Here is a 51,520-nt window from a genome sequence, read left to right on the forward strand (position 1 = left end):
ACACCAACTTATTATGGGTAAAAGGCACGATATTTTCATATATAAGAATATTTGGTTTATGCAGTTATATGTGCCAATACCACCACGAATGGAACAAAAATGGGTCCTAGCTGAGACTTGAGTATATATGTTGGTTATGATTTACCTTCAATTATACGATATTTAGAACCATTAACAGAGGATGTATTTACTGCAATATTTGCAGATTGTCATTTTAATGAATATGTCTTCCCTTCATTAGGGGGAGAAATGATTACTCAAAATGAAGTAAAAGAAATTGATTGGAATGCATCACGATTACATACATATAATCCTCGCACCAATGAATGTGAACTTGAAGTTCAAAGGATCATTAAATTGCAAAATATTGCAAATGAAATAAACTACGACAAAAACGTGGAAGACCAATTAGCGCCAAAGATTCAACTCCTAGAAAAAGGTAGCAGAAAAATAAATAGAAAGATCTCCTATGTAAAAGGGGAGAGGAAATTATAAAACCCTCAAAACAAGTTAATGAAAAATCAATGGAGAATGATATTTCTGAAAATATTGAAAATTCAATTTGCTATGTAGATGATGGTCAGAGATTGAATCGGCATGAGCCACGATCTATTGAAGAATGTCGACAAAGAAATGATTGGCCAAAATGGAAAGAAACTATCGGTGAGCTAAATTCCCTATCAAAAGCGTGAAGTGTTTGGGCGATAGTAGCCAACACGGAAAGGATAAAACCGATCGATTATAAATGGGTGTTACGTAAGGATGAAAATAATCAAATTATGAGATATAAAAGCAAAATTTGGTTTGCTCAAGGTTTTTCTCAAATACCTGGTATTGATTATGAAGAAACATATTCTCCTGTAATGGATGGAATTACTTTCCGATTTTTAATTGCCATGGCAACAAGTAATAAATTAGATATGAAGTTAATGGATGTTGTCACAACATATCTATATGGATTACTTGAAAATGACATATATATGAACATCCCTAAAGGATATAAAATAACAGACATTACAAATCAACAACATTTATACTCTATAAAATTGCAGAGATCTCTCTATGGATTAAAAACAATGCAGACGGATGTGGTATAGCAAAGTCTTAGTGAATATCTTATAAAAAGAAGGGTACCAAAATGATAGTATATGTCCATGTGTGTTTTATTAAAAGTTTTACTAACGGTTTTTGTTGTGATAGCGGTATATGTGGATGATTTAAATCTTGTAGGCATTCATACGAAATTGCAATTCTGATCATCATGCTCGAGAAAAAGAATTTGAAATGAAAGATGCGGGAAAAAAACCAAATTACATTTAGGTATCTGAATCGAGCACTTATCCTCGAGGAATATTTGTGCATCAATCAACCTATATAGAAAAGGTCTTTGAAGAGATTCGATATGGAGAAAAGCTTACCAGCTGAGTACACCGATGGTGCGTCAGGACTCTTGATGTTGGAAAGATCCGTTTAGATCCGCTTTGAAGAAGGAGAAATCATTTTTGGTCCAGAAACTCTATATCTTTTGTCAATTGGTGCATTAATGTACCTTTCGCAAATATCTAAGACCGGATATAGCTTTTACGATAAATCTTCTAGCGAAGATCATGACTCTGCAGACACGAAGACATTGGAAAGGAGTAAAAGATGTACTACGTTATTTCGAGGGGAACTTCTGATTTGGGCTTATTCTATCCATAAAGAATATTGATCAATCTCAGGGCTCTGACGATCTTTGGGTATCTGTCGAGTCCTCACAAAGAGCGATCTCGGTTGGATACATATTTTCTTACAATGAGTACTTGCTATCTCATGGCATTCCACAAAACAAACTCTTACAGCTACTTCGTCAAATCATGCTGAAATTCAAGCTCCCCATGAAGCAAGTTGTGAATGCCAATGGTTACGATCTATGATTGGGCATATACAAATGGATCTATGATTGGGTTAGCAGCAGTCATTTTTGCACTGAAGATCTGGAGGCATTTTCTATATGGGAAGCCTTGTGAAGTGTACACAGACCATAAGATTTTAAAGTACATCTTCACCAGAAGGAACTAAACATGAGGCAAAGGTGGTGGTTAGAGCTGATCAAGGACTATGACCTCAGTGTTCACTATCATCTAGGCAAAGCCAATGTGGTGGCTGATGCACTAAGCGGGAGGTATAATTATGGAACCGCCATGATTTGGTGAGCGAAACCACTTACGGAGGAGATGAGGAGGTTGAGTGGAGGTTGTTCCGCTAGAGTTTTGAGGTTGAGTCGGCGACATGCACATCAGAGCCGAATTTGTTATAGAGGATCAAAAGAGACTCGAGATCACGGGATCCTAAGTTGTAAGAAATGCATGCTAAACTTGACTAGAGAGTCGTCTCGGGTTCGAGTGCATGAGGGATGGTATCGATCGAGTTGGTGATCGAGTTTGCGTTCCTAATGATCTTGCTTTGAAGAAAGATATGCGGAGGCCCGTTATTCGAAGCTACGCGCTCCACCCCTGGAGGTACAAAGATGTCTGGAGGACTTAAGGAACATTTACGGTGGAACAACATGAGCGTGAGATAGCTACTTTTGTCTCCCACTGTCTTACTTGCAAGCAGGTTAAAGCGAGCATCGAGAGGCCGTGAGTTATCTCCAACCGTTCACGATATGCGGAGTGAAAGTGGGAGCACATCACGATGGATTTTGTGAGTGGTTTACCCCGTGCTCGGCGGAAACATGAGTCTGTGTGGGTGATTGTGGATCGCCTAACTAAGTCAGCACACTTTCTGGCCTTGAAACCTGGTTTGGGTTTGGAGAAGCTAGTAGAATTATACCTTGGAGAGATTGTGCAATTGCATGGCATTCCTGTGTCAATTACATCTGATCGTGATTCAAGATTTATCTCAAGATTCTGGAGGAGTCTACAGTCAGCTTTGGGTACCATATTGACTTTCAGTATAGCTTTTCATCCACAGACAGATGGTCAGTCTGAGACGACCATTCAGATTCTGGAGGACATGCTTCGGGCATGTGCCCTCGATTTCTCTGATTCGATGGGACCGCTATCTGTCTTTGGCGGAGTTTGCTTACAACAACAGTTTCCAGGCGAGAATTCAGATGTCACCGTACGAGGCTTTTTATAGGAGGAAGTGTCGATCTCTTGTGTGTTGGAGTGATGTGGGAGAACGGAAGCTGTTGGGTCCAAAGATGTTGCAGATTGCGGAAGAGAAGGTGAAACTAATCAGGGAGCGATTGAAAGGCGCTCCAAAAGCCGAGAAGAGTTATGCGAGACAAGCGTCGCTCGAGCTAGAGTTCCAGGTTGGCAATTCAGTCTTCTTGAGGATATCTCCGATAAAAGGCGTTGTGAGATTTGGAAAGTGTGGGAAGCTCAACCCGCGGTACATCGGACCTTTTGAGATTGTGGAGCGAGTTGGGTGCATTGCTTCTCGCTTAGCCTTACCACCGGATCTAGCTTAGGTCTACTGATGTCTTTCTATATCTCTGATCTTTGAGGAAGTTTACGTCGGATCCATCTCATGTCATTCGGCGTAGGCAGGTGGAGCTTGAGAAGAATGCATCTTATGAAGAAAGCAGCGGTAGATTGCGGCTTATAAAGAGCAGCTGAGAAGCGAGTGATTCCATTGATCAAGGTCATATGGAGCAACCACTTCAGTGATGATGCTAGGCGGGGGCGAGAAGCGACTTGAGGGATCGCTATCCGAGTGTTCCCCTGACTCTTGATGCGAGTTTAGAGGACTAAACTCCATTTAAAGGGGAGATTATAATGTTTGGCAATTTTTGTTCCAGCTTTGACCAGAAAACTTTGACTAGTTGGTTGAATCTTTGAGTGCCCAACATGCTTACCCCACATACTTGGCTTTATTACCGGATTTCATGGATCTGATTAAAGTTAATCATGTTTGGGTTGGCATGATTGGAGATGAATTATTGGTGAGGCAAGCTTTTCTCTTCAAAGCTTCATTCTTCTCTTCATTCTTCTTCTTCAAGGCAGACATTTGTTGAGAGTTCTGACGACCGAAAGCAACCTTCTTCGGCAACTCTTCGGCTAGTGTAGAGGTAGGTGCCTTGCCTTGTGAGTTATATTTGGTTCTTGAATCTTGGTTGTCTATCTAAAGTTTTCCTAGCCTCTTAATCAGGGAGATAATCCTTCTTGAATTTTGTGTTTGTTCTTATGTTATACCTAGTGTTAAGCTTGATCTTTGTCTTGATTAAGCTTTGTTTAATTTTAGCATGTTAAGTCTGAGATTTAATTTGAGTTGGTCTTTCATGGCATGGAGTGTAATTGTCATTTTGAGTTATTATATGTGTATGTTGTAACTTAGAGAATGATGGAACCTGCAACCTTATTATTTTTGTTTTGATTTTTATTTTTATCCCTTGATTCTGTAAGCATGCTATTTAGCAACTTGAGAGCATGTTTGATTCTTTGTTAATTTAGTTCACCTTGTATTCCTATATATCCTTGCTACTTTATTTATTTTTTTTGGCCAATGTTTTGGTTGGGTTTTTTTTAAAGTTGTTATCTTATAGGTTTATTTGTGTAAGTTTATTTGAGTGGGTATATATATATCAATGTAAGCATGCATTTCATTTTGAATCTTGAAAAGTAAATTGTGCAGGTGTTATTCTTTTAAAGCGTTCATGGGGAATTTTTGTGAGAACATTTAAATATGCTTCTTTTAATGTGCATGGTTGTTCTTTTGTCATGCTAGCTTTGAAATCTTTTAGTTGTTGAATTAGCTCGGGCTATAGTTGTAAGTTAGGTCCGGCCCAAAATTTGTAACCTAAGTTAGATTATTCTGTTTGGGTAGATCCGTAGCGGTATAATCACCAAAATAGTCCCCGTACTTTTCTCTCTCTTCCCTTTTGGTCCCTCTACTCAGAAATGCTCCCGACTAGTCCCTCTACTTTTAAAGATGTGTCCATTTAATTAAAAATGCTCCCAACCAGTCCCTCTATTTTTAAAAATGTGCCCACTTTTGGGGACTAAGTGAGCACATTTCTAAAAATAGAGGGACTGGTCAGGAGCATTTCTGAGTAGAGGGACCAAAAGGGAAGAGAGAGAAAAGTAGAGGGACCAACTAGGGTATTATACCATCCGTAGCTAGCTGTAGTTCGCGGGACTTGGTGAATCCAACTCTGTAGCTCGGAGCCAGGTAGGCTCTCGCACTGTGTAATTCCGTATTTCTGACAATAATTATTATTATTTAATTATTGCATTGTTTAATAATTTTATTTATTTATTTTATTAATGCATTATTTACTCGGTATCTCCTTTGTCTATATTTCGAATTTCTGCGGGTTTTTAGTATATCTCCAATTCTGGCTCACCCAGGTAGGAGGAGCAAGTCCTAGCCATGTGCACATGTTTTTCTGTAGTAGCGCTACTGGGACATGCGTGTCAGGTTCCATTACTGAGTCGAAGATCCGAGCTCAGTTTGTTGATATTACTGTTTTGTTCGACTTACGATCGATGATCCGACTTCGTCTGTGTTGATTTACATTATCGGTCGAGGGAGATGTACATGTCTGTTTTCTGCATGTTTTCTGTATTTTTTGATTATTTATGTATCCTGTCTGAATTATTAATTATTCTATTATTTTCTGCGATCCTACTGGGCCCTTGTGGCTCATGTACTCTGTGAATTTTCCTTTCACAGGAGAAGATCAAGCTTAGGTTCAGTGGGTTATTCTGGGGCTTCTTTTGTAGTTGTAACTTGTCAGTACCTGTTCTTTGAGGTTGTGAACCTTGTGTGCTATTTTATTCTATACGAGTGAGACTTGTATCATGTTTGTGTATTTTGACATGTGAACTACTTGTGTACTCTGTAGGGGATCTGTCATAGTCCATATCCCGTATTATCCATGTTTTACGTGACTCTATACATGGTGAAAATTATTGTTTCTATTCTGTTTGTTAGGGTTAACTCTGACTAGGTCGAATCTGAGACCTTGCACCCAGTGGGGCCCAGTTTTATTGGATGCGGTCGATCTGTCAGTGGACCCGTCTTGTTGTGCTGGGGCGTGACAATATATATGACATGGAATCTTCGGCTTCTGCAATTGACGTTTGCATGGGACGACACTGCTTCATGTCATCGTTTTTTATATTGGCTGCAACTTGTCTTGTTGGAGTTGCATTTAGCGTGGCACTGTTTCTCAAAACCAGAAAGTTTTACAGTCAGGTTATATGTGCTGGAGTACAGTCTTCTTAATTTCATCCCATGAACTCAAAACAATTTTCTTTAATTTTCTCTTTATATATTCTTTCAATATGGTGTGCAAGCACGTTCATGTATTTCATTGTCGAAACGTGTACTATATATATATATCTTGTAGGATGATCAAGGTTGTTAGACCCGGACCGGCCCGACCGGTTCAACTGGAAAAACCGGGAACCGGCTATGTGACCGGTCCGGGCATGACTTTTGAACCGGGTGTAAAAAAACCCGGTATTAATTTAATGACGCAGCCGGTTCGACCAGTGAACCGGCCGGTTTACTGACAATCCATTAGCCCGAGCCGCCCGGATAACAAGTTTTAAAAATAAATAAAAAAAAAGGTCACGGTGGGTGGAAGAGGTGCCCCGCTGCTAGAGGAGATGGAAGAGAGCAGCGGCGAGTTGCGAGGAGATGGAAGAGACGGAAGAGAGTTAGATCGCGAGGGAGAGAGGGAGATGGAAGAGACAAAAGAAAGAGCGGAAGAGAGTTAGATCAGGATCGAGAGGAGAGAGAGAGAGATTGAGTCGAAGGGGCGGCAAGTAAATGAGAAAGAGAGAGCAGGGGAGAGAGATTGTATTTTTAAATTTTGTTTTTGAATTTTGTGAGTTCCGGGATTGAAGTCTTGGGACTTGGGTTAGGGTTTTTTTTTTAATATTTTATATTTTTTTAAAAAATCTATATATTAAACTAAAATTTTGAATATTAAACTCATTATGTTTTAAATATTTTAAAAATAACAGAAAAGATATAAATTAAAATAATTATGTTTTTTAATTATTAAAATATAAGTTAAATTATGTTTTTATCATTATTAATTATTATAATATTTTTTTAATATTTTATTATTGACCCCGGTTTAACCCCGGTTCAATCCGGTTGAACCCATCGACTCTTGACCCCTAGACTCAACAGGGTCAATGCCCGGACCGGGTCTGACTTGAGGATGATGATATTTGTTTATGGCCTTTATCATGTTTGGCTTCCATTGTTGGTCGCCTTTCACATCTCAAAGCTATTGCTTTGACAATTTGACTTTATAATGTAACATCACAAAGACTGTTTGAACCTTTTTACATCATCATTCTCATCATCAAACAGTGTTGTGAAGTAGGTAATGCCTAGGATTGATTAGCGTGTGGATTATGGTAATGGTAAGGTTGTACAGGATAATTGAGTTGAAGTTGACAGCTTGAAATTTATATGATGTGAATTAAGCAGTTGATTTTTAGGATTGATTAATGTGTGGACTATGGTAAGGTTGTACAGGTTAAGTTGAGGACTTGAAGTTGAGAGCTTGAAAAATGGACCACGAGTTAATTAGCCCACTGATTGTTAAAAATCAGTGTATACTGTTTTGATGGTATTTCAGTGAAAAGTATTGTTTATTGTATTTGGATGAGTCCATATGACAGATAGTGTATCCATTTCCTTCAGAATTATATGGCAAAAGAGTTTTTTAAATCACCTATGGTACATCAACTATAATTGATCACCTTCGCATCTATTTATCCTTTAATAATATTTGTTGCTTATGTAAAAAGCAACAAGAAAAAAAAGGAAGAAGAAGAAAAAAATGAAGGGAAGCATGTTTTGTTATTGGCGTGTCTTAAAAAAATAAAAAACAATGATTCATGTAAATTCTAAATTAAAGATAACTATTAAAGCCCTATGGGCTACGATTATGTCCGGTGTTTTGATATTTTTAAAGGAATTTTTTTTATCTCATCCAAACACAAAATAAATAAATAAATAAATAAACTAGCTTTTAATCTATTCTCAAAATTAATTATTTCTAAATAATATCGAGTTTTTCAGTTATAAGTTACGATTATTGCTAAAAGTTAACATTTTTGTTTTAAATAACAATGTAAGAGAATATCATATCATATTTACATGTAAATAAATCATCTTATTTATTCATGGTTATCTACAACATTTTTAAAATAATTCAGGTATTAATAGGAAAAAAAAAACACTCTATAAGTAAATAAAATTAATGTTAAGGTTGAGAATGTAATTAAGGAAAGTGAGGGACTTTTGAGTGATTTTATTGTCAGGGGGTTATAAGTAAAAAATATGTATATAATGGGCCGTGTGGATTGAGTCCGGCCCATAAAAACCACTTCATCAGAGACACAAAACGTTCGTTTGAAGAAGGATTCATCGAGTTCTATCGAGTTTAGGGTTCCAGAGATCGCATCAAGAACCCTAGAGTTTCGAGAGCGGAGCTTGAGCAAGAAGAGCGAAGATGAAGACGACCAAGGGAGGCAAGGTCATGAATCCCACTGACGCTTACCGCAAGGAGCTTCGCAAGAAGGAGCTCAAACGGGTTAGTTTCGCTCTGCTCCCTTTCTCCTCTGTTTTTGGGCTTCTTTTGTTTCTATTGATTCTTAGGTTTTTGAACTTTGATGGTCGAATCCAGCTCTTTGAATACTTAAGTAATTCAGAACTCGAAGGGATTGCTTACATGTTGGTTTTGTTCTTGATGCGTCTTGGATGAAATCATAGCTTTTCATAAATGAAAAAAAATCCGTTCTTGAGTTATCAATGTAGGAAAACCTATAATTGTTTGTGCTCATGTTTTCTTGGAACTTTGATCACCTCATGACCGAAAACCTAAGTTTTGTTTCTTTTTTGTCAGAGAATGTAGTTAATCGGCATTAAATTTGTTGATAAGCACTTTTTTAAAAAGTAATTTTGAAATATTGAGAGTTTGCAAGAAGTGAAAAGTTCAAATCAAGAAACATGCTCTCTTATGAGAACTGCTGCACATTGCTTCATGTGTGACTTTAAACAGTAGTGATATATCCATAAGTCCTCTTGATGTGTGATTGGTATACTCCTACTGCTTCATCACCTTATTTGTTTAGCTTAAAACCATGCTGACTTTTATACTCTACATCAGGAATGGGGAGTTGAGTTGGTTTTCTGTTGCATCTTGCATGCCTGTTTCTTAGATTTAGAGAACAATTAGTATGTGAAGCTTTTTATTTTTTTGTGGTTGGGTTAAAATTCTATGTTGCTATTTGTGGTTCACTATTTTATCAGTTGTTTTGTGCTTCTTTGTGTTCTTGTTAGTTTTTAATGTATTGAATTTGATCTATTGACCAAATTTGATCAATCTCCTGGATTATTTAAGGTGTAAACTGTACTCTTGGGCTTCTTCCTTATCCTATTTTTTTCTTTAGTTTTAAACTTTATACTTATTGTTGGTGACTAATAATTCGGTGTTATTTGTATACAAACCTTAGAAAGTTAATACTAATTGGCAAAACTGGATGGGTTCCCTCTAGTTTAACCATCTATCTTGAGTTCTTTTCATGTTCTTGAATTTAGGAAATTTCATGGTTCTTATTGGAATAAATTGTGTTGTTTTGTTCTTTTAGCCATAGACATTACCTAGCATGTTATTGCTGGTTAAATAAAGATAATAACATTTCTTATTTCTAAATAAATGTTGTGACAGAACAAAAAAGAAAGAAAGAAGGTGCGGGAAGTGGGAATTCTAAAGAAAGATCCAGAGACAATTAGAGAGCAGATCCAGAAGTTGGAAATGATGAGTAAGTGATTTATTACTTAAAAACTATCATACTTGAGTATCTGATGATTTTTAGGATTATCTTAAGTTATTATCAACAATTATTGGTGGCTTCTTGGGACTTGGCTACTTTGTTATTTTCATGTTTCTGGCTGTTTCTCATTTTTGTTTGCTTATAGTGTGCCTGTGGTTTGTAATTTCTCAAATTGCCTCCCAGCGGCTATTAATATACCACCATTAATTTTTTTTTTAAATGTTCATACGTCTTTTTCAATGGGCTGAATGATGTGATATTCAATTTTCTCCTCTCAATAATTTGTGATTGTCATGGTGTATGTTAATAATTTTGCAGCCATTGGCCCCATATGCAAATTGTTACTTCTGCTTCTACCTTCCCTTCTGCCATTTTACGCAAACAATGATGAATTGACACATACCTTGCCGATAGAAAGGGCTCCATTCGGGACAATTTTGGAAGTCAATAGTCCTTGGATTGATATCTTTCTGAATTTATTGATCAGACATTCTTCTTCCAGGTTGACTTTGATTGAGAGAACTTTGGCTTGAACTGTTCAATTCATAAGATTTAAGATCCGGGACCTGCATGATGCCTGCAGTTTTACATGCTATTTAGTTATTATAACTTGGCAGCCTAGTCAATTTGCATTAAGCTACTTCACTATGAGGTTTTCATTTTAAATTTTTATCTATATACAACTTTCATATTCTTCTGGTTAATACACCAAGTAAATTGACCTCTATTTAAAAACTATTTCTGGATGGATATTTATGTTGCATATTTGTAGCATTGCATAAATGTAGAATATCTTGCCATGTAACCTTTTTGTTAAGGTTTTTAAGTTTGCTATTATTTTTATTAAAATGAACTCGTTTTAGTTCATGGAAATTTTAAATATATTCTTTCTTTTGCAGAGGCCGATGGTGCTTTGGACAAGGCAAGGAAGCATAAGAAAAGACAACTTGAGGACACCCTAAACCTTGTCTTGAAGAAAAAGAAGGTTTATTTTCCTCAATTCTGAGTTTTGCTTTATTTTAAGGTTTTTTTTTTCACTTTGTCAATTAGTAGTACCATGTTTTTTCCCCTTCTCGAAAGTGATACCTTGTCAATTTAGTATGAGAGATTTCATCTTACTGATGAAGTATTAAAAAAAAAAAACGATATTCAGAAGTATTTAGCTTTTAATGAGGCACTGTACTGTCATGTACAGGATTGATATTTCTTACTGAACAGGACTTGGGATTAATTTCCTGAACATCACTAAATCCTTAGTCATAGCCAATTTTCATTCCAAGGACAAGATACAATGGGTAATTATTATGACTATAGAAACAAAGTTTATTTTTTTTATTCCAAACTGTTTTTTCCTCTGTTCTGGTGATTGTGTCTTTCAAATTTGGGAAAACTAAAGAAATAGATTTGGTCACTTCATGCACTGAATCTTTAGATTTTGAAATGCACATATTTCTGTTTTCTTGTCTAGGTGGAAATTCCCATGTTATATTAATAACCATAGTCAGTTAATATGTGTATGAGACAAGGTTATTGCTTCCAAATATTCACCAGTATGCAACTATGCATATGTAGGTTGATGACTATCTTATGTTCATAGGAAGTGGGTGAAAAAATGAAGACGGCACATCTGTAGAATGAGAAGTGTGTTGGAAATAGATTTATCTGCTTATCTGTAAGTTGTAAAGAGATGGGTTGCATGCCAACACTATTTGTTGGCTTAAAAAAGTTAATGACCTTGATAGAAGTGGAATATGTCTTAAGATTTGGTTATCAATGCTGGAAAGGAAAGTTATTTTGAAGTCAAGGGGATTTTGAGGACCTTGTCTTGTGTTGTATCTTATTTTTATTGAACTTGATACAGAATATAGGAAGTTTTTAATTAATTACCTCATAGTCACAATAAAAATCAAACAAAGTTTACATGATGTGGAATGTCAGGAAATTTTTAATTAGTTACCTCATAGTTCACTCTCCAGTTCTTTGTTACATTTGAGTTGCTTTATGTATTTTGAAACTCATAATTCATCATTAAGCATTTTCCTTGGCATTCTTTTTTTTATTCAACAGGAGTATGAAGATAAGATGCGTGATAAAGGTGAGGCACCAGTTATGTTCAGGTGAGGTTCACGTTATAAATTGAACCCATTCTTTTGTAAGTGAGCTTTTATTTATTTATTTATTTATTTATTTTTCAGTTTTCTAATTCTTTTTGTTTTATTAATTTTGGTCACCAGCCACTTAGGCCCTCCTCGAAGACGGACTGCAGAGGAAGAGGAAAGAGCTAAACAATTAAATCCTGAGGTATACTTGTTTTAGCATCACGGTTCATCTCTTTTTCGCAAGTCACTTACGAGTTTATTGTTTGTAGGATTCTGTTTATTATCATCCAACAATGAACCCGACAGGAGCTCCCCCTCCTGGAAAGCCACCCATGTATAAATCGTCCATAGGTTACTATTTTCATGTCTTTTCTTTTTGTATTTGCTCTCCTGATACCTTTTACAGCTGCTAAATATTGTTTTCATGACTTTTTGTTTCCATGCCACAGGACCCAGAATTCCATTGTCTGCTCCCACCAGTGCTGCAGCGTCATCTTCAACTTCAGAGTCAGAAGCAGGAACTTCAGCAGTTCCGCCACCCCCACCTCCACCACCACCACCACCTTTGCCAGATTCTAGTGTTACAGGTAATGATTCTGTTGGACCATCATCTCTCCCTTTGCCACCCCCTCCACCTGCTCCTCCTAAGCCGGTAGCAGATACGAATGCATCGTTGCCCCCACCACCATTCCCACCTCCACCTCCTGGGCCACCACCCAAGGACCCAGCTCTAGGTCATACATCAAGGCCACCACCCCCACCCCCACCCCCCACCCCCATCACTTCAACGGCCGTTGCAGCCCCCTCCTCCGCCAGGCACAGGTGTGTGGCAAACAGAAGATGCAAGAAATCCTGCTTCTGAGAGCCTAAATATCAAGGACTCCGGCATGGTAAGCTTTGACTTTTTTCTTTAATGGTGTTCATTTAATTCAATTATTTCATCTAGGCATTTAGATTTTGTGGGTATCTGAACAGCAATGTAACTGTAAGGAACCTATCACTTTGGTTCGCACTGTGAGGTACTTTTTTACTTTACATATGCTAGCTGTAGGGAAGATGGTTTTGAATGTGGCATATATTCGCTAATTCATACTTAACTCCCCACTTTAGCTGACCTAGTGGGTTAGCTGGGGCTCGGTGCTCTTTCTTTCTGCATGAAGACCATGGCTGGGAATGTGTCAAGGCTGTGAACAACAATACACTTGCGTTTTCTTGAAGATCTTAAACATTAAAATGACATGCAGATCGAATGTTTGGCTAATGATGCTTTCTTTTTGTTTTCAGGTGACTGCTGTGCGTCCTCCACCACCACCACCTCCTGGTCTGCCACCAAAACCTATAAATCCGCAGGCTGATCCCATGTCCTCTGAGGCAAAGGTGATAAACGATATGTCTAAGATGACTCAAATGCTTCCCCCACCTCCCCCATTGCCAAATAGAGTTCCTTTGATCCCCTCGCAAGCTGAAATGATGATGCCTCCAGGCATTGCTCACTTCCCCCCTCCTCCTCCTCCTCCTCCTCCAGATATGAGGCCACCACTCCCAATTCCAGGGGCACTTACTCAACCTTCTCCTCCTCCACCTGGTGTGGCCCCATCATCACTTATGCCAATGCCCCCTTTCGCTGCACCACCTGGACCAGGTGCATTGATGCGACCACTATTTCCCCCTATTCTTCCTCTTCAAGAAGATGACCTGGCTGCTTTTAGACCTCCTGTGCCCCCAAAACCATCTTATGTCAAGTCGGCAGCTTCCACAGTTGTGAAAAGACCACTAGCACAGCATACACCAGAACTAACTGCTATGGTATGTCTTGATCGTTCTTCTGACTATGACATCTATGCTAAGTGTAATTTACTTTAAGCACCAAATCAGACTGTTCTTTTGTGACTGGTTTTGTTACCTTTCAATCTTGAATTCATGCACTAGAGTAGGATCATCCACTTCTTTTGTAATTTGACTGCTTTTGATATACTGAGAATAACGATCCAATCTTTTTCTTTCCTGTGTAACTCAATAGGTCCCTGCTTCTGTGCGCGTAAGGAGGGAAACAGCTCTTCCGAAGACGAAGCCTAAGCAACAGACTTCTTCAAGTATACCTGCCCCGAAGCCTTCAGCTTCAGTGGTGGCTGGGAAGGCAGAGATGGCATCTGCATCATCAGCACCGAAGTCTCAGAGCATTGATGATTCATATATGGCTTTCTTGGAGGACATGAAAACACTAGGTGCTCTTGATGGTTGAACTGCTCAAGAGTTGTCATCATCAAATGGAGGCCTCCATTGGCCTTGTTGCTGGGAGCAAAATGTACATGCACTTGTTATATTTGCTGAGAGCCGCTAGCATTCATTTGGTGCCTGTTTGATTCTTAAATCACAAATTTACTCTTGACCAGTTTACTGACAAAAACAAACAATTGGTTTTTAAGTTATACTCTTAAATCCAAGCAAGCTCTCTGAATTTTACCTCTATTGTGCTGACCCAAAAAAAAAAAAAAACCCCTGCAATATTGAATTGGTTTTACTCCCTTTTTTTTTCTCTCTTTCAGGAGGCTAAATGGATAGAGAATAATATGTCTGATAGCTCTGCTCAGATTCTGCTGTTTTGTGGTAATTCTTCAACTTAACAATATTGAATGAAATCAGCACTCTTTCAAGTATATTTAGTATTAATTCTGATCATTTATTTATTCACCACCTAAAGTATCCAGTAGCAATAAACCTCTTTTGACTAAAATCATGGATTTTAATTCCATGCATCTGGAAGCAGTGATGAAGTCAAAAGCATTGAATTTATTTCAATGGGAATGTCATTGTATGAAAGCATGCAGGAAAAGACAGCATGATAAAAGTTTTGAATAACAGGCGAAAGACAAGCTTTTTATTCATTTTGATATTCAATGTTGAGTTGCCTTTTGATTTGGGGCGTTCTTCCCTAATCACTTAACCAATTAATTAATTAATTAATGATCTTTTGTCTATTAGTCAAATTAAGGGAGTAAATGCTACAAATAAGTCGTGCCAACCATTTAATATGTGATTAGTCTCTGTTTGGTTTGTTTGGTGATCTATTCATTTATGTTATCATATTTTGTCACATAATAGGTTAAATATTATTTTATCGGTATGTATATTTATTAAAATTTTGTGATGTGAAATGTAATTATATAAATAAAATAAATAGTTTGATGAACAATTGTAATAAATAATAATAAATAGGAGTGGCATTTTAGAAACATGAGCACATGCAATCCAAGACATGACGCTCATGCAGTTACACCTTGCATCAACATGACAGACAAGTACTTTATCCAAAAAAAAAAGAGAAAAAACCATGACAGGCATCATCAATCCTCTTCAAATTTCAAAGTCAACGCCTTGTCTGTGGCCCATCAATCATATGTCCCCAATTTATTGATAGGATTTCTTCCTAAAAATATTTTGATAGGATACCATATGAATGTAGGATGGTTATTTTTTATTTTGAATCTTAAATTTTAATTTGTATTATTATTATTTCAACTTGAGAGGATTCAATGGTTATTTTTTATTTTGAGTATTAAATTTAATTTATATTATTTTAATCACTCAATTTTAATTTATTTTAATTAAAAAAGATATAAAAAATATTTCAAAAAAATTTGAAGTCAGATTTACCATATTAAACGGCAGTTCACCCTTTCATCTATATATATAAATATGACATATCATTAAAGAGGGCACATGACCACTCTTAGTGATACGACACATGTTTCATCAAATCAACTGGTCAATAACAATAGTAACGTGGCTCTTTTTAATGATGTAGCATATTTACATATATAAATGGCCCAGAAATTGATGTTAAAATGACATCAAGCATAGGTGTTATCAAACTTTTTCTAGAATCCCCTCAATACTCTTCCCGTAAACATAAATTAAAGCTGAATAACTAAAATAATATAAATTGAAATATAATATTTTAAATAAAAAATAATTATCGTATAATACTCATCCAAAAAAATTTACTCAATTTATTGTCTTATGGTCTTATGTGACTAGGTTAAATATTATAATTATTATTTTAAATTTTTTTTAAACATATATATATATATATATGTTCTTGTGGAGGTTTTCTTTTTTATTTATTGCACAAAGTGGAGATTCGTGAGAATCATTTCTTGAAATGCGGTTTGTGCGATCATGGTTAACCATGACATTACTGTTATATTTAGTTATTTAATTAATCTAAGAAAAATATTTAAAGCAAATATATACTTAACCTTAATTCTATCCCCAAAAAAAACTATTCCTCAATGCTTGCCTTTGATAGACATTTGGCCAAGTTTAATTGGTGCAATATTTTTACAATCAACGGTCTGATTTTTATCTCCCTTTGTAATTAACGGCTGATCTCTCATTCCCTGTTTTTCCAAATCCTAGCCACTAACACTAATAATTGATCTCTCACGATAGTGGAGCCGCCGGTCCGATGAGGATAGAGAGAAGCGCTCTCTTTCCGCGTCCCAGCTTAGCCTTGCACCCGTGACCGACCGGAAGGTGCGGGTCGATGGATCCCATGCTCCCTCGATCAAGACTCACATCAAAAGGTAGCGAGGCTCGGGCCGTGCTCATAAGAACATGTTTGGCCAATGGAGATGAGCAAAGAAAGTGCTCGTTGGAAAGTTTAGGTAGGTCATCCAAACGCCCAAAAAAGTGGGTTTTTTTCCTGATTTGTGTGTGTGTGTGTTTGTGTATTTTTTTTTTTAATTTCTTGGTAATTCTTTCCATTTTTATTACAAAGAAATGAAGAAAAAAAGGGTTACTAGGACGAATTGCAATAGAAATTTTTATTTTTTTCATTTTGGTTAGTGTTTTATATTTCTTTTTGTGAATCGTTGTCACCTATCAAGTGTTTGGTTTGATTTTTCATGGCGTGTTTCACGAGATCCCCGGTTTGAATCTTTATGTGGAACTCTTGACACAAATGGGTATGCCTAGCTTTCTTATCATTGTGTTTGATATCCTGCTTTTTATGTTCTTTTCCTTTTGTATATATAAAGATGAGATTTTGAGTAAACATAACAGCTTTTTGATCTTGCAAGGTTTTTTTCTATTTTTAATCGATGCATTGTTTTCTTTTGTTATTTTTTTATTCATATGTATTGTTATATATTGTTTTTTTCATGTTTGTTTGGTTTCTTAGAAGAAGAAATTTGACTTTTTGATTGTACAAAAAGCGCTTATTTGAATCGATAACATGATGAAAGACCAAAAATGAAAAAGCCTCGTGACTTTTAATTTCGCTTTTGTTGTTTTGATATAATTATACGACCCGATTAATGAGCTTTAGAGAAGGGTTGGGAGACATGTTCAAGTGTTTCTCATTAGGTGAGAGTTATGTCTAATAAGATATAAGTATATTGTCACATGAAATATTGTTGTGTTTTTTGGTGTTGATTAATTTTAGGTGATTTTTCAGGGATGGAAGGACAAAATGGATCTGAGTATGTAGTCACTTATGAAGATAAAGATGGAGATTGGATGTTGGTCGGAGATGTTCCATGGGGGTGAGTTTTATTTATCTCTGATATAAGACTATTAACATTATTGTTATTATATCTCTAATGATGAATGCTAATTGATTAATTATGTATGGTTTATGTAGGATGTTCATCTCCTCCTGCAAGGTATTTCAATGAGAATTGATTACAGAAAACACTCTTTGATTATGAGTTATTTTTGCCTTATATTAATTCTGACCCAGCATAACAAATACTTCCTTTTTGCATCAATCGATAGATCTGCTTTTTAAACTTCATGTGCGCTATGATTAGCAATCTCTAATAAATTACACCTAATTTTGTTGTACTTTTCTTGGTATTCAATACCAATTTTTTGTACTATCAATTACCAAATGATTTGTTATGTACTTTGCTTATATGGATTAATTATATCTACGAGAATCGAGAAAAATTTGAGCTTTTCATCATACAATATCTAAATTTGGTGGCCATAATATCACCGTTGCATAGCATTGTGTACATTATTGATCATATTTTTTTAACATGATGGTTGTTTGATATTTGATCGAAAAAAATAACATGTGACTTTTCTTATCCCCTGTAATGCACTGAAGCAAGAAATATCTAAGCATTTATTGACTATGAGGAAATCTGCATTACAAACTGTACTTTGGTGTTTTAAATTGGATTCATGTTGGTTTACTGACACACATATATACTAATTTGTGATTTTTATTATTTACAAATTTCTTGCTCTGAATATGTATTATATAATGTTTTTCTTTGCATTCTTGATGTTTTGATTATTGATGGGCATTGTTTTGCAGCCAAAGCATTGGAATTATTTCTGTAAGACCTCTGTGACAGGACATATGATATAACTCTTCAGAGGGGAATGAAAACAATGAGTTCTTTACATCTGTAAGGAGTCTTATCTTATGTTTCAAAGGCTTTTCTTTTTTAAGGGGTTGATCTTTTGCAGATGACCAAGATGCTTAGAAGATTTGGCTTTTGTTTTCATTTGCATCATTTGGTTATTTATCTTATCATGACACCGTTTCACATTTGAAACCCTGAATTTGCTCACAAAGTTCATTGAACCTGAAGAGTACTTAGTCATGAATATCATCTTAGATGATACTGATATTTTTACTAGGAGGATAATGTTATGTATCACTGTATCACATTAAATGACTGGATTATATTACAATGATTGCATGGCATGCTGGAAGGTTTTATTTTTATGTCCACTTCTTTTTGCTTATATTAATGTAATAATTTCTTTTTGTTTCTCATAAAGCAGTGTGTCCATAGTTTTAGTGTCTTTGATTTCTTGAGAGACACAGGAACAGGTTTTGATCAATTATGTAACCAAATATCTCAAAGTCACTGACAATCAATATTACAAGATAAGCATAAGCATAGGCATAGTCATAGATATAGGTGTGGCAGATTTACTAGCATTATTATTGAGCCATTGTTATTGACATTTGAAAATGAGGTACATGGTTGGCTTCAAATTAGGTTTTGGTGTCAGTTGATATGACTTTTGACAGTGGATACAGTAAAACCTGAAATAATCATGTCATTCCTTATATAAAGCTACCATTGCATTATAACATATATATATCTACACATATATACTTAACCTTAAGCTTAGGCTCTCTTTCATTCAAAAAAATAAAGGTAAATTTTTATATTTATAATTTGTTCTTGATGTCCATTTTATTAATATTTATTTGTCCATTTTCATTAGCAACTTCAATATGGGTAGATGCAAAGATTTTTCGATTGTTCGAGCTTCTTTTGAAGTTTCTTCTCTTTTATAGATAATTTGGTTTTTCTTAATTTTTTTATGAAAAGTGGTAGTTCGATGAAGTTGTCTTATCACAAACTAATTTCAACTCGTGTTTTTAATATAAATTATTTTTAAAACTAGAAGCACTTTTTCCTTGGAGCTTAGCATACTATTATTATATATTCAACAAATACAATATTATAAACATTTAAACTATTTTGGGCTTCATATTTTAATCATTTTCAACTGTAAAATCATATATAAATATATATGCACTTTTTAGAAAATCAATTAAAAAGACATGAAGACATGAATGGTTGAGAAATCCAAGAGCATAAAATTTATTTCTACAATTAGGCATACATAACAAACCGGTAATTTGATCTCAATTCTCTATATACACACATGAAATTATAAAAAGATGATACATAACTTATACTTTCTTCCAGATTGGTTTGTTAAATGTTGATGGATATTATAACTCGCTACTTTCATTCATCGACAAAGTTATAGAAGAAGGGTTCATCAACCTAGCTGCACGGCAGATCATCATTTCTTCTTCAAATGCAAAGGAATTAATTAAAAAACTCGAAGTAATAATTATAAAATTTTGAATACTATTTATAATATGTTCCTTTTCAATCATTATTATTGATTATTTTAAATTATAATTACAGGAATATTCCCCGCATTCATCTCCCAAAATCCCATCTTTAGGCACTCTGATTGAGCTCAACCTTCCTACTGCCATAGATGACAACGTTGAACACTCCACTGTCTCTGATACACATCCATAATACAACCATGCATGGGATGAAGTTATTTCACTTTTTTTCCCCTTTTCTGTTCATTTTTTTAGTTGAAGATGAGAACTTGAACAACAACATTGCTCTTAAATTAATATTTATGTAATGATGAGTTATAACAAATTCTCTTAAATGATGAAATGTCTGTATATATATATATATATATATTAGATAGGTATCTTATTTCAATTTTTACAACAAAGAAGAAAAAAAACTAAATAAAAGCCTTAATACTTAAAATTATTTTTCCTTTCAAAACATTGAAATGAAATCATTTCCATTATTCAATAAATAATATAACATATTCCAGAAATATATTTCTCAACCTTTCACATCTTGCGAATATACTTCTCATATTGAAAACGATTTACAAAAAAAATGACATGAACAATTTTTTTTTCAAAATTCATACTATCTTTGTAATCTTCCTTTTAGATATGATTAACCCGCAGCGTTAGCGCGGGTACATAAATCTAGTATGTATAAATTTTAACATTCTTACCAGTATATTATATTTTCCCGAACTTTAATTCATTGTATAACAAGTAATTGTATAATACTCTTGTATAAGACATGTGGAACATGTCCGGGTTTTTTAAGAAAATCATACACTGTCACATATAATTCAATCTTTAATCTCCACTTGTATGCAAAAACTTTAATATTAATAAGCTAAGATATCATTGGCTGATAATATCCCTTTATAAACTAGTATTATTTACTTTTTGTATATATAAATTTTTATATATAGAATATAGAGTGTTTTAGCGTAAGCTATTGCTGCAATGACCAATACGTATACCTTTCTAATCATTAAAAAATAAATAAAAATAAAAATCATATTATCTCTCACACTTTTATTTATCTATTTTGAAAGATAAAAAAAAATCTAAAAAATTAAATTGACAAAGAATATTGGTTTCTCACTAATTTTTAATAAAATCAGTTTATATCAATAAAACCCAATTTTCAGAAGGTATGATAGTAATTACCTATTTTTATAGGCATATCTATATAAATATATTACCTCTATATATATATATATTATATTATATTAATTTTCCAAATCCTCTATTTCCCAGTCATCATCTTCTTCATTTCTCACCCAAAAAAACATAAAAATAATAATAATAATAATAATAATAATAAAAAAAAACCAGTCACAAGATATTCATCAACCAGAACCCAACAACAGCAAACTACAACTTAATAAATGTTTCAACTTTGAGAATTCTCCCATCTTCCTTCCCCACAATCCACTTTCCCCCCATAACCATCACCTTTTCTTCTCCTCATTCACATCTCCATTACTTTCTCATGGCTTTAATTTCTTGGTCAAACTTGCTGAACCTCTTTATGTTTTCCTCTTCTTTCCTCTCTCCTTAAAACCATTTTCTTAGCTCAATTCCTCACTGAGATTCCACATGGAGACTACTTTCATGGTTTCTTTTCTACTTCTCTTGTTCCTCCCCATCACCTCCTTTGCTTTCCCTTTGTGCACTAATTCAAGTGAGTTCTCTTGTTTCTCTTTCTTGTTGTTTAAGTGTTGTATGATTCGTTGATTTCATGTTTTTGGAGCTCAAAGTTGTGAGGTTTTTTGTTTTTTTTTTTTTTTTTTTTTGTGTTTCAAGTTTCAAGTTTCAAATTTGCTGTTTTTATTTGATGTGCAGTAGCACCAGTGACATTGAAGGCTCCTCTTGCTTTCTGCTCTTACAACGGAAGTAGCTGCTGTGATGCCACTGATGATGCTAACCTCCAGAAGAAGTTCCAATCCATGAATATCTCTGATTCTGCTTGTGGATCTCTTGTCAAGTCCATTCTTTGCACTGTAAGACTGTTGTTTTTGTCTTTCTGAAACCTTTTATTGTGGTACAAGTTTTCCATTTGTGGAAAGATCTCTTTTTTTAGCCTGTTGTTTTCCCTGCCATTCAATCAAATTTGTTTCTGGTTATTGTCTCACTTTGATTAGAACTTTTACTTTCCATTATAAACAACCATATCTTTAACATATTTGGCTCCCACTTTGTTTATTTGCACTTCTATTTATGTCCTTTTTTTTTGTCTTGCTTTCATCAATTTTTACTGTATTCTTTGAATCATGCCATCCCTTTTCATCACTATGTTAATAAGTTTTTAAAGATTAACAATTAGAGATACTGAAATTGAATCAAGTTGATATAATTCAAGCTTCATCAAATTGAGTGAGTAGCAAGTTTGTTTGTTTGTTGTTTAACAGGTTTTACTATCAGTTTGTTTTTGTAAACTGTAAATTGAAATATATACGAGTGAACAAGTCATAGTTCCTTGTCCTGGTTTTTTTGTAGAAATGCAATCCATTCTCTGCAGAGCTATTCGGTGTTGAATCAAATATTCGAACTGTTCCCCTTTTATGTAATTCAACTGCTTCTGTGAGTTCTACTCAATCAAAGGATGCCGCAAGTAATTTCTGTGCACAAGTTTGGGACACTTGCAAAGGCATATCTATAAGAAACTCTCCATTTGCACCTTCTTTGCAAGGAAGCACTGGAGTCCCAGTTTCATCGTCAAAGCTGATCGATCTCTGGCAATCAAACAGTGATTTCTGCCAATCATTTGGAGGATCATCTGATGATACATCAGTGTGTTTTGATGGTAACTCAGTTTCATTCAACACTACACCAAATTCACCTCCTAAAGGTGTTTGTCTTGAGAGAATCCATAACGGTTCGTACATTAGTATGTCAGCTCATCCTGACGGATCGAATCGCATCTTCTTGTCAAACCAAGCTGGTATGATTTGGTTGGCTACTGTTCCAGAAGAAGGATCAGGAAAAACTCTGGAATTCGATGAATTAAATCCTTTTGTTGATTTAACTGATGAAATCCATTTCGATACTCAATTCGGTTTAATGGGAATGGCATTTCATCCAAACTTCACAACCAATGGCCGGTTTTTCGTTTCATTCAATTGTGACAGAACTCAATCCACAAGCTGTTCTGGAAGATGTGCTTGTAATTCTGATGTAGGATGTGATCCATCAAATCTTGCCCCTGATAACGGTGCTCAACCATGCCAGTATCAAACTGTCATCGCAGAGTTTAGTGCTAACAGTTCTTCGAGTACACCGTCTACGGTAGACATCGATTAACTTTTCCATTTGTTTGAGCATTACATGTATGATGGGCTATTTCTTCTTTTGTTTCTAGGCGACGACTGCCAGCCCGTTGGAAGTAAGAAGGATACTAACCATGGGGCTTCCATTTACATCTCACCATGGTGGGCAAATCCTTTTTGGACCAAAAGATGGATATTTGTACTTTATGATGGGTGATGGAGGGGGTAAAGGCGATCCACTTAACTTTTCTCAAAATAAAAAATCTCTTCTTGGGAAAATTTTGCGGCTTGACATCAATAATATACCAAGTTAGTGTTCTTGCACTGCTGTTTTTATTTTGTTTTATTTACTGACCATTTGATATGCGATCATTAACAACAAAACTCAACTTGTATTTGTTGTCCGTATGCCTTACAGCTTCACAAGAGATCGCTGATCTTCGCTTATGGGGCAATTACTCAATTCCAGAGGATAATCCGTTTTCTGATGATAGTGAAGCACAAGCTGAGATTTGGGCTTATGGTTTGCGAAATCCATGGCGATGCAGTTTTGATTCCGGGAGACCATTTTATTTTTACTGTGCAGACACCGGCGAGGTTAGTTGATTATATATTTGCAAACCTCTTTTTATGTATAGAATTTGCTGCATTTCTTTCAGTCAGTGCCTCATAAATTAGAGAAGCAGACAAATCTCAAACTCTTTGAATTTGCATGAACTTTTCACAGGATACTTATGAAGAAATCGATTTGATATCGAAAGGCGGGAACTATGGCTGGCCGGTGTATGAGGGCCCCAATCGTTTCCAGCCGATACAAACCTCTCAAGTAAATACTACAATTGCTAACTCCACAAATATCACAAATCCCATCTTCCCTGTGATGGGATATACACACGCCATGGTGAATAAAGACATTGGATCAGCATCAGTAATCGGCGGATATGCTTATCGGTCAATGGAAGATCCATGCATGTATGGAAGGTAAAATTAGCTGTCACTCTACTAATTTTATGTATATTACCACGCAATGTATATAACTATGGATTTCTGACAATACGGATTTCAGGTACTTGTATGCAGATCTGTATGCAGGAGCAATGTGGGCAGGTACAGAGAGCCCGGAAAGCAGCGGAAACTACACGAGCACTTTGCTTCCTTTTAGTTGTGCTAAAGATTCTCTGATCCCATGTGATTCTGTCGCCGGAAGTTCTCTGCCATCTCTTGGTTACATATTCTCATTCGGCGAAGATAACAGAAAAGATGTTTTCATTTTGACCAGCAAAGGTGTTTACAGAGTTGTTCGCCCGAGCCGATGCAACTATGCTTGTGCAAAGGAGAAAAATTACAAATGATGTGGTTCCAGCTCCCGGTCCTTCGTCTGATGCTCAATTTGATAGGTCAGGGCGCATGTCGATGTTCTTGTCTGCAATTTTCTTGTTTGCAGTTGGTTTCGGTTTCACTGTGTAAGATATCAAGGAATTTGATTCACTTTTTATAAAAATGTTTTGTTGTCCTTGCTTTGATCTGTAGTTGTGTAGCTGTTTATCAATGAATAAAATCATGCATAAATAAAAAAAAAATATGACAAATTTAAGGCCCATATTAAATTAACTCTAGAAAAGTTAGAATATGGTACACTCAATGAGCACAACAGGGGGGGAGAAAACCCTAGAAAGAGTCACCAAGTAGCAAATGGTACTTGGGACATCAAACAACAAGAAGATGACTAAGTATACACATTCTAGTCCTAATGCTTCCCCCTCCGAAGAGCCGTTGGTTATATGTTGGTGTACTTTCTTCTTTTTCTTCTTCTTCTTCTCTGTCACATTAGAATGGAAAGCCTAAAACCTACCTAAATTTAATCAGAAGTTGTCCTCATCATGGCACTAGTTCCTTCGTCAAAACCAGTTCCAGGAGCAAGCTCATTTAGATCTAGAAAATGGCATCGCACATTGTTGTCGTCTTGTTCGGAGCTTTCTTTTTTCTCAACTATTTGCTGCTGCTGTTGTTTTTCTTCCATGCCATCCTGGATCAAATCAGGATGCTTCGGTTTCTCACCAACTTTGCACTGAGATTCTTGACTCAATGACGGCATTTCCAGGTCACCCTTTGTATCTGAATGCCTGTTGGTGGCTTTAGGTTTCGCACGCTTTGCAGAATCTCCATCACTCTCGGACAATTCATATTGTCGGTAGTTTCCACGGAGTCTTGCGGACCTCTTGCTGCGTCGAAGGCCTGACTGTAGCTCACCAACTGATCTTGTTTTTGTCTCCCGCCTGCTATGATTCAGGAGTTTCTTGACACGGCGGGGCTTGTCCATGTCCTCACTGATACTCAGGGACTCATCCTCTTCTTCCTCATCATCTGGACTTTCATCCTCCCAACGGTATTCTTCATCTCCATCAGAGGCGGAGCTGCTTACCATCTTTTTACGTTTTCGGCTTTCGAGATATTCCTCATCATACACTGCTTCTCCAACTATATCATCATCACTGTCGAAGTCTGCATCATCCGAGACAGCTTGAACAAATTCCTTCTCGGAATATCTTTCTGGTCTTTTCCTCCGCCGGTTGCTGACATTGGATGATAATAAAAGAACATGAATAATAATATAACAGCAGAAGCATAACATTTAAGTGAGAACATACTACCTTCTGTCAAGAGGCTCAGAATTGTGTTCTGCATCAATTGCTTCATTATGTGACTCCAAAGATCCGGAGACATCAGAGACACGTTGAGAAATGTAAGATGGGCCACTGCTTTTACCATTAGCCAGTGGCGCACTGCTGGGTTTAACCACAACTTCTCTTTGGACAGCATGCTCAGGGGAGGCTTGCCTTTTCCTGTCATGTTGATATTGTAAGCCATGAGTGCCATTTTTCCTCTTGATAAAAGACCCAAATAAGACAGGAAGATATGATACATACTTTGTTATCTTTATCGCCTCACTGATTGAACGGTCATAATCATCTGCAAAAATTGTTTCGCCATGATGTGATTAATTCAGAATTTTGCTTACTTTAAATAACAAAAAACCAACACATTCCAACATAACAGATCAGTATCATATGCAATATTTTAAAAAGACCAAACTACACCAACTGGTTCATAAATTTTGAGAAAATATGTGCACAGATCACGTAAGCACAAATATAAAAGCATTCAGGTTTGTGTTGTAAAAAATAAAACAGCAAATGCTTGAAAGAGGATGTCTTCAGAAATTGATGGTGATGCCTCACTTGTTTCCCTCAGAGTCACACAAACACGTGTGTGCGCACGCGTGCGGCACACACACATTCAATTTTTCATTGTATGAACATTCCTCACTTTTGACAGTCTTAACACTTTATAATCAACTTAACAATACCTAATTATAATTGGCAAGCTCAAGTCAGAGTGTCGAAAGAAGACAAGTTCTAATTATACCAGTATTTGGACAAGGACAAATCAGTATATAGGTAATTTGTGGCTAATGAAGTATATGCTAAGAATAATTTTCCTTCAAGACAGACAAAACAGCCTAAGCAAAGTAAAACCAACATTTAGCAGAAAGCAAAAGGAAATATATTGTTCTACCATTCTTTAATTAAATTAGGTTTTTGGTATCAGGTTCTTTGTGAGAATGTTACTCAAGGAGATCAGCCTCAAATCATTCAACCATTTTGCAGTGTGATATTAGAGACAACAGCCAACAATCTCTTGAAAAATATTTCCATTATTGAGGTACTTACCAAAGGTATATGTGACAGGTTTTCTATCACGCAAAGCACGACCAGAAGAAATGCCATCTGTGTTCAAAAAGCCATCAAGAAGCAGGGCTTGCCTGTGTTGTTTTTTCAACAACTTCTCTTTCTTCTGTTTTAATAGTCAACAGCAGATCAACTAGTTAACTTCAATGGCAACCACTGACATATAAAGCACTTCGGACAGACTATAACAAAATGGTTCATACCTAGACATATAAAAGCCACATGAAAACAAATAAATGAATATGTGAAGAACCGGATACCTTGTGTATTTTCTCAATCTCTGGCAAAAAGTCAAACTTTAGCTTCTTCCCAAGGGCAGCTTCCATCCTATTTTTACTTGAAAAAAGTTTTTCCTGTTGATTTGACAAGTTCACATAAATGTGCATCAGCAAGAAAACCAAACATATAGCATGCAAATAAGAAATTGAATTATTTTAAACTATGAGAAAAGCCAAGATCAACATGTGTAAGCCTGTGCATTGCCAGGATTACTAGTCTAGGTTTAATGACGGCATTGCCATATTGAACCTGAAGTCTATGTCATTAGTCTAGTACAACACCAAATCAATAACAACACATGCACAATATGCGCTTCCCATTTTTTGTCTTGCCATGTCTAGTACAATACATTTGATCCATAGCTTAAAACGAATTCAATAATTGCTTATCCATGAGTTTTTTTAGTTAACATAATTGCCACAAAAGAAAACACACAATCCTATCTTCTGGAAAAAAAAAAGCAAGTTCATATAATTCAACTACAATTACAACCAAAAACCTATATGCATCATCTCCAATTGCAAACTGCTTATCAACAGCAACATACATCAAAGGAATTTAGCCTCTTAAAAGTATCCACCAATGCAGAGACTTACTGAAACTTCTTGAAATTCATCTAAATTTGTTGCTATTGTTTCCCACTGGTAAGATAAGGGTGGGACAGACCGAGCACCTTTCGCCTTCATTTTTGTTACTTCAACCTGCCGAATATCACGATACAACCGATGCCCGAGTATAGGATCATCTTCGTACCTACGCACCAGATGCAAATAGATGAAAATCACTTTTTCTAGTGTCACTTCTATGAATATGTATGATAAAATAAATCCTACCATTTGTTTTTTATCAGTAAAAAAGATAATGAGAGAATGATGGCAAAAAATGCTATCAGCTTAAAATATTTATAATTGCTTCTCATTACCAGAATGAGATACCATGTGAATCACCCCCAATCCTTTCCCTACGAAATAATGAAATCTGGATGCCTTGTTTTAATGAATCTTCCATATAACTCCGTATATCATCTTGCTGCAATGTATGTCAAAAAGATTGTTTTTTTATTTTAGCATTTTCTGCAGCAACAGAGTGCTCAGATAAACATGACTTGGGGAGTATTAAACATATATAAGCACAATGAAAAAGGAGTAAAACATAAGTCTTGTCACATACAAACATATGCTTGAAGCCAGGAGTAGCAATTCATATATAGTTTACTGATAACATACCTGATATTTTTGGCATAAGTAGCCTTCAGATTGTTTGAATACAACAAATTATTGCAAAAGCTTATTACACGCCTCCACATGGAATTTAACAGCTAATTTTAGGAGGATGAAAATCAAGAATAATCAATTCAGCTTGATCCTCTAAAAGAAACTCAGCATATAGGAAATATTTCAATAGGTCAAAGACCATTTTCAAGTGCAAAAACATTATCACAAAAGAGACTATTACAATTACTGACATCAGTTAGGTCAAAAACAGTAGGTGAGCACCGCATGGTGGAAATGAATAGAAGTGAAGGAAAAGAGCTGAAATAAAATCAGCTCCTCTCAATCTAGAGTGATACTCTAATTACAGACCATGAAAAGATGACTAGAAAATTTACATAATTTATTGTCAGTATGTTTTGTCTGCCATGACTCAACAATCTACAATAGTTGTGCCACAACTTCCACTCCTATCCAACTTTTATAATCAAGTAAGATTCAAAGCTCTGCCAGAACTCTTCTTAAATCAAAGTATCCGTTCAGTTTGTCATGCAAAATCTAAGGGTTCCATTTGCTAAAGCAAAGGCATCTATGATGTATTTGGATCGTTAAGTAATATATTACTGGCCCATCTGCTGGCTGACTCCAATAAGACAAGATTTAAGGAGAGTTGTGCAATATTTGAGTCAAAATCATAAATAAATTTAGCATATATAAGCAAAACCAAATTTAGGCTCAAAATAAAAAGACAAGAAGAAATAGAAGAAATAAAGTTAGAAAAAAAAAATCCGACAGAAAAATAGAAATGAGACAAAAAAGATTCACCACGCCATATAAGAAGTGTGCCAAGAAGCGAAATCCAAGGAAAATCTATGGATACTCTAGATTCTCATATTCAAGACAAGTTCTCTAAACCTGACAAAACCTTCAAATGTCCTACGTTTGTTAAATGCGATCCAAAAATAAAACCTACAACACTAGATGGGGCCACAATATAGATTTAACAAACATCAGGTGGGGGCCACCACATTCTCAATGTTCGTATATTCTACCATTAGGGTACATGAGTAATACATGAGATACTATTGTATCGACATGGAATATGGTGAAGATGCCATTTTCTTCAAGACAAGAAAGGCTATCCCTTATCACAAATATATATTAGAAAATCTAGATTTTTATTGTTTATCTTTTGCTTTTAATCTAAGCCATCCTTTTGAAACTTCATAAATTTTCATCTATCTCTTTATCTTTTAAAATCTTGTATATCATTTCTTTGAATTTGTAGGCATTTTATAATTTGCATGATTTTATAAATCTTATCTTGTTTTAACTTACTTTTTATCAAATTTAAAATATATTTTTAATTTTGACTGTTTCATAATTATAATAATGATAATAATAATAATAATAATAATAATAAATACGATATAATATACTCCGCAAATTTGGATAGATAGATGTAGGGTCATGGAGATTTGGTCATCCATTAAAGGTCAAAGATGGATGAAATGATTAAGGTCAAAGAGGATGAGACTCATCGCATAAGAAAGCCACTCTGATGAGAGGTGAGCCAACTAGTATCTCTCCTTATCCTTTTCAAACTTGAACCTAGTTATTTATCTCTTTCTATCGATAAAAACAAATATAATAAATATAAATCCACAATTATATCCTTTAAATTCTATTGCTCTCTTGCATTCTCATTGTTCCTTACATTGATCAAACATATGTTTTGATGTATGTAAGAACCTCCAAACGCGCACACACTATGTAATTAGGAACTACATTTATGGTGATAGTAGTCTCATATTCTTTTCCACTAGAAACAGTATGTATATACACACGCACATCCAAAAATAAAAATAAATAAATAAATTAGACTCTAATAAAATTTGTAATCATGGCCTAAGAACCAAATAGGAACTCCATATCGATTATTTCATTTTCTATATTTTTCAGCAGGACAAAAAAAAATGTACATATCAAGTTTAAAGGAGGTGTGCAGATGGAAAGGTACATATAAATAAACCATTCTACATCAACATTTGGATTTTCAATGCAAGCCTTAGAAAATGATTTGCAGGGAAGAGATACCTCAACACGAATGTCACACAATGCTTTAAGAATATGCACACGGATCTTAGGATCAAGAGCCTTGTATGCTTCAACCTCCTCCCTGAAATGTTAAAAAACAAATTTTAATATTTTTGCTTTATATAGATTCTTGAGTTTCAGAAACTAACCCATGTGAAGCAACAATTGGTATCTCCCCTTCTGCAACCTACAGAATCAAGTTCTCTAATAAAATTTTATTTACTACAGAAAAAATTAACTTGATAATGATGATTTTTGTATAACAAATAAGTGCTTGAGTTACATACCCAATGCCACCAAGCTTTCAGCTTCTTAGAAAGTACTGTAATCCATGTAGCATGCCCTAATGCCATGCGAATAACAGGAGGGATTGCCTATAAACACATTAAATCAAGACTCAAGGAGAAATAATAAAATGTTGAGGCATGATGCAACAAAACCCCAATTTTGCAATGAATTGTTTCATTTGTTTGGACCATTTTTTTCAATCAAACAACAGTCCCTGAGATGCAAATCATAAAGGTTGAATGTATCATAATATTTAACAAGGAAATTCACTTATGCACAAGGAACACAACACAATGATGCAGGTCCTTGTCCACACAAAAAACATGCTTTGAATTTAAGATGCAGTGGCCATGGTTATCTTGCCAAAGCTTTCTGGTGTGCAATCAGATATGGTATCTCCAAAACGAGCAAATAAACCTATATTATGATGTTATGTTATATTCATCAATGAAAAACAAGAAATTCAAGAAAATTGCAAGTATGATCTTTAAACAAGAAAAAAGCATGACTGAAATGATAAGCCTCTTCCTTCTAATGTTGTTCACATAATTCGAACACAGCATTGATTACTCAAGCAACCTACACTCCAATCCAATGCAATTTGATGAGAAAATAAAGAAAACAATCTACTGTACTGATGTCCAATAGCTTGCCGAAAACAATTAAAAATGAAGCAAAAAATGATTAAAAACTAATGTTGTAAAATTTACACAGAGGAAGGAAACCCAGTGAGCTAAATCACAACCAAAAGATCATCGTCATAAGGACACGCATTTCAACTGAAGCAGAACAGCATTGGTTTCTAGTACAATCATCACCCCTATGCTAGCACAAATCAGAGGAGTTTCCAAGGAAACCAAAAGAAAGAGAGTTATCAGTTAACCACAATAAAACCATGCAAGAGAAGGCGAGCAAATTGAGTTACAAAATTAGCACACAGGTAGAAGAACCAGTAAGTTAAATCACAAACAAAAATTCATATTCATAAGGACACCCTTTCCAATTAAAGCACTACAGCATTGGTTTCTAGTATAACCAATATACCACAATGCTAGCACAAAACTCAACAATTTTCAAGAAATGCAAAAAAAAGAACCTTAACCATCTAGCCTAATTGAAAGCACACAAGAGAAGGCAAGCAGATTAAACTACAAAATTTGCACACAGGAAGGAAAACAAGTGAGCTAAATCACAAACAAAAATTCCTCTTCACAAGCAAACCCATTTCACTAGAGAATTACAGCATTGGTTTCCATTACAATCACCACCCCAGTGATAGCAAAAAACTGGAACAATTTTCAAGGAAAGCAAAGGAAAGAACCTTAACCAGTAAAACTCAGTGAAAGCATCACAAGAGAAACAAGCAAATTAAACCGAAAAAAGTAACAATCTTTGCACGGAAAACTAGAAACCGACCTTCAAAAGCGGTATATGAATGTACTCAAGAGTACTATTCGGTGTGATTAGCGCCGTCTCAAGCTCCTCCGCGGAAATCTCCAACTCGATATGCAAAAGCGGCCTAAAAACCTAAAGCCAATCACACAACAACCTAAAAATCAGTTTTAAAATCAAGGGAAACCCAAAACAAACACAGGAAAAACACAACTTTCTCCTCGAAGAACACTCACATGGAGAAAATTTAGGATGGCAGCAAGCTCCCACATGGAGCGTAGTTCCCAACGAGACAACAAAGAGGGGGAAGAGGGCTGAGGCGGGGCGAGCGGGGTGACGATCCGCGAATTCTGCCTTCGCTCTTCCCGCTCCTTCTTGGCGGCAGGGGAGGGGCGGGGGTCGGGCGGGGGAAGGAGGCGGTGGGATGGGCGAGAAGTACATGCGCGAGGGAAGCGGGTTCTTCTAGGTGAAGGATCCGGCTTCCACCTCTCGTCGGAGGACGGGGACGAAGTTCCCGCAGGAGGGGGAGGCGGCGGGGTGGGCGTCCCTGTCAGGGGACATCGAGGGATCGGATTGTGGAGCGGGGGGCGCCGGGGAGGGAGAAGGATCGAGGAGAGAGAGATCGGGGGGGAGTGGAGTCGGAGAGGAGGCGGAGGCCATGAGAGAAGGAGGAGGAGGAGAAGGAGAAGGGGAAGGGTATAATGGGAATTTCAAGAACATCTTTTCTTTGACAACTGGGGAGTCAGTTCGACTCTACGAAGACTAGAGAGAGAGAGTGATAGCGACTTCGGGCTCGGTCGGTCTCTTTGTTAGTTGGTTGGGTGGGAACATTAGGTCCGATCGAAACTAAGGTCACACTGAGAATCTGACATTAGGTGACACGGATGTTCATTGATAAATAATAATCCTTATGCTAATATATATATATATATATAGTAATTACTGTTTATTATAGTATAATAAATAGTAATATTGTTTTTCAATGTCAGCCGTTGGATCACAATCCAACGGTTGCTAATTAGACATTTATAAATTTCTTATCTATGAATGTTCATAGAGGATGTAAATTCATATATATATATATATATAATCCGGATCATCTAAACACTTACATAAATTCAAAATCTAAGTATGTTCTTCTGGACCATTGGATGAAGATCCAACACTTATGATCATTTTTTTTTATTAAAATAAGATGCATAATATTTTGATGTGAACCATTTAAATTAACTACATACAGTATTATAATTAATCACAACCATTAATATTTATTTCTACTAGAGCTATAGGTTAACTTATATAAACAAACAAGAGCACCCCACCCACCCATTTTTTAGTAGTACAAGGTGTTTTTTATGCTACTATTATATATCTCAATTTCTTTCTATCTCTCTCATCTTATTTCTTACGCTAACTTTTTAAATATTATGAACGTCCCTAGAATACATTTTTCTCATATATATTTATTACTATTATTATTATTATTATTTAGAATTTGAATTATATGTACGGAACCACCGTTACAATAGTCTAGCAGTTAAGGTATTTGACCCGATATGAGTTAAGGATTCAACTTTCTTTAATGTATGGTTAAAGTCTAGATGTGTATAGTAAATTATCAGTATTATAAAAAAAATGGATAATTACTGGAATTTTGTGATTTTTTTTAAAAAAAATATGTAAATAAAGTCCTGACTAATGAATCAGAGGAAAAACATAGGTTATATTGGATTGGATGCATTATTTATATTTATCAATAAATGATTTGTGTGCGATGACACGATTATGATACCTGCTAACATGATTAAAATACCTGCTAACAGTCTCACTGGATCTAAGGAAATTGTGTGCAATGACACGATTACGTTGGTTATGTCCTATAGTGTGTAGAAACATCAACAATTGTTCTTCAATAGTGATGTGCAAAGTATCTCGCATAAGACCTTTTCTTCTCATTATCGAGCAAAGATTGAAGAAGGTTGACTTGTTCATACAAACCATGTTGTACCCTGTCCTGATTTAGACCTCGGGCCTATTTAAATTTTTTTATGCTTGCATTAGGGATAAAATGGTCATTTTCATTAATAGCGATATTTAGCATGATCGCACAGTAGTTGTAGTGTGAAACCACCCAAAAACCAAAGGAAACAGCGTCTTTTGGACTCATTCCTCTTTATTTTGTGTTAGAGGGCATTTTGGTAATTTCAGTCTTCATAAATAAATAAATAAATAAATAAAAATCTGAGAATTTAGAGAGGCTGAAGCACGTGGCAAACTTGCTTTCTAGCCCATTCTTTTTCTTTCTTTCTTCTAAGCCTTTCCTTCTTGCTTCCTTGCTTCCTTGCTTCTTGTTCTTCTTGTTCGGCCGAGCATAAATTTAGAAACAAAAATCTTTCCGCGAGAATTTCCGCGACCTTCAATATCAAATTTATTCCTCTCTCACTCCCGAATCCCGAGTAAGCCTTATATCCAATGTTTTTTGTTTTTGTATTTCACCCAGTATTTCCTTGTTTTTAGAAATATATAAAAATTTCGATTTCTCCATGAATATGATGATCCATAGGCTTAAATTGAAGCCAATGATTTATAATGCATGTATGAGGATGTTGTAGAAGAAAATTTTCGATTTAGAGTTGTAAATTGGGAGAAAAACCATAGTATAAGGTTCAAGTCATCAGAGCAATTTCAAAATTATCTAGAAGACCGAAAATTTTGAGCCTTTTATGGTATTTCTTTGGTCCACATCGAAGCTCTTCTTACCCCCGAACTCATTAGAACTAGTTTTACTCCATTATGATGTCGCTTTGGATCCAAAATGACGATGTTTTTGCCCTAAAACCCTAAGGTTCCGTACTAGACGTGTAAAATTGTATTTTCATGCATTTTCTTTGGTCATCATTCTTATGTTCGTTAGAATTTGAATTCTCGCTAGTATCTAGGTGGCGAAGCATCCTCTAGGGAAGAGCTCTGCCAATCGATAAAGGGCGCCTCGGACGAGACGACGTTCTGTGAGTGGTTAAATTTCTAATTGCATAGATTTAATAAGAGTACTAAAGTATTTGTTCATGTGTTTTATCACATAAATTTGATGATAAATTGGTTTCCCTGATATATATTTTGAGTACGAATTTACTTGAAATGGTTAAACCTAGAATGCTTATACCTATTTATTTTGAAAGAAACATGTTTACTTGCATTTCCGTGTTTATATGCAAATGAGATATGGTTTTAAAGTACATTTCGATTTATATGCAAATGAGATATGGTTTAAAAGTACATTTCAGTATTTATATGCAAATAAGATATGGCTTGATGTATATTTCCGCAAGATTTGTATGCAAATGGAACATGGTTTAATGTATATTTTCCGGTTTAAACATTGTGCGATGGATTCTTTGAATCGAAATTGAAAAGAATTATATGTGGCATCTCGCTTTTAATGGTGACGGCTGGGACTTTAGTCCGACATCGCAGTATGGGGTTCCCACGGTCCGGCCGATGGGAGGCGAGCGTGGTTAACCTGGGTTTACCCCTGGTCAAGAGGTGCGCGGAGCCATTGACAGGGGTTCTGCTATGTGAGAAACCCGGGTCACCACACGGGGATCTCGATCAGCAACACCAAGGAAAGGCAACTCTTTTAAATTTTTAAAAAGTTTTTAAAAACTCCTTGGTGGTTCCACAGCTAGTCGCGGCCACGATTAGTGTGGGAATTGTTTTAGGCCAGTCTGTATTTTTGGAGCTATGTTCATTATGTTTTAAAATGTTATTTGCTTTTTCCTATTGATGAATCCTCGTAGTTATTTGTTAATATGTTGAGTACTTGAACCCGATATATGCTATTATTTTTCTTCGAATTACCATTTGAAAATATTTTATCACTCGTTACATCTATGCCGACACCACTCATCTGGGTAACCTCTCGTTACTCACCATCCCCCTTTATCTTTTCGCATCGCTGACGTCAGACAGGAGTTAGTCTGTCTGCAGAGTAGAGAGTGGTCTATCCGCACTTTTGTTTAGGTTTGTTATAGTAGTGCATTTGACACCCTTTATGGATCCACTAGACTTGATCTTTATATGTGGTTCTTGTATTTATATTTGGGTTTGTATCTTAAAACCCCGGTTTGTGTCTTTGTGATGTTATATTGTGTTTAGGGTTCCCTAGATCTTTGGGGAACCCCTATTTGTGATATTTTTATTATGTTGTCTTCTAGTTATATAATTGTGATAACGAGGTTTATATTGAGCCTTTACGTACGACCTCGAAAGTGGGGCCGTTGTGGGACCCATTTCTTGTCGTCGTGGCGGTCTGCCACGTGCTGTTGGGTTCGGGCGTGACAATTTTAGTGGTATCGAGCTAGAGGTTTACATTTGATCTTAGTTCAAATTCTAAAACTGTTGTCCTTAAAGACTAGTGGATCCATTCTTGATTTGCATTGAGCATAAGTCCGTATAGGAGTTAAGCTTAAAATTTGTCTCTCTTTGTTTATTTCAGCTAGAATGCCGGCCTAGCGTCCCACGCTCGCGTCGAGGAGCTAGTGTTCCTTCTAGGGAACCTACTCACCTTCAACCTCCTTCTCCCCGCAGGCAAGAGGTCAATTCGGGACACGAGCTGCCGTGGCGGCTCACGTGTATGCCTCCCCGGAGTTCCGTGTCCCATACCGATCGTGAACCCTGGGAGTAGCACCACCACCTGAGCTCTTTCGAGCTTTAAGGCATATGGGACGACCCAGTGCATGGTCGCCAAAGCGACATACTCGGAATATCGTGACTTTCTTGGTTATCTGAGCTCTGTTGGGGACGTGCCCATACCCGAGCCGTTGTCTGTACCACTCACCACCACCCCCCAATGCCTTGCCCAGCTCGGCCAGGCCCCGGTGGAAGGCAGGTAAAAATCAGCGGAGCCCAATTTTGTCCAAGCATCGAAGAAGTGGTTGGGTTGAGCATCGAGGGTCGAGAAATTGGTTTCGAAGGTAAACGCCGTGAAAATCTAACCAAGAGAAGAAACTCCCAGTTTTTCAAGGCCGTCAAGCGCAAAGCAGAGCTGAGTAGACTTCTCAGGTTTTTCGGGGATCCGCTTCGCGCCGACCTCCATCGTGGCAGGCCGGCAGATGGCGGCGTGCTACATGCGAGCGGCAAATTATGGAGGAAATCAATCGAAATGTTCCCAGGTGCCGTAATGCGCACAGAATTTCATCCAGTCCATGCCGCGAGCCACCGCCAGATGCTATCGCGAGCGGAGCGGTCGCCGTGGTAAGTCGGCGATGTCGAGTTGAGCATGAACACCAAGTTGCATCGCTCACTCTGCCCGCGGGACCACGTGCAGTCGGCCTAAGGGTGTCACGCCCTACTACTTCTCACACTGTTGCCCCTACCGCGGATCGGGTCTGCTACGTAGTCCACAAGGTGGAGCATATGACGACCTGAGACCGTTCTCGAACCGGAGTTTTTGCCATGATCAATAAGGAGGGTCGAAGAGCAGACTCCAGCGTGATTACGTGCATCCATCTTTTCGATGATGATGCACATGTTTTGATAGACTCGTGGTCGAGAGATCTTTTGTTAGTACTCGCATTTTTCATGTCACTGCCGATAGAATAGCCTCCCCGTTTAGATCGTGAACTTCGATCCAAAACACCTTTGGTCGAAGAGATTGTCAGAGGTTGTTTTTCGTGATGTCCTATCAAAATGAAGAGTGTAGATTTTTGAGGCGGACTCGATTCCACTGGAGATGCGAGATTTGATGCCATACTTGCATGGATCGCGGTCAATAGGCATAAGGCTTCCATCGACCGCCGGAAGGAAGTGACTTTCGCAAAGCTCATGACCTGAATATTGTGCTTTGAAGGGCTGAAAAGGAAGGTTCTTTTCGAGGTGTGTGATATCTTACAGGAAACAAGGAAACTCAGCGCAAGGGATGTGAGGTATACTTGGCTCACGTAGTAGATACGAAAAGAATTGTTGGACCAAACCTCAAGGATGTTCTATTGCTCGGGAGTTCAAGGATGTATTTCTTGAGGAATTGCCCCTGGATCGCCTCGCGATCGAGAGTTTTGAGTTTGCTATTGACTCCTGCACAATGTGCTCCAATCTCCATTCCTCCATATCGTATGGCACCAATGTAACTTAAGGAGCTAAAAAGTACGCTACGGGACTGGGCGGATAAGGAGTTTATACGCCTGAGTGTGTCACCACCGGTGCTCCGAGCTCTTTTGCGAAGAAGAAGGATGGTTCCTTCGGATTGTGTATAGACTACCCAAGGCTGAACAAGGTGACTATTAAGAACAAATATCCTTTACGTAATCGATGATTTATTTCGGATCGCAAGCACGGAGCAAAAGTAGCCAAAGATTGATCTCCGGGTCCGGTTATCATCGATCGAAGATCAAGGAAAGTGATGTCGAAGACGACGATTGCTATCAACGATACGGGCATTATGAATTTTCTGGTCATGCCTCGGTGCGACATCTCGGTACCCACGCTTATGGATCTAATGAGCGTAGTCTTCATACCTTTATCTCACAAGTTTTGTAATTGTCTTTATCGATTGACATTTTGATCTATCGGCAAATGAAGAAGAGATGATGCTCAACATTTGCGATAGTAGTATCAGAGATCCTTCGAGAAGAGAAGTTGGCAGTGCTAAATTCTCAAAAGTGTGTGAGTTTTGGTTGTACGAAGTGGTCTTCTTAGGGACATGTTGTATCCGGAGAAAGGAATCAGGATAGAAAAGAAAAGTCGAAAGCAATCATCGATTGGGAACAACCGCAGAATGTGTCCGGTTCGAAGTCGTTTGGTCGGTTATTATCGTATGCTAGGAAGGGTTTTCGCATTCGTCGGACCTTATCACGCTGACTCGAAAGGAGGTAAAAGTTTGTTCTGGGATGAGAAGTGTGAGAAGCGACTCCAAGAATCAAGAACCGCCGATTTCATCACAAGCACACCGCCTCTACCACAGCTGTAAAGAGTTTAGCAGTTTCAAATGATGCATCACCACGTGATCTTGGGCGTGTAATATGCAAGATTGGAAGGTATACTATGTCCGACTTGAAAGTCACGAATCGAATTACCTCACCCATGACTGAGTTAAATGATGGTTTTGCCTCGAAGATTTGGCGATATTATCGCAGATGGAGAGAATGCTAATTTACTAATCGATCATAAGAGTTTTAAAAGTATTTGTTTACTCCGAGTGCGAGCTGCACTCGAGGCGGCGAAGATGGCTAGTTAGATCGAGGATTATGATTTGCGATTGACCACCATCCGTGGAAGGGTCGATGCCATAAAGCGATCTTCAGTAGGAAAACTTCCACTTCTTTTAGCTTCTACTACAACATCTTATCGGCCTCAACTCGCATGCTCTTCGAACATGGATGGATTCAAAGATCGAGCCAAAAGGGGAGTTTTGTTGGCCAATTTTGTGGTGAGACCATCATTACCGGAGCCGTATTCGTAACTCTCAGAGATGAGATGAAAAGAGTTAATGAAGGAAAATACAAAGATCGAAAAAGTGCCACCTAGTTGATTTTGGGCTTTCGCAGCTGATGGTATTCGAATTTTCGTGAAGAGTTTAGTGTTCCAAGGGATGCGAACTCGTAGTGCTTATTTCGAAGAAGCTCACTCTCGACTCTATACTATACATCGCGCAAAAGACTAAGATGTATCAGTATCGATCGTGAAAAATTATTGTGGTCCGGAAACGGCGTGAGATCTAATTTGTAGCAAGATGTTTGGTTTGCTCGCATAGTAGAACATCAGCACCGGGATTATTACAACCTTTACCTATTCCGTAGTGAAATGGGAGCATATTACTATGGATTTTCGGTGGTTCAATTCGCATACTCTTTTTAAAGCCGCAATGTATCGGTGGGTTATTAGGACCGTTGACAAAGTCACCATCTTCGCCATTCATACCAAATATTCCTTGAGAAGTTAAGCGGTTATTTATAAGCTGAAATTGTTAAACTCCATGGAGTACCTGTTTCAATTAGATACGATGCGACCGAGATTTACATCTCACTTGGCCTAAGTTTCATCGTAGCTCTGGGACAACTTTGGAGATTCAAGACTGCCACCATCTCGCACGGATGGCCAACGCAGCGCATTCGATCCGCACACTGAGGATATGCCAGGGGCGGTGTTCTCGATCGGGCGAAGTTGGGACTAAACTACCTCTAGTGGAATTGCGCACAACAATAGCTTCCATGCAGCATTGGTATGGCTCCTTATGAAGCTTTGATGGGCGTAGTGTCGAACACCCCTTCATGGGATGAAGTTGGTGAAAGAAAGTTGCAAAAATGTAGAACTAATTGAGGTAACCACGTAAAAAGTGAAGGTAGCATCTCAAGCAGTTAAAAGTGGCCCAAGACCGCAAAAAGAGCTATGCTAACAATAGGAGAAGAGATTTAGAATTCAAATTGGTGACGTAGTTTTCTCGAAGATATCACCTGGAAGGGAGTAGATCGGTTCCGGAAGGTGTGAGAAAAGTTAAATCCTCGCTATATTGGGTCATTCTTGATACTTGAAAAGACTGGGCGCCGTTTATAGATTACGACTGCCACTGAGTTAAAAGAAGATCCATAATAGTTTTTCATGTTTCATCGTTGTAAAGAAGTAGGGTACTGCATCCCGTCGCATGACTTGAAAACACCTCCGCTGAACTCCCAGAAGATTTCGACTTTTGAAGTGAGAGACCGTTTCGCATATCCTTGATCGGCTAGAAAAAGTGCTTCGGGGAAAAGGCGGGTGCCGTTGTAAAAGTTCTTGGAGGTGTGATCGATTGAGGAGTTGACTTGGGAACCGAACGGTTCATGAGAAAGAAATATCCTCATTTATTCGCTGAGGTTAGGTGAAATTTTGGGCAAAATAAGGAGAGGTGTCGTGCCCGCATTTAGACGCCCAGTTTAAAATGTATGTCTTGCATTAGGATGAAAATGGTCATTTTGCATTAGTGGCATATTTGCATGATCACGCACGAAGAGTTGTGTGGCCACCGACCAAAAACCGCAAAGCATGCTCTTGACTCATTCCTCTTTATTTTTGTGTTAGAGGGCATTTTGGTACTTCAGCCTTCTAAACAAAACAACAAATATAACAAAACAAAAATCTGAGAGCTTTAGAGAGGCTGAAAGCACGTGGCAAACTTGCTTTCTAGCCCATTCTTTTCTTTCTTTCTTTCTAAGCCTTCCTTCTTGCTTCCCTGCTTCCTTTCTTGTTCTTCTTCTTCCCGAGCATAAATTTAGAAACAAAAATCTTTTCCCGGCGAGAATTCTCCGCCACCTCACTATCACTAAATTTATTCCTCTCTCCTCGAATCCCGTAAGCCTTTTATATCCAATGTTTTTGCTTTTGTATTTCACCAGAGATTTCTTGTTTTTAGAAATATATGTATTCTCGATTTCTCCATGAATATGATGATCCATGAGGCTTTAAATTGAAGCCAATGATTTATAATGCATGTATGAGGATGTTGTAGAAGAAAATTTTTCGATTTAGAGTTGTAAATCTGGGAGAAAACCATAGTATAAGGTTCAGGGTTACCGTAGAGAATTTCGAAAATTCATCGCAGAAAGTCGAAAAATTTTGAGCCTTTTATGGTATTTCTTTTGATCCACATTGAAAGCTCTTTTCACCTCGAAACCTCATTAGAACTAGTTTTACTCCATTATGATGTCGTTTGGATCCAAATGACGACAGCTTAGCTCTAAAACCCCTACGTTCCATAGATTAGACGGTAAAATTGCTGATTTTCATGCATTTTCTTTTGGTCATCATTCTTATGTTCGTTAGAATTTGAATTCTCTGCTAGAGTCTAGTGTGCGAAGCATCCTCTCGGGAAGAGCTCACATTCATAGAAGGCGCCTCGGGACTGAGAGCTACTTTGGGTTCTCGGGAGTGGTTAAATTTCTAATTGCGTAGATTTAATAAAGAGTACTAAAAGTATTTGTTCATGTGTTTTATCACATAAATTTGATGATAAATTGGTTTCCCTGATATATATTTTGAGTACGAATTTACTTGAAATGGTTAAACCTAGAATGCTTATACCTATTTATTTTGAAAGAAACATGTTTACTTGCATTTCCGTGTTTATATGCAAATGAGATATGGTTTAAAGTACATTTCTGTATTTATATGCAAATGAGATATGGTTTAAAGTACATCTGATTTATATGCAACAAGATATGGCTTTTGATGTATATTTCCTCATTTGTATGCAAATGAACATGGTTTAATGTATATTTTCGGTTTTAAACATTGTGCGATGGATTCTTTGGAATTGGAAATTGGAAAAGAATTATATGTGGCATTGGGCTTTTAATGGTGACGCATGACTTTAGTCCGGCACTCAGTGGGGTTCCACCTGGCTCGTCGATGGGAGGCGGGCGGGTTAATCTGGTTCACCCAGCAGGTCGTGAGCCATCTGGTTGTGGGTTCGTTATGTGAGAAAACCCCGAGTCACCACACCGGATCCGCTGCCACCATGGAAAGGCAACTCTTTTGTAAATTTTTCAGTTTTGATCTGGTGGTTCCATAGTAGTGGCTGCCACATTAGTACGTGTGGGTCAAATCAGATGGAGCTTTAGCTATGTCATTATGCTTTTATGCTGTTTCGCTTTTCCTATTGATGAACTCGTGTTATTTGTTAATATGTTGAGTACTTGAACCCATATATATGCTATTATCTTCGACTCACCATTTGAAATATTTTATCACTGTCATCTACGCCGACACCACTCACCGGTATCCCTCTGACTCACCTCCCACACTCTTTATCTTTCTCGCATCGGGCGGACGAGCTGACGTAGTCGTCGCGTGTACAGTAGAGTGTCTCATCTGCATTTTGTTTAGCTTTGTTATAGAGCGATGCATTTAATCTCTTTATAATCCACTCATTTGACCTTATAGTGTGTAGGTTTAGTATTTCTGGATTTGTATCTAAAACCCCTCGTTTTGTGCTATTATTGTTGTTACTTGTGTTTAGGGTTCCTAGTACTGGGGAACCCTATTTGTGATATTTTATTACGTTGTCTTCAGTTATATAGTCAGCGATAACGTGCTTATATCGAGCCTTTACTGACCGAAAGTGTCGGACCCATTTCTTGTCGTCGCTGGGCGTTGCCACGCGCAGGTAGGTTCGGGCGGACAAACCATGTTGATACTAGTAGTGTCGCTTCCATCTGTCTAATCTGATAAATGTGTTTTCTAATTTGCGATCGACCCAGAGGGTTCTCACAAATTCTACGTCGTTTGTCAGCAGTAAAATGTAATGTGACGGCAAGAAAGCCTAGACGGATTAGTACACGCAGCACCATAAAGGTTATCCTCTATATCATTCCCAAATCATCTATAAAAGAATACAAATACACGGAAATATATTAAGTTCAAGATATTAGAACAAACTAATATTAGGGATGCTAATTATGTTCAACAATTATGAAAAACAAATGTGGAAATTAAAATGAACACTTATAAAAGTAACATCATATAAATATATATAAATTAAATTAAAAACATAATAATAAAAAATAAATTTAAAAAAAAATTAATAATAACAAAATATTTTTCTTCAGTTCGGTTGGGACCCGGTCATCTAGTTAGCAAAACAAACAAAGATAAAAAAGACTGTCTTTGAATACATCTTCATTGGCTAAAAAGTATTAAGAATAGTAGGACAGCATGGAAATAGTAGCTCATCGCCAAAGGCATGAATTTTGTTTTTAGCAGAAGGTATGGATGCCACATGTCCATACTCTGGGATAGAATAGCACTAGAGAAAATATCTACAAAACATGAAGTTCTATCCATACTACATATTGGTTTTTAAACAATATGGATAAAGAAAAAGATTTTCTCACAACCTGGTCATCATTCAACATAGCAAATTATGATTTATTATATAATGGGGGAGTAAAACGTTAGGGTGATTTGTCAACCATCAAGCTTTTGTTGAGGGGAGGATGAAAATATCCACTCAATGCAAAGTATTCCATTTTAATTAGTCTAATAATAATTATTATTATTATCATTATTATTATTATTTTATTTTAATCATCTAGTGTTAGTTGTAGCATAGTTATTCATCTATTATATTAAGGGTGATAATGAGATTATATATATATATATATATATATATATGTATATATATATATTTTAAAACCAACAACAGAAAAGAAAATGTGAGAGCTAATGGATTCACAAGCACATTCACCTTATTATCAACTAGGTGAAGACATCAACAAAGCATGCTGCTCAGCATTTTGTTCTAGGATTTTTCTATGTTCCATTTGAGGGACTACCACTGTGAATACCATGAGTCCATGACTACACAAGACATATGAAGTCGCAGTCTAAACTCCCACAACTACTTTCTGCTGAAATTGTCCCCAGTCATGGTTTCAACAATGAAGCTATTCCCATCCAATCATCCTCTAAAATAGTCCAGCTTCTCACGAAGAATTTTTCTTTTCATAAAAATCGAAGAACGGTGACATAAAACAATGATGACGTGAAATAATAAATATGCGTCATCGCATGGGTCTCCCAGGAGCAATTTGAACATGCATTCGCATCGCCATCTTGCATAAAACGGACACATCTACTTATCTTCTCAACGGCACACCATATAAAAGAAAGTTGGGAAAGTATATATGCACTATTCTTAATGATCATTCAAGGAATTCAAATAATAAGATATAAATGACAAAGCATCCATCCGCATAAGTGCGCTTCTTACCATGTTCATACATCCAAGAAGTGCAAAAACAACATATCAACCGGTAGGATGCCCGAAAAATATTGAAGATACACTCATACACCTAAAGCGGAAGTTTGCTCGAACATAGGATCACTGAAACTAAACAAAATACCACAAAGGAACTTTCTATCCAAATTTACTCAAGGGCATCTGCGATAGATTACATACAAATAAACACACACATGACACTTACAACATATATTGTTGAATATGACACGAGGCGAATATTTACAACAACATATACAAAGTGGCGGGTGACACAAATAAATACATCTCATATACAAATTCAAATGATACTACAATCGTGCTCACGTTAAGAAATATATGGATCCGATATGTAAGCAAAGTGCATTGTATAAACAACACACACACACATATACACTAGTATCTGAATATGCAAGTAAACTCGAATAAGTAACAATCCAATACTTCCAAGATTAACCATCAAGTTTATGGTGTCTCCTTTGAGGAGTTTTTGTAGTTTAATTGTTCTATATCATTCACCCAGCACGATCTAATGAACAAAATGAACAATATCATTAGGAAACAATAAATTGGTCACCATACGACCATCATCAACGAGCAAAAGAAAATAAAGACTCATTATCTAAAAGATAAGCAAAGATCATAAACACACAAACAAACAAGAATCTCACAATCGAGCATTTATTCATCCAACTGTGATTAAAGGGAAAACCCTTGTAAAACTAGAAGCACCCGCCCAGCACATAGTCGTCACGTCTTTGATTCCACGAAACCGTTTACTGCGGATGTTCACTTGTTCGCAAACCGTAGAAGGAAATTAAGTCATTGGCAGACATACTCTCCACAAATCAATCACCACCAAAATCAAACAAACATGGTACCAGTCGAAACAAAATCAATTGGTCAAAGAGCTTTTTGTGGGTGTGGACTCAAATGCAGTTGAGCACCGTGAAGACTTTGGATCAAACACCGGCGTGATTTATGCAAGAGAGACAAGCCTTTGGGGATCTTGGGCCACTATGTTCGACTGCTGGCATAGGATTTTGGCAGGAGAAGAATGCTCAAACGACGACCGAAAGTGAGACAACTTAATCGGGCGGGAAGGACGGAGGCTAAGAAGAGAGTGATAATCTACGGCTAAGAATGGAGTTGACTTCTCCCGATCGATGAGGAGTTAATGGAGGCAGAGACGACAAATGATCGCCGAGGAAGGAACGCATGTAATTTCCTCCCCATCCGCGAGAGGATTGAGGCAAAAGTGGAAAGAGATCGGGTCGGAGAACGTATCTGAGATGACTCTCCCGACTCGGCAAGTAATGATGAACGGAGGGAGGTGGCGTACGATTGCCCGAGTATCCTCCGGCGATTTCTCGAGCGCAAATGAGGAAAGAACCGAGGCTAAGGAGATCGGCGAACGGAGAGGCGAGCGAGGAGAAGTCCAAACTACCGCAAACCAAATCCTCACAAATGTAAAACCAAAGTTCAGGATTTGTTTTATCGTCGATTTGGCCTAGCAAACCAAAATCCTCCATCTTAAATGCCTGCCAAAGTGGATTTTTGGTGGCTTCAACTGAAAATTGAATACTACATTGAACCAAACAACGACTTTTGATTGACACGTATTTTGAGTTACATGTAACTCCTAATCACATCAAAAACAAACACAGCCTTAGCAAGTGTTCTTCATATAGCTTAGTGGTTAAGTGCAATGTATGTAATATATGTAGGTCATCTGCTGTTACAATACTACTGTGAGAGCTAGGAGTGAATGAAATCTACTATGTTTCATGCCTATTCCACCATTATGAATAACAACATACTTTTGAATAAATATCATACATTCCACTGTTTATCTCACAAAATATGATTATTTAGATTTGATGAACCACTTTTTAAATTAAAGAGATATAAAAATAGTTAGACACAGACACTGAGAAAGAGGAAGTCCAACAGTGGGAAGCGCAGAACATACAACAAGGAGGGTACTAAAGCAACACAAAACGTAAAATATGCACCAGAATCCCAGCCTCAGTGAAAACAAAATATCATCACTAAGCTAGTTGTAGAATATAAAAACCCGACTTCAGACGAACCTGCAGTACGATTACTGCGGAGCGAGCCGCCACCACCAAACCGCATTCTCCTCACTCATAAGCAGACAGTGATCGAACCGAGTGAGATGCTACTGCCTCGCACACCGCTCAAACAACACCCACGTAAACGACTCGGACGCTAATGTATCACGATCGCGCATGAAATATCGAATAAATTACTTTCATGATGCCAAACAGAATTTCTGGACAAATTAACTGTGGGTTGTCCATGCATTACATACTAGTGCAAAGATTATACAGAAAGATCCCAAAGTAATAATATTCACAGAAAACACCACAAAATTCATATAAAAGTATCATTATCAGATATCAAAGATCTCGAATTCCTAGTTTATCCCAAACTTATATATATAAAAATTCCGGAGTGACATGGAGACAGTCTATAAAGATAGGCTTGATTGATAATGGAACCAAAACCGAATTCAAAGAAAAACTACACGTCAGTCTATCACCAGTTCTATATGCTTAACCATCCTTCTATGTTAAGATAGAATTCACAATATCCTAATTTATTATTATGAAAACTTTAACTAGAATATTATAATAAACAAATAATATACATTTAGAAAATTAATTCAGATATTTCAGTAAAATCACATATATGCATGTCATTTAGCTTCTTTGAAAAATAACAAGGTATATTTCACCATAAAACTACAAGGATCTTCAATAATTATAACTTGTACAATGAAATCGAAGATTCTTACTTACTTTAAACCAATATCTACATCTTATAAATTTCTCAGCCCAGCTTAGAAACTTCAAAAATTCAAGTCTCAGCACAGTTGGGTGTTTGAATATACTGGGCCAACAAACTGTATTCTCATTATATATATGCAAACACACCAAGGCAAAAGTATATGTGGCAATCTAAACAGGTAACAAAAGAATTTCTATGTACCCAGCAGCGCTAACTTTTCGTTGGAATTATGAAGTACATTAATATAGTTTGGTATATCTATGTTAGACATCATCTAAAGCAGAATATCTCTTATTAATAGGGAAAAAGGGTGTACCATTCTCTTATATAGAATATGTGACACAGATATGATCTTCCAAAACATGCATAGTAATAATGGAGAATAGGAAGCAAATTAGACAGAGAAATGTACTTGAAAATAATCCAGAACTAAGATAATACGAGGGTGAACAAACTATGTATTAGAGCTTCAAGCCATTTAAGGAGTGCCCTTATTGTCCCCTGAAGAGATGATCTCATGGCGTTATGTGTTACTTCTCAAAAGCACCACTCTACTTGCACATGAAGCTATCTCCTTTAGAAGCTGTGTCTCTGCTCAAATTCTCTTGCCCGAGAAACCAGCCGCCAACCAGGAGCTGTACCAAATGGTTGTGAAGTGTGAAAATATTAAAATTTATCTAAACAACGAAATTAAATTTATCATAACATGAATTATATGTTAATAAATTTTGTTGCCAGTTAATCCATGAACTAATAACATTGTAACCCTAGTGGCTCATGCACTGGGTAGTGCAGAAGTGGCAGGAACAAACAAAACTTATCCGATACTCACTCAATTTCTACATCTTTCAGGGTAAAGCCTTCCATGCCTGAGTTCACTGCCGGGTTACAGCTTCCAGTCATATTGACAGGAACTATTGTTTCAATCAACATTTTGTTCAGAATTGAAAGAAAATATTATTAACAAGGACAAGGCAATGTATGGCAAACATTTCACCTCAACTGATGTTGTAATGCCCTGATGTAATTGATAATTTCAAATGGGCACTGATGTTTTGCCAATTAGAAAATTTCCATGATGTATAAATTTTTTACTGAGATTACACCCTTCATGAATGTCTTCAAGCATTATAGAGATAACTAAATAAGGATACTCGAAAACAGAATCTAGGGACAGATCTGTAGGATCTTTCATCCGTTCACTTATTTTCTTCTAGCTCTGTCAACATGAGAATAGAGCCATAAAGTTGTCTCAGTAAAACACACTGATGGCTTTATTTATCTTAGAGTCTTATTCAAAACAAACCCGAAACCCCGCAAAAGTTGATGGGAAGAGGTAGAAACAAAAACTACACATAAATGGCATGACACCAGAGGTGATTTGAACAAAAAGGATCAATAAACTAAAAATTTAATTTAAAACTCTGGCCTCTCGGCTAGGTTGTGGCTGTCAGTTGCTACCTCTTCTTGCTCCTCACATGATGTAATCTTGCTTGGATGGTTCAGATGGTTGACCATTTTGATCTACCGACTTGCTGGCAATTGCCTGAACTAGCCTCTGCATCAGCAGATCTGTGGAATTGCATATTATCTTCTGAAGTGGATCATTCAACCGCTTACCTTCACAATCAGCCTGATCAAAAGGGAAATCAAAGCTATTAAAGCTACAAACCAGTCCATTGGGCTTAATTTGAATCCAATAATAATGCTCAACCCCAATAGATAACTGTTATTTTATTTATCCAAATCAAAGATCAAGATTTCGATCCACAGTTTGTCAACATTTCTCAAAAAAATAAAATAAAAATCCACTGACAGCTAGCTAGACAGTATACACCATATAATCTTAATTGAAGAACACATAAGACCAACAAATGTGATATTGCTAGTAATCATATGACACGGTGGTGTTTTAGACACTTGCAAATAACGCTTAGCAGTCATGAAGACATAGCCGTCTAAGCAACTTCTTATTAATTTCTTAGAAGATAAGATAAACCTCTGATGCATCCAGGTATATCCAAAATTTCATTATGAAGTAACCTCACTAAGTGTCCCAAGTAAAAGGTGAATTTTTAAATATTTATACATATTAGCTCATAAAAATCAATTCCATAATAGTACGTAGAGAGATCTTATGAATCAGGAAAAGGTTTTAATGAAAGTCATATAGTTAATGTGTACAGAACATTATTATTTTGATATGATTATCCAACCATGACATTCATCTATTTGAGTTCCAAGACAAAGTTGATCTCAAACCTCTACACCATACACTATTAGCACACCGTTAACTTCTTAACAGCAACAGAAATATATAGACTAGTTATATGAAGGATATGGTGCTAAATATAAAATAATATAACAGATTTTACACAAAATGGTTATGATTGAAGGGTAGCAATAACCTTTCTCATCCTTAGCTCTATGGCTGACCTTAGTAAACCATTAGTGCTACAGGACTCCACTTCCTTCTCTTTTGTCTTCCTTCAATTAACCTTCTCCAGTCAAGAATCCTACTTTAGTGGTTTTCTCGCTCACAAAAACAAAATATTGCTAATTAAAACTAAAAGTCAATGAGATTCAAAGGCTAGAAAGAATATAAGCACGAAATCCTTCATAGGTTCCAATGGCCGCTCTTGAAAGGAGCCCTGGAATATTTTATGAGGTCTGTTGTCATCCCAATAGAATAACATGTTGTGCTTTTAAAAAGATTAGTGAATCATATAGTAAAAAACTCTGAACATGTTTTGTAATTCACTAATCTAAAGAAACACATGTGTTTACTGGAAATTTTGTGGGTTCCGATGCTCCCGGGTCCTAATTTGCAGGATGTTTCCATGTTAAGTTAAGCAGCAAATCACCAATATAAATTAATGTTCAGTGAACATAAGCTGAAAAATCAGACTCTTATTAGCAATATAAATAAGGCAGCAAAGTATAAATCAGTATAAACTACATAACTAGGAACAAATTATAATGACCTCTCCACACTGCTTCCCAGTACTCGAATTCACTGGACCAAAAAGGAAAAATACCTCCTTTAGACCAAGAAACAAAAGAAGAACACAATCAATTCAGATCACAAACAAAAAAAATAAATCCTATTAGAAAATGCGAACCAAGCTAGTCTAAAAAGGGCTCAAATTCTCCCAGATCTAAATACCCAAATGACCCAGACTGCAATCTAAAACCAAACTAAACAGACAAAGAAACAAAAAACATTAAAACAAGAGCAAAATACCAATTCATTGCCGCTGCTGGAAGACACGAGCTCAAGAGTCACCTGACCTCATGGCAGTGGATATCTCGTCCATGGGACATGGCCACCACCACCCCACCGGTGCTCTGTTCCGCAGACAGTGGAATCCCACAGACGCTACATCTCGACCCCAATCCTCGCCCTCCAAGCATCCCATACTGCCACATCTCCCCCTGCTACGCCCTGGAGACGCCATGCCACTGATCCATTCACAGAACCAGCTCAGATCCTCTTCTCATCCCAATGCCTCCATTTTAGGGCATTGACTGACCTCTGGTGCTCTCCCAGTCTCCAAGAAGAAGAAGAAAAGAAGAAGAAGAGGATAGAGGTCGTCGAGTTTCTTGATTTCTCGATTACCGGGGTTTGGTTTCAGGGAGCTAAATCTTGGAGCGTTTTCACTGACATAATCTTTGAAACAAAAAATTTAAAATATTTTTACTCCTTGGCCTTAATAAGTAACCAACTAAAAGTGGATTCCAAATAATAATAATAATAATAAGTAATAAATAAATAAATGATATAATTTTAAAATAATTAATAATTTAGTCTTATGCTAATTTGGCGTATTTAAAAAAAAGTACGTGAAATATCCAT

General features: G+C 36.8%; 3 protein-coding genes across 3 annotated transcripts; 2 read left to right on the forward strand and 1 right to left on the reverse strand.

Moving 5' to 3' along the window:
• Positions 1–8,356: 8,356 nt before the first annotated feature.
• LOC120266856 (protein EARLY FLOWERING 5) lies at positions 8,357–14,362 on the forward strand. Its single transcript, XM_039274505.1, has 10 exons — positions 8,357–8,551; positions 9,689–9,782; positions 10,694–10,779; positions 11,862–11,911; positions 12,029–12,095; positions 12,163–12,244; positions 12,343–12,752; positions 12,840–12,878; positions 13,178–13,699; positions 13,914–14,362. The coding sequence occupies exons 1-10, from the start codon at positions 8,471–8,473 to the stop codon at positions 14,133–14,135; spliced, it is 1,653 nt and encodes a 550-aa protein (XP_039130439.1). The 5' UTR covers positions 8,357–8,470; the 3' UTR covers positions 14,136–14,362.
• Positions 14,363–21,215: 6,853 nt separating this feature from the next.
• LOC120266708 (HIPL1 protein-like) lies at positions 21,216–24,617 on the forward strand. Its single transcript, XM_039274359.1, is given in 8 exon segments — positions 21,216–21,507; positions 21,669–21,826; positions 22,323–23,111; positions 23,185–23,401; positions 23,511–23,689; positions 23,820–24,073; positions 24,159–24,435; positions 24,437–24,617. Coding segments are annotated over 8 exon segments (2,082 nt in total). The 5' UTR covers positions 21,216–21,422; the 3' UTR covers positions 24,560–24,617.
• Positions 24,618–24,674: 57 nt separating this feature from the next.
• LOC120266857 (DDT domain-containing protein DDR4-like) lies at positions 24,675–36,846 on the reverse strand. The gene is made up of 13 exons (XM_039274506.1): positions 36,673–36,846; positions 32,345–32,815; positions 32,133–32,243; positions 30,716–30,802; positions 30,578–30,615; positions 30,429–30,510; positions 28,043–28,149; positions 27,717–27,873; positions 27,102–27,194; positions 26,824–26,947; positions 26,020–26,062; positions 25,744–25,935; positions 24,675–25,665 (listed from the first exon to the last, which is right to left on the reverse strand). Exons 1-13 carry the CDS (start codon positions 36,844–36,846, stop codon positions 24,951–24,953), a joined length of 2,394 nt encoding a protein of 797 aa, XP_039130440.1. The 3' UTR covers positions 24,675–24,950.
• Between the last annotated feature and the right edge of the window lie 14,674 nt (positions 36,847–51,520).

Source organism: Dioscorea cayenensis, chromosome 8 (assembly GCF_009730915.1).
Source record: "Dioscorea cayenensis subsp. rotundata cultivar TDr96_F1 chromosome 8, TDr96_F1_v2_PseudoChromosome.rev07_lg8_w22 25.fasta, whole genome shotgun sequence".
Taxonomy (NCBI): domain Eukaryota; kingdom Viridiplantae; phylum Streptophyta; class Magnoliopsida; order Dioscoreales; family Dioscoreaceae; genus Dioscorea; species Dioscorea cayenensis.

Bases quoted from the DNA above. Each gene is read 5' to 3' on its own strand.
- LOC120266857 (XM_039274506.1), bottom strand. From the start codon at position 36,846: ATGCACTGGGTCGTCCCATATGCCTTAAAGCTCGAAAGAGCTCAGGTG. The intron at 30,803-32,132 runs GTCGGTTTCTAG...ATGTGTTTATAG, and splicing joins TTCATATACCGCTTTTGAAG to GCAATCCCTCCTGTTATTCG. The intron at 25,666-25,743 runs GTAGTATGTTCT...ATCCAATGTCAG, and splicing joins TCTGAGCCTCTTGACAGAAG to CAACCGGCGGAGGAAAAGAC.
- LOC120266856 (XM_039274505.1), top strand. From the start codon at position 8,471: ATGAAGACGACCAAGGGAGGCAAGGTCATGAATCCCACTGACGCTTAC. The intron at 8,552-9,688 runs GTTAGTTTCGCT...ATGTTGTGACAG, and splicing joins GCAAGAAGGAGCTCAAACGG to AACAAAAAAGAAAGAAAGAA. The intron at 12,245-12,342 runs GTTACTATTTTC...TCCATGCCACAG, and splicing joins CATGTATAAATCGTCCATAG to GACCCAGAATTCCATTGTCT.